Genomic DNA, 72,089 nt, shown 5'->3' with positions numbered 1-72,089 from the left:
CAGGCTTTCCAATAATTTAATATGCTGATGACACCCTAGTCTTGCTCAAGGCCTCACAGAAAAAAATCTTATGTTTCAAAGTTTTGCTAAATTCTTTTGCTCAATCAACTGGCCTCAAGGTTAATTTCAGTAAATCCAGCATATATCCCCTCAATCATTCTTCTGACAAAGCTGGGCTTCTGGCTGGATTGTTGGGCCGTCCTATTGGTCTTATGCATTTTACCTATTTAGGACTTCCAATGGGCACCACCAGGCCTAGAGTAATTGATTTTGCCCCTTTTGTTGACAGGGTGGAAAGAAGGCTTACAGCAAGTTCAATGTTTCTCCCCTAGGGTGGTAGACTGACCTTGATTAATTCTGTGATGTCCTATATTCCGACCTATTATATGTGCTCCTCGCAGTTGTCTGTCACTGTGGTCAAGGCCATTGACACTACTAGGAAGAACTGTCTTTGGAGAGGTAATAATCAAGGTTCTACAAGAAAGTCCCTAGCGTCATAGGATATGGTGTGTATGCCAAAGGATAAAGGAGGCCTTGGCATAGTTAACCTGAGGGTGCAGAACACAGCTCTCCTGATGAAACACTTGGTGAAGTTGTACAATGGTGCTAGATTGCCCTGGGTGAACCTAGTTTGGAGTTCATAGTGTACACTTAAGGTCCCACATATAATGCTTAATAAGGGTTCTTTTTGGCTAAGAGATATCTTGGTTCTATCTGACATCTTCAGGGGCATTGCAAAGTGTGCTATTCAATCTGGTAGATCAGTTCTTTTCTAGGAGGACTTATGGAATGATGAGGTGCTAAGTGTGAAATACCCAAACTTATTCCATCTAGCTTTACAGAAGGAGGAATCTATAAGCAAGATGTGTTCTAGACACTTGGAGGACTCTTTTCTTTTGCCACTGTCTACACAGGCCTATGTGGAGTTCTTGCAGCTGCAAGACCAATTAAGCTATCTGAACTTGATTGAGGGGCAGGGGGATAATTGGAGCTTCATTTGGAATTCATCTGCTTATACTACAAAACGCTTTTACAAGCTTAATTTTTTCTCATTAAACCCCCCGAGACCAATTGTTTGGTTATGGAAGACAAATTGTGTCATGAAAGTAAAGGTGTCTGCTTGGTTACTTTTGAGTGATAGGCTTAATACAAGGGACATGCTTGACAGAAGGCATTGCGCAAAGGAGGATGTTGATCTCACATGTGTCTTATGTGATGGACGACATAGGGAGACTCAGTTGCACTTATTTTTCAGTTGTCCCTTCAGTTCAATGTGCTGGCAAACTCTAGGATATTTTGGAATCTGAATTTGGAATTTTTCTAGATGATTACTTATTCAAGGTGGAGGTTTACCTCTCTGGGTGGAAAGGGCTTCTTGGAAATCTTTTTTCTAGCTGCCTGTCACATTTGGAAGAAAGGAATGGCCTCATTTTCGAAAATGTGGCGCCTTCCTTTCAATCATGGAAGGCTCTTTTCTCAAAAGAAATTCTTCTGCATCTTTGCAGAATGAAGGATCCTCTTAAGCAAGTTGTTTTTGATTGGTTACAAACTTTATAGCTTCCTGGTTTTTGTTGTAATTAAACCCTTGTAAATATTTTCCCTTTTAATGAAATCACACTGCTGGGCAAAGCCCTGGCAGTATTCAAGGTCAAAAAAAAAAATAACCAGAGAAAAACCTTGATCTTCATTGTGCATTTACTTTTCCAAATAGCAATTAGAGGCTGATCCAGTTGGATATGTGCAAAGAAGAGCGAATACAATTTTTTTGTTTGAAATTTCTGACCATCCCATTTGTAGAGCCAAGCGTCATTTGCATTGTCTAGAGTGAGATTTTGAATCTGAGTCTGAAAAATGCTCCAGTCTTGCATTGCCTGAGTGGAGAGAGGCAAATGGAAAAGGTCTTGAGTTGTCTGGGTACGCAGGAAGCTGAAAATCACTTAATGTATGACCACTTCTATTCCAAAAGTCCTTCCAAGAAAGTGCAGTGTCTCCACTGTTAAGATTAACCTTTGTGACTGCTCTGAAGATTGGCACCAATCTGAAAATGTCCTTCCACCAAAAAGAGCCTTTTTCTTTGCATGCATGTGGGGGTAAGCTTGCATTTTTATAGTATTTGCTCCCAATAAGATGAACCCAAGGGAGTTTCTGTTTATTGTAAAACTTGTCAAGATGCTTCGTCAGAAGAGAGATGTTTTGATATTCCAGATCGATTATACCCAAACCTCCTTTGTTTTTTGGCTTGCATACTAGGCTCCATGCTGCTAGAGAGTGTGGTTTAGTTGTGGTATCAGCCGATTTTCTCCAAAGACAGTGCCTTCTTGCTCTATCAATATGCTCAATTATCTTTTTTGGCAGTTTTAATGTGCACATGTAATAGGTGGGGAGGGAAGATAAGACTGAGTTAACCATGGTTAGTCTTTGGCCATAATTGAGAAATGTTGTAATTGACGAGAGTCTTCTTTCTACTCTGTCTAGCAAGGGGGAGGGGCGTAGTCCACGATTCTAGACTTTGAATGACCCATAGGTAGACCCAAATATGTGAAAGGTAGAGATTCAGTTTTGCATCCTAGTGTCCCTGCTAGAATGTGGAGATCGTCTTAAGTGACGTTGATGGGGATCATGCATGATCTATGGAAATTGATTTTTAAGTCCCGTTGATTGCGCAAACATCTGGAGAAGGGCTCTTAAACAGAAATTTTCTCTTTGATTTGCATTCATGATTTTTATGGTATCATCGGCATATTGGATAATTGGGAACTGATCAGAGCTCTGAGAGATTGGCAAAGAGATTAAATGTTTTCTGTGAGCCATGTTGATAATCGACTGGAGCAGATCAGTAGCTAGGACAAAAAGCAGGGGTGAAAGTGGAATATCACCTTGCCGGACTCCCCTTTTGCAGATAAATTTTTTTCCTGGCACTCCATTAAGAAGGACAGAGGTTGTGGCTGTAGAGAGAATATCATGTGCCAGTCTTCTCCATTTTTTATCAAACCCTTTGTGTTTAAGCATTTCCAGAATAATGTTATGCTCCACTGTGTCGAAGGCTTTCTCGAAATCTATCTTGATGATTACTATTTCTTTCTTGCTTTGGTGACATTGATGAATGTATTCGAAACACCATACCAAACAGTCTTGGATTGTTCTATTCTTGATAAAGACATATTGGTTTTCATGGACAATTTGGAGAATGACTGATTGCAGCCTGTCTGCCATTATTTTTGTCACAAATTTAAGAGATGAGCTTTGCAAGGCGATCGGGCGATAGTCATTTGCTGATTCAGGATTTTGCTTTAATGGGATTAAGGTGATGAAAGAATTGTTGAGATTCTGAATAGAAACTTCCTTGTTGAAAAAGCTTTGGGCCAATTTGTAATAATCTTCTGAGATAATGTGCCAACATTTCTGTAAAAACAGACCATTCAAGCCATCAGGGTCTGGTGCTCTGTCAGTGGGCATTTTCCTCATTATGTTATCCAACTCTTCTTTGGAGGGTTGCTGGGAAAGACATTCCAAACCATCTATTTTACTCACCAGGTAAGAGAGATCAAGGCTGATCTGACAAGTTCCTGAGGCACCCATTCTATCATTGTAGGCATTGTAGTGGACCTGTGCTTTGTCCAGATGTGAAGTAACAACAGTGCTGTCCTCCAGAGTGAGATGAGAGATCTTATTCCTATTGAATCTGTCTGTGGCAGAGGCTTGAAAAAATTTGATATTTTCATCACCAAACTTGACAAAACGAATAGTGCACCTCTTTTTCCAAAATTCATTTTTGTACACTAGGAGAGTATGGATCTGTTTCTTTAAAATGATTCTGAAGTTATTCTCTTGGGTGAAAAGAGCTCTTTTTTCTTCCAGGGTGTCCAACTGCAGAAGAATTTCATTGTTGACGTAAAACACGAGGTCTGGGAGATCTGCTTAACTCTATTGCAGGTCCAAAACTCGCCTTCGGGTGTGTTATCGTGCCAGTTGATTTGATCCTGCAATCAACAAGAAATAAAGACAAAGAAACACGGTTAATCCTATAAACGATAGCTGATCGGCTAAGTGCCGATGACATATCATTTATCTTTGAGCCGATGTCATTTATATATCGATCGGCAGTTATAAACAAATAAGAAAGAACTAAATCTACTCGATCGGCTGTAGATATTAACAATATACACTCCTTATATCGATATATACTTAAATCAAGTGATTGGGATAGATCGGTCGTCATGCCTAGACAGTATAAATCACTTAGGTCGAAATATATATTAATAGTAGGATTATATATTTTTATAACATAGCCGATCAGATAGATCTAGCATGTATCGGCTAATACTCCGATACCACTCTATATTAAGATATTAAAACAAGTAGAATATATCAAACAAAAGTCTAATATACTTAAATGCGACAAGATCTTAACACAAAGGGCAGATTTAATATATCAATGAAGCTCACAGAATAAATAAGGTTAAATTAGATAAGATCGGTTGAAACGCCGATACTACCCTAATCGGCAACCAGGAGGCAAGCTAGAGATTGATATTCTAAGCACGACTTAATAGATCAAACTCAACTGATGCAGCATTAAGTATGAAAAGAAGAACAATATCTAGACAATCAAGCCGCTGGAAGTTTCATAGAGTGGTGGATATCCTGCATAATCTAAGTCAACATCGATGCTTAACCTAATCGGCTGCCTTCAACCAACAGATGTTAGCTGATAATAGGTTAAGTAGCAATATTGCCGGAGATTATGTAAGATATATGATAACTCGACGAATTACATAAACAAGATTGGAGTATCATAAAGATGGAAGCACTAATCCTGAGAACGCAAGCCGTCATAACAAGTTTTTACCTCTTGTTGAAGATCGAAACCGATGCAGCTCAACCCGAAAGCAAGAACTCATCGAAATAAAACTAAAGCAAAAGGGTGGCGATGCGCCGAAATTGTATTGAACGTGTGTTAATTGATTACATGGGGTTCGGGGTCTATTTATACCCGAAAATTACAAACTATGTCCATATCGGACACAACTCTTATCTCTAACAAACTCTAAGATACCATAAGTCTTTGCGGCAGACTTTTGCCCATATTTATCTCTAAGGAATTTACATAAAATATCCTAATTAATAGATACAATTGCCTTCTCAGGACTCTATCCATGTATGGCAATCATCTTGAAGCACATCAACTCAAACCCGATGTCGGATACAAGTCATATTGTCGGAATCGGATGTATCACTTAACCAAGTCTGACTCGGACTTAGCCGATCCTAGTCGTAACCGATCCGAACTCCAGCCGATTCTTACTCTGTCTCCGCGATAATCCTCATCTTCGATTCTGCTTCGATCTAATCTTCATCTCTGATGTTGATGATACCAAATTTGGTCGTTAACAAGTTGGAAATAACAGTGTTTAAATTTGAGAGTCTTCTGCTCCAGTTTTTGAGTCATCTTCTAAGATTTTTTAACATCGCATTTAGGGCAACTGCAGGATTGGAGGTAGGGATAGGAATATTCCAGTATTGCTGAACCATATTCAAGAAATCAGGAATCTCAGTCCAAAAATTTTCAACTCTGAATCGGGTTGATTTTGGGACAGAACACATGGTGCATGATCTGATATATTTTTAGCTAGAGCAGTCAGTTCTGAATGAGGGAAGTGAAAAGCTCAGGCTGGCGAGATAAACACCCAGTCGAGTTGTTGCAAAAGAGGGGAGTCTTGCATGTTACTCCAGGTGTAGGCTCTACCTTTAAGCGGCAATTCTATTAAACCAACATTGCTGATCGCTTCGTTAAAGATGAGAATGTCATTGAAATCCCCTCCAGGAATGTATCTGTTGACTGTTGTCAACTAACCTTATAAAGTTGAAATCTGCCAAAAAAATCCAGTTCTGGTCCGGACTAATGTCAATCTCATTGAACCAATTGATGAATTCTTCTCTAAGTTCACCTTGACAAGGGCCGTAAATATTTGTTAGAAACAAATGGTCATCGGGCATTGCCAGAGATGTGAAATCCACAGTTATTGCATATGGCAAAGATTTCCCTGAATTATACTGCTATTCCAAATGACATGCAATAAGCCCTCCTAAGGCACCAATGGATGGGTGGAAAACAAACTTATCTAACCTCTTAGGGCAAACTTTACGGATGTAGGAGTGATCAAAAGATTCCCGTTTGGTTTCTTGCAAGCATACAACATCGCAATGACTGTTTGAAATAGAATCATATTAGCTCTCCATTTGTCTGCCGAGTTAATTCCCCTTATGTTCCAACACAGAATATTACAAGGTTTGTTTTTCCTGTTATGATTCATTTGAATTGTCTGAAAGTTCGATTGTCCATGTAAATGGAAACAAAAGTTCCATCTGAGATTATATTCCAGAAAAGAGATATCACCCAAGAATAGGTAACCATGATATCAAAATTACCAGACGAACCCAGATTATCCATTGGAAAGCAGGAATGGAAAAGGTTTGTAGAGTTCCAAATATAGTTCGACCATAACAGATGCATCACGGGATCCCCAAAAGAAGCAGAAATAGTGGTCCAACATAGGTGAGCCACAGACACCAGAACAAGCCTTTCCCCACCTCATTCACCAGGTGATTCATACCATAAATAACCAGTACAATATGCATGTCATACGGGTTGTCAGATTCCCTCTTGCTTTGTACCTTATTCAAGTCCCTTCCGAACTGCATAGAGATATTTTGGTGGCTGGTGATCAGATGTTTTTAGCGAATGGGGATTTTCATGCTCAGTTTGTTCGCCCAGGCAACATCACTAAATGGAGATGCTGCCCCTTCTCTCGCTCGGGCTGGGTTCTTATCTTAGGTATCCCGCCAGACTATAGATCAGAACCTCATATTGAGCGTGCTGTCAACACTTTTGGGAAAATGATTCGTTGGCATCACAGAGATAGGGTTCTGGGTAGGGTTCTTGTCAAGTGTCTTTACACTGAACCCAGTGTAGTTCCAAGAAGGATTGTTATGGAAAATCCGGCTAGCATGGGGTGCAATGGAGAGTCCTGGACTCTCTACACTTTTGTTCTTAATGGAGAGTTTACTATCTCCCCCCTCTTTGGCAGCAAATCAATGATCTGAATAATGAAATTCAAGACTTGCAGCATGGTAACGATGATTTATTGGAGCAGATACAGAACTTGGTTGAGCAGCAAGCCGACAGCATTGGTCCTCAGCAAGAGCAACAGCAACAGCAGGAACATATGCAATAGGACTCCATTTCGATTGTTGATTTCACTATAGAAGATTCCTCAGACTCTGTAATGATTTTGGATCAACATGTTCTTCAGGTTCCCAATCAGATGCAAATTGTCCGTTACGGCTTACCTCTCCCATCTGTGCCATTCCGAACCCTTCCCGTACAGCTTTGCTTGGAATAAATTTTCAAGCCTCTGATAGCCTGTTTTTCCCCTTCTCTGACAGTGATCAATATTCAGTCAGATGTTATCTTTGCCCCACCAAGTTTCAATATGAGGTCCTGCTCTGTTACTTTCTCTGCTGCTCTCTTGATTCCGGATGCTGGCTCTCCCAAGCGTCCCAGAGTTCCTAATAGTAACAGGAAAGTTGTAAGAGCTCTCCCTTTCAGTGTGACTGATCAATCCCAGCTTAATGTGCTGGCACCTCATTTCAAGGAGAGGGCCAAAAGGCCAAGATCCAATGTTCCTACTTCAAGATTTTTTTTTATTTTTAATTTTTTCTTATTAAAATATTTACAAAAGTAATTTTGTGTTTCAAAATTTTACAAAAGTAGTCGCCCGCCGCCCTCTGGGAAAAATCGCCCTCCCAGAGGGCGATTTTCGTGACGTGGCTGACCACCGTTAGCGCATGCCTAACGGCCGTCTATAGGGGGCTGCCATTTTGCATGCGGCCCCCTCGCCGCCCTTACGGAGGGCGGTTTACTACTGTGCGGGGGGCCGCCTGCAAAAGGGCGGACTGGTTTTTTGCAGGCGGCCCCCTTGCCGCCCTTAGGGAGGGCGATTTTTACCCCTCCGAGTATAAAACCCCTTCCCCCTCTCAGAATTTTCATTATATTCACTCAAAATCCAGAGAAAGAGAAAGAGGGAGGGGTGAGGAGGAGGAGAAGGGGAGCGGCGAAGCCCTCCTGGTTTGCTGACTCCATCACAGGTAATACATTCATTTGAAATGTGTTTTCATTTTTTTTGTTGCATTTTAGTTTTTTTACCATATACTTTAGTAGATCTGTAGCACACAGCCTATTTTAGAATTTGAGACATAGGACATACAACTTATTTGTAGTATCTTTAACTTAGGGCGTAGTATGTATTGATGAATGGGGGGTTAGATCTGGTTAGTATGATATGAACTTAGTTAACATAGATATTTTTTCATCAGGCACAATGTCAAGTAAGGTCATGTTTCAGATAGTTCAGGGTGAAGGCAACCTTAGATTTGGTCCTGATGGTGTTGATCTGTCAGATTTTGTAATGACATATAAGGGCATCGATAGGCCTGCCGAGAGATCATTTTAGTCAATTTATAATTGGTTGATGCGAGGATTTAGAATAGACTCAGAAGTCCACACAATGTCAGTATTGGTTGTAGTGAGTCGTGCAACGGAAGGTTATTTTTGAGAACTCATGCCGATGCATAGCACTGTTGCTTGGAAACGGTATCTGGAGATGGCTTTTGAAAGGTCATTGCCCCTGGTTATTTTTGTGTCGGTGCATGAAAATGATAGAAATATTGCAATGGAAACCGAAGATGTCGAGGGTCCAAGCCATGTGGGGTATTTTGTTAAACCATCGGGGGAAGATGAGGGAAATGACACAAGGGTGGTGCAGGCCATGGGTGTGGCAGATGAGGGGGAGAGAATCAGTACAATCGTTGATGAAATGGAGAGGGAAGATTCGGATAACGAGCAAGCGGAGGGTGATGCATCATCCAATGAGGAAGGTGATGTAATGCCCACTGATTGGACAAACGAGGACTTCTCGAGACTTGTTATCTCAAAGGGACATCATGTACCCTGGGAATACAAGGATAACAAGGTAATTGAGGGTGCTACGTATGCTCATAAGGAGGATATGAAGGAGGCAGTGAAGCATTGGGCGGTCTCATTGATGAGAGAGTTTAGGGTGGTCAAGTCAACCAATTATGTATATGAAGTGAGGTGCGTGAAAGAAGATTGTCCGTGGCGTGTTCATGCATATAAGGGTAAATGGAAAGATTATTGGAAAGTTAGCATTGTGACCGAGCACTAGTGCCACTTACAAGGGGTCGAGAAGTATCACCACAACATCACATCAGCTTTTGTTGCAAGTGAGATGTACAGCAGTGTTGTCGGTAACTCTGGCTTTGAACCAAGAGCAATTATTAGCCACATTGAAGACAAATTCGAGTACACCATAACCTATGCCAAGGCTTGGAGAGCAAAACAGAAGGTTTTAGAGATGAGGTATGGCACTTTTGAAGCATCATATGATAATTTGCAGCGTCCGTTGGCCACCATTGCCCAGAGGAATAACAATACATACTATGACGTGCATACATTTCCATCGACTGTTGATCCTAACAAGAGTGTGTTGCAAAGAGCCTTTTTCTCATTGGGTGCTTGCATGAAGGCTTTTGTGCACTGCCGGCCTGTGTTATGTATAGATGGAACATTTTTGACCGGTAAATACAGAGGTCAGATATTGATAGCGATTGGAGTTGATGGGAACAATCAGGTGTTACCTATGGCTTTTGCATTTGTAGAGAGTGAGAACACTGAAAGCTGGTATTGGTTCTTGGACAGAGTGCGGAGAAAAGTCGTGTGTATGAGGCCCAATGTTTACCTTATACATGATCGTCATGCGGGCATGTTGCGGGCTATTGACTACTTGCAGAATGGTTGGGAGGAGAAGGGAATTCCAGCTAAGTGGCCCGATGTTCGGAGTCGGTGGTGCATGCGTCACATGGGTGCTAATTTTTACAAGCAATTCAAGAACAAGGATCTTATGAATCTTTTTAAGAGGCTCTGTGCATAGAATCAAGAGAAAAAATTTAATGAGTTGTGGAATAAGTTGGATGAGTTGACAAGCAAGCAAACTGACGAGCAATCTCGTAGACCACAAGCTAAAGGCGACGAGCCTCCAGTACCTCTTGGTGCACTACATGATGACCCACCCACAATGAGAAGGAGGTCAGGATCATCTATCCGAAAGTTCAGTCATTGGATTGAGAATGAACCAAAGGAGAAGTTGTCTCTATTGTTCGACACCGATGGTTCTCGATATGGCATAATGACAACTAATCTAGCCGAGGTTAACAACTGGGTAATGCGAGGAGTGCGAGGACTACCGTTGGTTGGTATAGTCGAATTTATCCTTCACGGCACGCAGGCCTACTTCAAGGATCAATACAAGAAAATTGGTCCCTCAATGGTAGATAACAAGATAATATATGGCAGCGTAGTGACTAAGTACATGGAAAATAAAATTGCAAAGGCATAGAGGCATAGAGTTGTGCCTCAAGGAACAAAAGTTCATCGGTATGAAATAATGTGTGTTGATAGGAGCAGGCGTGGAATCATGCGTAAGCATGCTGTGCAGGAATGTGTATTGAAGGCTGATGGGGGATGCACCTGTATGAAGCCTAAGCTTCGACATTTGCCTTGCTCTCACGTACTTGCAGCAGCAGGTGATTGCAGCATACGTCCCGATGTGTACGTGTCACCTTATTTCAGGAAGGAAGCAATCTTTCATACTTGGAGTAAGGAGATATATGGGTTCGGGATCTCAAGATCTTACACAACTCAGAGGTCCCAAGTTTTTTTCATTCCCGATCCATCGAAGTTAAGGGTGAAAAAGGGGCGGCGTCAGACTAGACACATCAGAAATGACATGGACGAGTCGGAAAGCTGGTGGGAGGACTCTACGCTGCAGCAAGTGTGACCAACGCGGCCATACTTACAAGAAATGCCTGAAGACTGCACAGGGTCCAAGCGTCGAGGATGTTGGTCCATCTGGAGAGGCAAGTGATGGAAGAAGACCAGCTGGGGAAGGAACAACAACCAGGCGAGCACGTCCCAGGCATCCTCGTGCGGCAGGCGATGCGATGGTCTAATATTGTTACTGAACCATGAACTCGAGCACTATTGTATCCTAATTAGTACTGAGACTAAGTATTTCATTCATGTAATGTGATGAAATTAGTAGTCATGTATTGCGAACTATTCAGTATTGTATCCAAATAAGTACTGAGACTAAGTATTTATGTCATGTAATGTGATGAAATTAGTAGTCATGTATTGCGAATTATTGAGTATTGTATCCTAATGTTGTCGTACCAAGTACTCATATGTTGTAATTTCAATGAATTTCGTTGTAATCGTTAAATAGTATGTTATTGTGTTGTGAACAATGTGAAATAGCATTGTACTGTTGTTATAATCTCTGTACCATGCGACATCGAAGTTTATACTATCATTAATTACTCATATGTTTAAGTAATTGCACATTGAATTGTTGTTATTTATATTTATTATGGTTCTAATAATTATTTTTGATGCAGCTATGGCGGACGACACACCTGAGCTCTTGAGTCATGGCATTGACAAGAGCCACCGCTCGTACCTCTCTGCGGTACAGGGTGTGCAGCTCGGCACCTTCCGTCCATGTCCTTCACACCAGCTGTTGCGTGTCGACCCGCGGCACGTTCCGTGGTACGCCTATTTTCAATTTTTTAAGCACATTTGAGTCGACTTTCAATTTGATGTACTAATTTTCGACTTTCCATTATGCAGGTTGCGTGCGGCAGGCCTCCTACCGCTTTGTAGGCTTGTTGAGGCGGGGCAGACGAGAGAGACCCTGCGAGGCGGTGGGATGTAGACCGGTCACTCCTTGCCGCTCTAGCAAATCGCTGGAGGCCTGAGACGCACACGTTCTATCTTCCCTGTGGGGAGATGGCTCCGACACTGCAGGACGTGTCGTACCTACTCGGACTACCACTGGCAGGAGACGCAGTTGGTTCCGTTGACGGTGGCGCTGGCTGGCAGGAGGATATCACTGAGCGCTTTTTGCCCGTGATGCGCCGTCCAGGTCTCCTACCGCCCACTGCACTACACGCTTACACTACAGTCGGGCCTACGAAGGCTTGGTTGCTTCAGTTCACTGTAAGTCAGCTAGTCGAACTGGTTTATATTCATTTCCACCAATATTTTGATTTGAACTAATTGTTGGTTATTAATTGTAGGCGAAGATGCTCCACCCAGACGCCGATGAGTACTCGGTCCGACGCGCCCTTGAGGCGTACCTACTCTGGCTGTTCGGTTGGGTGATGTTCACCAACACCCATGGGCATGCTGTGGATAAGGGTTTGATCCACTATGCATGGGCCATCGCGGATGCTAAGCCAGAGAACGTGCCATAGTGGAGCTAGGGATCTGCAGTGCTAGCGGCCACCTACCGTGCCCTCTGTGAGGCGTGCACGAAGACTGACGCGGGGGCGATCTTCGCTAGTTGCCCACTGCTCGTTCAGCTTTGGGCAGCAGAGAGGTTCGCCATAGGACGTCCTGTGATGGACCCCACAGCCTACACGATAGGTCGCAGCGCGGAGTGGCCAGAGGACGGCCCCACGATGGGGACGTACCGGTGTTGACATGGGGTAAGTGAAAACTCTATTGATTTCGTCATTTATTATATTCATCGATCATTCCTAACATGTCTTTCCTTGTTTCCCTTGTTCAATGGTGCAGCACAGTTACGCCCACTTGCAGGTGAGACAGAGCTACCCTGACTTCGTGTTCGAGTTCGACCGTCTCCAGCCCAACGACGTTGTTTGGGAGCCGTACACGGAGGAGGCCGTCACAGCGAGAGCACCGCTTGGACTTTCGTCCTTGTGCACACGTGACATGGCCTACTGGCTCACGACCTTGCCGATGGTGTTCGACATCTACATCGAGCCTCACTGCCCCCAGCGTGTAATGAGGCAGTTCGGCTTGAGGCAGGTCTTCCCGGGAAACACAGCGCCTACTGTCCTCCCTGCAGACCACTCGTGAGTACAAAGTGTTACAACACCGAACGTTATACAACTTCATTCATCGAGTTATCTAAGTTTCTGGTTATGATAGGTTGACTCGTCGGGGACAGCTACCCGGCACACTGTGGGCACCACGCGTACAGCAGTACGTGGGTGACTGGGTGTTAGCCCCGGACGAGGTGATCGACGAGTTCGTTCCACACTCAGAGGACACCTACAGGGACTACCTACAGTGGTACTTGCCTCGCACTCGTGGCCGTGTTACCTTCACTCCAACCGCACCACAACCGCGACTTGCCACTGTCAAGGACGAGTACCCACGCACCGTGACCGAGACTACTTCATGGGGGTATGTTGAACTTCTACTCACTTCTGGCAATTGTTTCTACTCAGTTCCTTTAATTATTTTCCTATTGACATGCTGTCTTATGTCTTGAATAGGCCAACGCGGCACGAGCTGTGAACGCCGATATTACCTCGATAATAGTGAGGTTGGACGCCAGGCTACACTTGAGTGATGCTGAGCAGAGGATTGCCTTCGACCGGATGCAGGAGAAGATGTGCGCTGTCATGCGCATCTTCTCTTGTCGCAGCGCCATGGACGCAGTACCTCCACCTGGTCCAGCACCACCACGTCCACGCGCCCCTAGTACCGGAGTTGTGCGACCTACAGCTGGTTCTTCGCACGGTACTGCTCCGCCCAGAGGTTAGTTCAAGTATATATGATTTATTCTCGGTAACATGACTACGTCCTAACCAAATACGTTACGTGCAGGTCCCCGTCGGCCTTCCGGCGCCTTTGTCGGAGGCAGTAGTTCGTCACAGAGATCGCTGATCCCTCGTCTTAACACGCAGACGCGAGGGATCTTTGCTACTGGAGCCTCTTCCTCACACGCCGGTGGCACAGGTCCTACTGCCCGGTTCTACGACGACGACTTGCACGGGGTATCAGACCAGGAGATACTTGGGTCCTCACAGCTTGGCGGAGCTCCGGAGGCGCACACCTAGGAGCAGCCACTGGTCACACCAGTGCAGGAGGGTCGAGCAGGCCGTGCCGTACCACCGGACTGTCTGACGTACTCCCAGGGACACGTTAGGGCTCAGGGCAGGAGGGACTGGGGTAAGAGGCCTCGGCAGTAGTGGTCCACCTATTGAGTGGTTGTGTGCACTTTTCTTTTGGCTTACTTTTGCTGTGTAGACCAGTATTACTTTTGCTGTGTAGACCAGTATTACTTTTGCTGTTAGTACTACGGTACCATTGCCTTGACGCTCTACTATTTCGTTCCTTCCACATGTCCACTGCTATAACTATTCCATGCGTACGAAGCCTAACTTTCGGCGCGTGACGGTCCAGTCCATTATAGACAAAGCGTTTCGTCGAGTTGTCAGGATCAACTTTGCACCACAGATTCCGCACGTGAATTAGTTACTGCTCGCATGTGCTCGTGTTATCAATACACTGCATATTAAAACTACTTACGCATACGACAACAAACTTTCGGCGCGTGAAGATTGGCTCCTTTAGGTAGCGCAGCAAACTACAGTACACATATACCTTGGTAGTTCGAGTTGTCACTATCATCTTTCGGCCCTATTCTCGGAGATAAAGTGAATGATGCTCACGCGTGCGCGTGTTGTCACATCAAGTGGGCCAGATGAACAAAATTAAGTCCAGTTATAGCAATAGTTGCGGCCCTATATAATAGACAAGCCGAATACAAGCTCTTCATATCATCTTTCATCTTCCCACACATCTAGAGAGAATGGAAGCTCCATTTCTTGAGCGTCTCAACTGGCGAAGCGATCCTTTCGCCGGTTGGTTTCCACCATGGTGTGACCGGCCGTTATGCACTTGTGGGGATCGATGCATACTTAAGTCAAGCCTCATGGTAGAAACTCGGGGCAGGAGATTCTTCCAATGTGAAAACCTTGATCAGGTATCATTCATTCGTTACAAGTTCAATTAACTATATTGAACACATCAAAAGCTAATAGATTTCTACTCCATCATAACATCTTACGCAGACATACCGTACATTGTGCAACTACATTGAGTGGGTAGATACAGAGAACCCACAAAACGACGGAACACGTCCATATGCACGTAGTGAATCAAGATCAGACTACCTCAGGCGGAAGGATGAGCATGAATGTCGGATTGCTGCGGAAGCTTTAGAATAGTAGGTAAACCCCCTAGGACTCCCCACATGGCGGGAACGTCTAGAGTGTCGTTGTGGTGACCGTTGTCTGGTGATAAGGTCCGTAAGACAACGAACTCGAGGACAAAGATGCTTCGTGTGTCCTAATATTGACGACGACGATTTCATCGTAAGTATCTTTTTTTTGGGTACCACTAATCACTACTTTCATGCACTTACCTCTATTTACACAAATTTTCAAATAGGAGGAGGTTAGGAAATGTCAATTCGTACAATGGATCGATACGGTCAGAGTTACTTCCATTGGTCAAACGATAACGCAACCTAAGACGACCACGCAATTCATTCAGGCATGGATGGAGTACGAACGTCAGGTACAAATTGCAAGCTTAGACTGGAGGAACAATCCATTAGGTTTACCTAAATGGTCGGAGCATCCAAAGTGTGGTTGTAGAGATCGCTGCCAGGTGGCTACCTTGTTTGCAGAACAAACAATTGGCAGGAGATACTTTGTCTGCCCCAATGTAGACGACGATTTCGTTGTACGTATAACAAATTCCAAATTTAAGTAGAATCTTCTTATTATTACTATCCTATGTTAATAACTATGTTTGTTTCTTAGGGCAATCCAAGGAGGTGCGCATTCACTTTATGGATCGACAATGTCAATCCTACATATGATGGCCAAAAGATAACTGGGTCTGAAACACAGGTAGAGTACCAGCGAGAGAAGGACCATCAAAATGCAATACATGTTGAACGACGCGGAAGGGGCCGGTAGATAAGCTCAGGCTCGATTTGTCAGGACCGACAAATTTGTATCTTTTATCCATGCTATCTTGTCATTATAATGTTTAATTACTATATTGTGCTGTTGTATGCGTCACGAATTATAATTTAATGTGACTGTATCGTTCCGTTTTCTAAAGTTTCTTTGACGCCACGATACGTTGTATCCTTATAGTTTATATGTACCTGCTTATATTTTTATAACTTCCACCTTCAATTGTGTACATGATTCAATATACACGAGAATTATGCGTAACTTACAATTTATAGGTAACAAACCCCGTCATAGCCCTCCAATTTATATGAAAAATTAAATTATTAAAATTTTGTCAAAATGCACGTACTTTGTTTGTTTCAAAATGATACTTTACCTAATTTTAACTGCTAAAAATCAGGTTTATGTAAAATACCTATTTTGTAAAATTTTAAGTGCAAAATAGTTAGATTTATGTAGTTTGAAACTATTCCTCCTTCGACTTCGAAACAATGATTTATGTAGTTTTTACAGTAACAATTAAATATTTCGGTGTAAAAACACCCCTTGTTGGGCTCCAAACCGCCGAAACAACGTACCATTCAATAATGTTTTTTCTTGTTTCACAATTTTAAAAGTGATGATTTACTAAATTTTCTAAATGCACCGAGCTAAACACCTGGGGGCTGCTCTTAAAGCTGGCGGCACCCAGCACAGTACTAAACCGCCCTCCGTAAGGGCGGTAAGGGGGCCGCCTACAAAAAAACCAGGGTCCTCGCCGCCCTTTTGCAGGCGCCCCCCCCACACAATTGTAAACCGCCCTCCGTAAGGGCGGCAAGGGGGCCGCCTGCAAAATGGCAGGCAGCCTATAGATGGCCGTTAGGCGTGCGCTAACGGTGGTCAGCCACGTCACGAAAATCGCCCTCTGGGAGGGCGATGGCGATTTTTAAATATCGCCCTCCCAGGGGGCGGCAGGCGACTAGTTTTGTAAAATTTTGAAACACAAAATTACTTTTGTAAATATTTTAATAAAAAAATTAAAAATAAAAAAATTCCCTATTTCAACAGAAAACCTAAGGAGAAGCCCAAGACTGCAGCGGAAAGGCCTAAAAAGCTATCTGAATTTTGATACCTCAAAGAAGAAGTCATCTGTTCAGCCCATCCCTCGCAATTTCAAGATGTATGTTGATAGCCCTGCTAATCATCTTCCTCCTCCTGTTACAGTGGCCCATATCTAGAAGGTGGCTGTTGATTTTTGTGGTCTTCTTCCTAAGGAGGTGACCCAGGAAAAGCTTCTTAAGTCTTCTGAAAATGCTTAACTTTCCTTCCCATGTTCAGGCTCTGCGCAGCCTTTTTACCCTCACTTGTCAGAGGGGTGTTAATTTGTGAACCATATTTGTGGCAGTGTGGATGATGAGGCTAATGTTTGGCACTCACGTTAATGTCATATTAATTTTGGCTTGATGTCTCAGCTTTCCAGCATGTGCTTAATTCCTAAGTTTTCCATTGTCAAAGGTTCTAAGTGCCATAGTTGTGTGCAATCAAAGCAACCTCGCAAGCCTCACAAGGCTGCCGAGGAGATAAACTTGGCACCTCTAGAACTCCTACATTCAGATCTCTGTGAAATGAATGGGGTGAGCTGACAGCACTAGATACTGCTACTGTTAAGGCAGAATAGCTACGTGATCTTTTGATAGATCTGCTTGTGGTTGAAAATTGGTGTCGGCTATACTTATGAACTGTGACAATCAAACGGTAATTGTCAAAGTGAATAGTTCTAAGGATAACATGAAATCATCTAGACATGTGAAAAGACGATTGAAGTCTGTCAGAAAATTGAGAAACTCCGGGGTAATAACATTGGATTACATCCAAACAGCTAGACACTTGGCAGATCCCTTCATGAAGGGATTATCACAAAATGTGGTAGACAATGCATCAAAAGAGATGGGTTTGAGACCCATGTGAGTTATAGTATGGCAGAGATCCCATGATTTAGATCCTAGGAAGAACAAGCCATTAGTTAACTGAAGGAGAGCACCAATCTAAACCCTCTCTAAGTGAATATGCATGTACTCTCGTAAGCTGCAAGGCAGGTTGGCTATGCCTTACCGAGTTATGTTGGCTTTAATTTGCAAAGAAGTTGTCTTGTAGACTATTCTTGAAAGAACTCACATTTATGAGCTTGATTGTTGGTCGCAGTCTATGGCGATTTTGGGTGAATCTTATAGGAAGCTTACTAAGAGACCAAGGAGTATGACTTATACGCTCCACCCGAGGGGTAGTCTACTGACGGTCTAGTACCAGATAAGACTTTGTGTGAAACTTGCATGCACAAGACTTGCAATTCAAGGCGTAGTCCATTGTTCTAGTTGTGAGTAAGTGTAGCCTGGAGTTCTCGATGGATGTTCAACCTTAATCGGTCTCCATGGAACAGCTGGTATATAAATAGTACATTGGAAAAGGCAAATCTCAGTGGGATTTTGAGATTTGGTGACGGACTGTTGGAATTAATATATGTGCCTTAGCCCATTCGAGTATTAATTCTTTGGAAAATCACAAAAGTCCACCTCATGGGATGGCATGCATGGGAATTTTAGTACTACCTTGCCTATTATAGGAGACGGAGACCTCCTTATAAGGGAAGATGCTCTCCTAGCCACTTGAGGCATGTGAGGTGGAGATAAGAGGGGGAACACACGTGCTCGCTCGCCTGACCCTTCCCTGGCATGGCATGGCGGCGCGCGCGTGCACGACGTACGCATCGAATGGTCCTTGCGCAGATGCAATCTTCTTTTAAAGTTTTGCTTTGCTGCGGGAAATTCGGATTTGTTTGTTTTGGAAACACTCCAAATAATACGGTGCATGAAATGGCGTGGAGTCTGGATAAGTTATGTGCGACTTATCCAGATCGTTTACGTGGATCGGAGATCATGCAGGCGTCCTGAGCAAGCGTCCTAATATCTCTATATAAGTTGAGCCACCGCCTACACGCAACATACGCACTGTCGATTGTAGTCTACTGCATCCCGCTCATCGGCGTGCACCGGCGATCGGAAGAGCAGGTCTACGGAACCTTCGCCTTCGACGTCCTACTCCAGTAGAAGGCGGCAATAAGGTTTTGGGAAGCGCTTCACGCGACTACTCCCAGTTCGACCACAATGGCCCGTCTTCCTCTTCACTCGCGTGCTGCGTGCCGTCGTCAACACCCACAACCACGAGTACTTCCTGCTAAGCAACCGGTCTTCCGGTACCCTCGGTACGTGTTCAGGTTGTTGTGCATATTTGATCTGTTCATGCTTTACTTTCTAGTAAACATGTGTAGATCTTATGACACGTTTATGCTAGTTTATATCTGCAATACTATGATTTATTTATGGAATAAATTAAATTATTATGTGCTTATAAATTCAACAGAAGGACATTAAAGTCACACCAAAAGCTAACAACCCTCTTATTTTATTTTTCCTTTCTCACAAAATAACAAACCACTTTCTTGCCCCTAACTTAAGACCTATATTTTGAGATCCCTTGCACTTTCTTTAAAAAAAGGCTGGTGCAAAGTGCAACTCGACAAGGTTATAGAACACAATATTCGTAGTATTTAATTAATTTGTATCATTTTTTACAAAGTGATTATGCGTATGTGTAGGGTTGAAACTGGTGCGGATAGTTTCCATCCGTCCGGACCATTTTTTGGATTAGGATTGGTTCGGTCGGAACTGTCAGGAAATTCTCGGATTTGAAAACGAATGTGGATTTCTTTTTTTCTCAGAAACGAAAACGAATACAGTAAGGTACTATCCGTCGGAATGGGAAAACGGTCAGAAACTATCTGGAAATTTTGTTCGGATATCCACGGACATGGATCAAAAATTAGGAAAAACATGTATATATACAAAACTTTTTCATACGGAGTTAGATGAAGACAAACTTTAGATTAAAATTGTAGAGCTCGATGATAGCTACAATTTCTTGTTGACTATTTTATTATTTGAGATCATTTAAGATTCTAAATATTCATTAGAAAATACCATACCTGTTTTTACAAAACCTTAGATCTCCAATTCAAACGGCATCTGATGGAGATGTGTTCCATATCAATGTTGTGGAGCTCAACGAAATCTACCACTTTGTAGTTTATAATATTTGTATTTGAAAATGTTTAAAGTATAAAACAAACACTACAATTTTTGAAGATGTGAAATAAAATAAATAACATCTCCAATTTATAAAACAAGAACTTGATAAGTGATATAGTAAGTAAGCTATACATGTAGCAAAAGGTCTTGGGATTAGAAAATAAATAATCTTATTTACATGTGAGTCTCTTAAAGAAATTGTCATGAAAATCGATTTTCATATAAGATTGTAGGACCACCTGCAAAATTGATGATATAAATGTTGGAGACGTTGATAAAAAAACAAGCAATATCTTTTCCTTGATTAAGGAAACTCAATTTGAGAGGAGTTTTATACACTAGGTATCTCGATTTTATTTCCGTATCCGGTTCTCAATTCTGATTCCAATTCTGAAAATATGAAATCTAATATAATAAAGCTAGTTTCCGTCCGTTTTCAATCGTTTCCGATTTGTTTTCATCCCTACTTACGAGCTTCTTCTGGCCGTATATAATATGCCGTGCCTTGTTAATATAACCCTGTTATCCAACGTGCACATTAAAGCTATCCAAACTTGTGTTTCGGAAAACTTCAACATATACGCTTGATCAGGCAAGTCTAGTGTTGCAGCTTCCGGAGGCATTACTTTTAAAATATTTGTTTGGAACTATATATTTGTTGCAACGTCCTCTTTCGCTGACTCCGTGGTTGCTTCCTCTCTGCTCTATCTCCCTCTTCGTGAACTTGTGTCCTTGACCAAGACAGGAGAGAGAGTTTAGATAGTTGTGGACATATTTGAGCCCATAACCCATTGGTGGTTGTTGAGGCGAATGGAGAATAGAGGATATACACTTCTACTATTTACTAGTGCACTACCTTCGTGTTTGTTTTTTCCTGGTCAGAGACCAGGTTTGCGTCGCCCACAGTCATCCGTCGATCATTTGCACGGCTCCAATATTCTTACCCGACGTCACCATCCTCGACTCTGCCTTTGCGCGGCATTGTTCATCGCTGTGTTGCATTGTGTGCCATTGGCCTGATCACAGTGCCCATTGTCATTGATATGCCCTAAAGGCAATCATAGAGATGATTGTATCACATACTATGTTTACATATTTATCCGACATTGTTCCTTGAAATAGATAACTCCTTATTGGTTAATGAATATGTGATTCTTTCATGAGACTTTATGTTGTTTGTTACTATTTCTAAAGGATCCCTGATCAAATATCATATGTGGAACAAATATATTTATATCATCAGCACATGTATTAATTGATGATCATGTCTCATGGATCATGGTATAGAGATACCAAATTAGTAATGTGGACACATGTTGGTGAACATGTTATTGGATAGACCCAACATGAGACACTGCAAGAGCCATATGTGTTGTGTCATCAGTGATCTCATTGAGTATTGGTGTTGAATCCTTAGACCTGAGTTTATCATGGTTCTCAACATGTGTAGTAGCTAAACGCTAAACGCTACTCCGTAATTGGGTAGTTATAAAATTAGTTTTCGGGTATACTATGAAACATGTAGTGGGATATGAATAATCAAGATAGGATTTGCCCCTCCTATGGAGAGATATCTCTGGGCCCCTCGATGTTGTATATTATGGAAGTGCATGGCCATGCCAAAGGTAATTGAGGAGTCAATCACAAGTTATATAATCTATCAATAGGTTCGAGTGAATGATTGAGCTATTGGAGGATGACACATATCTAGCCTTGAGCTTAATCGATATCGTGAGGCAAAGCGGTTCATACAAGTATACACTAGATGGTCAGCCGATATGATCTTTATGTATGCCCGGTGGGTCAATACGTTCTGCTAGGGCCCGCTGTTGACGCGTGGACCGAAAAGGAGTTTTCGGGTTACAGCCGAGTATATATGAACCTACAGGGTCGCACGCTTAATAGGCCGGAATAAGGGGATTGGATAGAGATCCAATATGAGCTTAATTTGGATAGGATCCAGATAGGAGTCCTATGGGCCTTGGAGGCCCGAGTGATGGATCCTATATATTCGTGAGGGGTGTGACCGGTAGAGATATTGCATCACGTAAGAAACCCTAGCCGTCACTTCCCTCCCCGAGCAAAACCCTAGCCGCACGCGGGTGCTAGCACATCTGCGCGTGGCGTTCCATCCCTATACGTGTGGATACCGGTAGAGGCGCCGCTGGTTTGCGGTGCTGATCAGCGTGGGAGTACGGCGAGGAGAACGCACGAGGAGGAGAAGATCGAGCCGGTGCGATCGACTACTTCCTCTACATCGACGCGCGCTACTTTGCGAGAGTTCCTTCGACTTCTCAGCGTCTTCTTCCGCTGCGCAGTGCGTCGAGTGGTAACGATATATGATCTAATACTTGCATGGTTCCTGGTTTACGCGATAGAAAATTTTGATTTATGCTATCGTAGCCTACGCGTATCCCAACACCCATATGTGACAAGCCTTCGTGGGATGGAACATGTCTACTATGCCAAGCTTTAGATTGCCTCTGCGTTGTCCCCTTCAGACTGCAGTGTCGCTGCTCGTGCTCTCTTGGCACTACATTGACATGGAGCTGTTGTTGTAGCTCCTTTGGCGATAGGATCACCACTCTAGCTTGTCGTTTTTCACCCATCATCAACTTTTATCTAATACCCCAAACCACAAATATACCGGATGTATTAAGAACCAGTACTAAAGCTCTTTATTATTGGTCCTAAAAGCTCAAGTCCCTAGAAATATCTTTATCCTCAATTGGTGTTACCAACCGGTATTAAAAATATAACTTTAGAACCAGTAGGTAGTACCAACCGAGACTAATATGTTTATGGATCTTTAGTCCTTGTTAATGTTATCAACCAGTACTAAGGATATTTTTAAGTACTGGTTGGTAATATTAATTAGGACTAAAGATATCTTTAATACCAGTTGGTTTATCAACTAGTACTTAAAAATGCCTCTAGAGTTAGTTAAAAAGAAAATACATTTATGCAAGTTAAACAAGTGAAATAGGTAGGATGGTAACATGTGTAAGGGTTGAGATGAGATATCTTAAGTTAGAATCCCACATCCCATATATTTTTTGATTTAGTATGCATCTTTAGATCTTATGTCTCGGTTACTATAACCAAGACTAAAATGGTTTAGAACCGGTATTAAATATCATTTTTCTAATAGTGTGTGAATTGGTTATAATTTTTACGCATTCTTTAACCACTCTTATTTATTGTAGTCTATTAGGGATTATGGAATATCAAAGTTCAGGATAGATGTGTAGCTCAAGATTCCATGACAAACATAGTTGTCGGCAAGAATTCTTAATTTGCAAGGAAAATTTACAAATGTGAATTACCTCCACCAGATGAATCAAATAGGTCCCCGTTATCTACAAGTGCATTTTGCCTATATTTTTTCTCGCATTTCCTCAACTGCTCTTATTCAAGCCAGTTTATTAGCTAATTTGGTGGAATATCAATGATAGTATGGTACGTCGAACTTACTTTGTAAGATGTGAAGAACTTGTCAAAGTTCTGGGTAGGTGTGTAGCTGAAGATGCCATTGTCTCCGGGTATCAATACTAGCAAGGACAAATGACAATTAATTGATGAGCTACCGCCACATGATTTTAACACATTTTTTCAACCTCTCTTCGTCGTTGTTTATTACGGAATTCTAGGAATCTCAAAGTTCTGGATAGATGTGAATCCCTATATATATTTATTACGCATTGTTTAAAAAACAGGGTTATATATATGCAAGAATCCTTTGCACGTTACCCAGATGCGCAATCTCTATATATATTTATTACGCATTTCTTCAATTGCTCATATTCAAGGTAGTTTATTAGCCAATTTGAGATAATATCAATGATAGGGCCTCTTTAGTTCGGGAAATAAAAATTTTTGGGTGTCACATTGGACGTTTGATCGGATGTCAGAAGGGGTTTTTGGATACGAATGAAAAAACTAATTTCATAACTCACCTGGAAACCGCGAGACAAATATTTTAAGCCTAACTAATCCGCCATTAGCACATGTGGGTTATTGTAGCACTTATGGCTAATCATAGAGTAATTAGGCTCAAAAGATTCGTCTCGTGATTTCTCCCTAACTGTACAATTAGTTTTTCTTTTAATCTACATTTAATACTTTATGCACAATTAGTTTTTCTTTTACTCTACATTTAATACTTTATGCATATGTCCAAAGATTCGATGTGATGTTGTTGAAAAAAAAAATTTGGAACTAAATAGGGCCATAGTATGGCAGCTCGAACTTTGTAAAATGGGAACAACTTGTCAGAGTTTTGGGTAGATGTCTAGGTCGAACAAGATTCCATTTGTTTCACAAATACGAATCGGATTCTTTATTAGTTTTTACGAAATTGATAATACACAATTCTGAAATTACGGACTTTCCATTTTTAATTTTAAATTACTAATTTAATTTGAAATTTTGAAACCACAAATGTGAAGTTGTAACTAACGTGTGCGCTTCTTTTAGCTAGAGTCAGTATATAATAAAAAAAATATAAAACCGACATATTTAATTTATGATTAAAATTTAAAATATATCTCTATCCTCTATATAATACCCGTGCATCGTATGGGTTAGCGGCTAGTGTAACTAATGCATGGGCTTTGGACCATGTGCACGTAGAGCTATATTTTGCATGAAAGCTTGCACTTCTCTTTTTTTTATCTCTTTTCTACATAAGCTATAGTTGGCTCACACTCCCACTGGAAAGTTGACGTGCAACTTTTATAACTTTGACTACCTCCGTCTCAAAATGTAGATGGGTCTTATCCCATTCTAGGTTACTATATTTTGAGACGGAGAGAGAAGTACATTGTTTTTTCTATTAAAATATATAAAATAAATAAATACTTTTTTGCTTTCAGTACAGTACTTTGTAAGACAAATATATATATATAGGTGTCATATATATATGTATATATATATATATATATACTATTATATTGTATTTAAACAATGATATGATCTTTAAAATATATGTTTAACTATACACACCATGTCATTGTTCAAAACGTCATAATTAACCAGAGGGAGTTGCCAACTGTTAAAATTGCTCTTAGGCAACTTGGAATATCAAACGATGCAAAATGTGAACATCTTGTTAATGTTCTGGGTAGATATGTAGCTCACGATTCCATTTGTTTAACAAATATAGTTATCTGGAGGAATACTTTCCTAGGACAACTTACAACTAATCTTGTTACTCGCACTCGATTGGATCATATAAGCTTCCGGTTATCAACATGTGCGTTGTATATATTTTTTTACGCATTTCTTCAAGCACTCTTATTTAAGGGAGTTTATGAGGCAATTTGATGTAATATCAATGATAGAATGGTACCTTGTAGCTTGTAAAATAGGAGTGGAGATGGGAAAGCTCTCGTGTGTTGCCAAATGTTACCGTGTGTTTTACGAACTACACGGTAAGTTATCGTGCGCTTCACAGGAACACGGTAACATCCCGACCATACCGTGTGCAAAAGACGAACACACGGTAACGGGGGAATATACTGTGCGTGAACGTCCTGCACACGGTAACGTTGCTGCTGACCAGAAATCCATCCAACTTACGTTTTCGCGTCCTGAGCTTCCGTTGGCGCGGGCGAATTTCGTTGTTGGCGCAGGCGAATTCCGTGGTTGGCGCCCATGGTGCTCGTAAGAGCGGGTACAATAGCATACTATAAGTCTGCAAACATATTTTAAGGAGATAAATAAGGAGAGAGAAGAGCAGCGGGCTACAGATTTATAGCACGCTGTAGCACGGATTCTAAGACACAGTGACTGTATGATAGGTGGTACCAGACATTAATAGTGTAGTATGTAACTATTGTATGAATGAACTATTAGATTGGTTATAAATGAATTAGAGCTATTAGTTGGCTATACTATTAAACTTGCTCTAGCTTCCCGTTACCCAGATGTGCACTGCCTATATATATTTTTTATGCATTTCTTGAACTGCTCATATTCAATGTAGTTTATTAGCCAATTTGGGAGAATATCAATGGTAATATGGCAGCTCGAACTTTGTAAAATAGGAACAACTTGTCAGAGTTTTGGGTAGATGTCTAGGTCGATCAAGATTCCATTTGTTTCACAAACATAGCTATCTGCATCCATGTCAAAGTCAATTGACAATTAATTGAGCTACCTCTACTCAATTACTCACCCCATCTACTTTTGATAGTCATATTTCTAAATCTGAAACAATTATTTTTGATAGGTATATTTCAATCCAACAACCTATCCTCTTAATGACTTTCTTGGATTTAATGCGTGATTCTCCATTCTTCCACACAAGATTGGCTACATGAGCATCGAGAAATGTAAATATTAATGGATCGCTTATTTACAAGGAATGACTAGTAGCATTTTTAAATGAATGATAAGTACTTATCCTTAGTCTGTGTGTCAAGATGAAATATGACTATCAAAAATAGATGGAGGGAGTACATCATATAGCTTCCGGTTACCTACTCCCTGTCACGCCTCGAACTAGTCCCGAGCGGAACTAGCCCGTGACGCTCCAAATTAACCTGTTAATCGATACCAGTCCCAGGAAACAGTGCTGGTATCACAGGAAGACAGAATATCACAACAACAGAGGTCTCTTTATTATAGAGTAGGAGTACAGTCATGTTGGGCTGCGGACAGATCCCGAGCTCACAACTGCATTACAAAAGGGAAGCGGAAGCCAAGACTTGGACCAAACACCACATGCGTGACTTGGGAACTAGGCCGAAACCCTAAAACTCATCGTAGCCGGCTTGCTCCTGGAAGAACTCCTCGTCAGCGGGATCCGCTTCATATTCTTCAGCAACTGGGGGGGGATTATTTATATAGAGCAAGGGTGAGTACGGGAGTACTAAGCAAGCCATGGGAAATAAGTGTTTAATGCAGGCTTCAAGGAAAGGCTGTTGTTTTTGCAATTGATTTTATTTGAACTCTTTTCTGAAACAACTAAGTGAGTGCTTCTCAAACGACACGGATGAGACAGTGCGTCTCGTCCGGTCGGAGTATGTGCAATGTATCAGTCTTTTGAATTGATCAAGATTGGCACCCGGCCAACAGCTTTCAAACGGTCACCCGGGCCTGGCTAATCCCATCAGCCGCAGATTTTCCAAACATCAAACCTATTCCACAATAGCAAATTTCACAAGGCAGTAGTCAAACAAAACTATGCAAGTAATCACCTCACATCCGCCCATGACAGTGGGCATGGCTATTCGAACAGTTTAATGACCTCTGCAGAGGGGGTACACTTTACCCACACGACATTACTAATCCGGATCATCCAGCCCGTGCAGAACGGTCACGACTAGAGACCTTAAGGCTTTCATGACAAGGCATTTCGAAAGCCGACACAGGTTCACCATATGCCAACGAGAGGGGTCCCAGACCAACACCAGATTAGGTTCCAGACCATACTGTGCCAGGAAGCCCAGGGTTCCTCCCCGACAGCACCCCGGCGAATCCAGATGTATCTTGGCATCATGGCTCCCCCGATTAGCTAGTTACTCAGCCAGGGTTGTCACATTCCACCCATGTGGTCGTACTTGTCTTATGATCGGATGAAATTCCAAGGAAACGGTCCTTAAGTGCAAGAGCGGGAAACCGTACTCTCGGTATGTTCCCCGGTCCGCGATTTTGGAAATTCATTTAGTTCGCAAGCACCGATCCAGGTGTCAGATTTTCCAAGTCTTTTGTAAAACCCAAGTTTTACCCAAGATGTTTCTCAGATTTTAAGTTTGAAGGCGACCGTCGATACCCGTGCAGAGTGCACGATTACCGAGGCGCAACTAGGTGGGTACAAGGGAACATGGTATAACAATTACAATGGAAGGGTCAAATGCAACAAATTAGGTAGGTCCGCCAATCTGCCTCGCAGACGGGACAAGCAGATTAAGTGCGATCCTATCAATGCATAATATTTTTTTAAGCAACATAATTAAGTTCAAATATAGGCTCAAGATGTTCAAAGGTGGCTTGCCTCGCTCGAGATCTTGAGCTTGATCCTCGAAATCCTCGCACTGTAGGTCTTCGGGCTCCGAAACTACACGCGAAACGGGACAACTCAGCAAACGGCGAAAATAAAGCCCTATTATTGACCTCTAAGCGTGCCATTAGATAGATCTCGAGACTTGAGGAAATTTTGGAAATTGAACGGAGTCAAATGGACTTACGGTTGAGAAGATATTGAATTTCTAAGATTATTGGATTTTTGGTCTAAAGGAAAAGGATTTATTTAAATCGTTTTTGAAAAAGAAAAGAAAAGAAAAGAAGGAGAGAGGGAAATTAGACTTCCCTCGGGCAGCTAGGGCGCGGCCCGAGAGAAAGGGGCGGCTCGGCCGAGCTTAATGGGCCGGCCGGCCCTAGAAGGCGGCCCAAGGTGCTCGCGCGGGCGGGGAGGAGAGAGGGAGAGCCGGTGGGCCGGGTCCATCCCGCGTGGTCCCGGGTGGGACCCGCTTGACGGCGGCTCGGCTCACCGTGAGCAAGGTGCACGCGGGGCGTGCTTGGGTTTGGGGAGGGGAGGCGCGGCGCATGCGCGCGGCTCGCGGAGGACGCGGTGCGGCGGGCCCACGCACAGTCTCACGGCTCGCGGTGAACCGCGCACACGGGGAGGGTGGAACGGAGGGAGCGGTCGACCGGGGTCGGCCGATCCGGTCGCGGCCGAGGTGGCGCCTACGTGGCTGCCACGTGGGCCGGCGGGAGGTAGACGACGACGCCGGCCGGAACGGACGGCGGACGACAGCGGCGAGCGGCGGAGCGAACCATGGCGATACAGGCGAAGGCGAGCACACTGGGATGTTGCATAGGACGAGGGGAGACGAGCCAACGGCTCGGATTCGCCGAGGATGCTCGACGGCGGCGGATTGTGGCGGCGGCAACCGGCGACGGGAGATGGGGGAAACGGCGATGAGGTCACGAGGGGCCAATTCCCGGCGGTGAGAGCATCTACGCGGCTACGGGAATCCGTTGCTAGCGTCGGATTGGGCGGAGCTACGCCGAGCGAGGCCGGCGACGAGCGGGCGCTACGGAGCACGGGCGGCGACGGCGGCGAGCACACAGCGAGCGGCGGCAACGGTCGGGGCGACGCCAGCTACCTACGGGGAAGCTACTCGTGCTACTACCCGAGTCTAAGGTGGGGAGATGGAACGAGGAGGGGGAACGGAGGGAGGCACTACCGCGACGAGGTGGGGCGCTGTGACGAGAGGCCGACGGCAGGGGAGTGATCTCTCCGGCCTCGGGCCGGGGAAGAGGAAGAATACGGGCGCCCGGAGTCCCCTTCTGTGTCCTAGCGCGCACCGGCTCCTCCGGCGCACGTGACGGCGGCGGTCGGCTAGAGAGAGAGAGGGACGGCAATAGCGCGGGCGAAAAACGGGGAAGGTTGGGAGGGGAAAAGGAAGGGAGGGCGCCTAGGTTTATAGGGCGGCGATGTCGGTTTGGAAACCGACCTTGGGCGGTCAAGGGAGCGAGCTAGCGCTCGGCGCTCGCGGCCAAAACGACGACAGGAGGTGACGCCGGCGATGAGAGGAAAAAGAAGAAAAGAAGAGAGAAAGGGGGCTTGCCTCCTTGCCATTTCGGGAAAAGGAGGAGGGAGAGAGAGCGACGCGGCAGAGGGGGGGCGGAGTGCTCTACCTCCGTCCCTTGGAGGCACGCGCGGGGAGAGGCGGGGCCGAGTCGATGACGACGGTGATGACGGTGGACCGGTTTGGAGTGAAGCGGTGACACGGGCGGCAGACGCGGGGTAGGCGCGGCAGACGCGGGGCAGGCGCGGCAGGCGCTGACGGCGGCGGCGACTGGCCGGTCGGCCACCACGGCGCGCGCGTGCGCGGGCGGCGCGGCGATTTGGGCGGCATCGGCGGGAAAGGCAGCAAGAGCGGGAGGGAGGGCTCGGCGCGGCTCACGGCAGAGCGGGGAGAGAGAGAGAGAGAGAGAGCCGGGGAGGGAGGGGGAGATGGGCCGAGAGGGATTCGGCCCATCGAACCCGAGGGAGGCAAAATAGACTTTTACGGAGGGATTTGATTTGGGAAGGATTTGGATTCGGGATTGAACTCGACGATAGATTGGGGATTTGAGATCTGAGATGGCACGGACACTAGACAACAAGCAAAGAAAGAGATTTCGCAACTAGGGTTTTCAAGAGATAGTTTTCCCGCTAGGCGCCACGACGGAACGGGCGCTACACTCCCTCCATCCCATTTTAAGTGCAACCATCAGTTTTCGTGTCCAACTTTGATTCTTCATCTTCTTTAATTTTTTTTATAATTAGTATTTTTGTTGTTATGAAATGATAAAACATGAATAGTACTTTATGCATGAGTTGTTTTTTTAAATTTTTTTAAAAAACTCAAATAAGACAAACTATTAAAGTTGGGCACGAAAAATAATGGCTGCACTTAAAATGAGAGAGAGGAAGTACATATGCATTGGCTATAATTTTTTGGCATTTCTTCAACCACTCTCATTTATTGTACTTCACAGTATTTGAGCAAGTTTAATACTAGTAGATATAAGTGTTGAATATATAAGCACGTAATGATTTAATTTGTTCCATAAATAAATTATGACATTGCCGATGTAAACTAGCATAATCGCATCATAGGATCTATACATGTAAACAAGACAATAAAGGATGAACAAATCGAATAAGCGAAACATGTTGATACCAAGGGTTTTGGAAATCCGGTTGCTCAGCAGGAAGAATTCACGGTACCGTGCCTTAACGATGGTGCACAGCATGCGAGCAAAGAGGAAGACGAGCCGTTATGGACGAACGGGGAGCATTCGCATAGAGCGCTTCCCATAAACCCAAAAACCTTATTGCTACCTTCTCCCAGTGCAGAACGTAGAAGGCGAAGGTTTCGGAGAGCTGCTCTCCCGATCGATGGTGAGCGTCGGCGAGCGGGATGGAGTAGACTACAAACAACAGCGCAGTACAGAGGAGGAGGCCAACCCTAGATTGATTCCACATATGTTGCGAGGAGGTGGCAGCTCAACTTATATAGAGATATCACGATGCTTGATCAGGGCGCCTACACGATCTCCACTCCGCATAACCGAACCAAATAAGTCATGCATAACTTATCCGGACTCCACACCGTTTCACACATCGGAATATTCGGAATGTTTCCAAAAAAACAAATCGGAATTTCCCGCAACAAAACAAAACTGGATTATTCGGAATGTTTCCAAAAAAACAAATCTGAATTTCCCACAGCAAAACAAAATTGCAGGCATGGCATAGGCGAGCGAGCATGTGTGTTCCCCCTGTTCTCTCCACCTCACATGCCTCAAGTGACTAGGAGAGCATCCTCCCTTAAAAGGAGGTCTTCCTCTCATTAAATAGTGAAGGTGGTACTAAACTCCCCATGCATGCTTTCCTATGAGGTGGGATTTTGTGATTTTCCAAAGAATTAAACTTTGAACGGGCTAAGACCCATGTATTAATTGAAACAATAAGTCCATATTAAACCTAATATGTATATATATAAGTTGTAATGTTGCCCTATTCTTTTTCTTCTTTTTCCCTCGCCTATGTAACTAATGCATTTGCTTTGGAGCATTTGTAGAGCTAGATTTTGCATAAGAGCTAGCACTTCTCATTTTTTTATCTCTTCTTGGCATAAGCTATAGTTGGCTTACACTCTCTTCGGAAAGTTGAGGTGCAACTTTTCTAACTTTTACTAACTCCGTTCCAAAATGTGGATGGGGGTGTGTGTGTATATATACTATTATATTGTATTTAAACAATGACATGGTCTTTAAAATATATGTTTGACTATGTATAGTCAACGATATATTTTGAAAACCATGTCATTGTTCAAAACATCATAATTAACTAGAGGGAGTTGCCAACTATTAAACTTGCTTTTAGGCAATTTTGAATATCAAACGATGCAAAATGTGAATATCTTGTTAACGTTCTGGGTAGATGTGTAGCTCAAGATTCCATTTGTTTAACAAACATAGTTATCTCCAGGAATACTTTCCTAGGACAACTTACAACTAATCTTGTTACCTCCACCCGATTGGATCATATAGCTTCCGGTTATCAACATGTGCGTTGGCTATGATTTTTATGCATTTCTTCAACCACTCTTATTTAAGGGAGTTTATGAGGCAATTTGATGTAATATCAATGATAGAATGGTACCTCGTAGTATAGGTCATCCGTGTTGGGCAGGATCCCTCATATGTGTCGGCAAGGAGCCTGATCACAGATTATTGATCAGTAATGTGAAAACTCATATGTGTCGAGAATGAGTTTCATCAGTGATGGGCCTAGACTAGAGGCTTACAGTGAGTGTCTCTAATGGTTGTGTCGGGGTTTATTCTGGCCCGTCAAATGAGAGGCTTATACGATGGGATGCAAGCTCCTGTCACGGATGATCTATAGTAGTGGAAGTTTGCTAGAAAACTGGCTATAAAAATAATAAAGTTTATAGGCAATTCATAAAGAGGACCGCATGTTATAATAACTTTTTTTTTCACAATCCATTATATTTATTTGTGTGATAGGACGACTGAGTCGAGTTCTGCTCCCTCTAATTCCTCTACGCCCTCTCCCATCACCGATGCGCCTCTCAGCCGGCAGGCTTTGCAAGGCCATCGTCAATCATAGCCAACGACATGATCACCGATGCTGATAAGGCTCGGCAGGCGCTGCCGATTGCTAGGGCCTCCCGCGTACTCAGGAGCGGTAGATTCACCGCCTGTTGGTGGGCTCTAGGCACCCGCTGACAACTTCAACCTCCGGTGGACTTGGGAGTGGCGGATCCGCTGCCGACAGGGTTTGTTAAACGATGACGACAATTGTGGTCTCCTAAAGGCTCATAAGCAACCGGTCCACCGCAGGTTCCCTCTCCCTGCCTTATCCCCTTCCTTCCTTCGCATCCACCACACCACTACCACCTCTAGCTAGATCCAGATCAAGGTACATGGCGGGAGCGCTGAGATGGAGGCTGATGGTCAAGGCAGTGGGAGAAAGGGGTCGATGCTGAGGTCGATAACGGCAATCTTTGCTGCAGCCTTGACCTATGTTCAGTCCGCTTTTCACTATGAGATGAATGTGAATTGTTATGGAATTGCGTAATATATGTGTTGAGCATTGTTATGGTGATGTGGAAGTTTACTCTATTTTCGATCGACTTTGGATTTGCGGTGTGTCTGATATTGATTTGCAGTGGTGTTTGATCCGTAGAAATGGGACGAGCAGGAAATGGCACTGCATCTGGATATTTTTCAGCTATATTATTTGTTTTCACCGAAAATCACCTCCCAAGTTGGTCGGCTTAACCTAACCATCTGCAAAAATCGATTTTTACATATGGTTATAGCAATTTGGTAGAGGCGCAGGTGGCTCATCCGCATGTACACATATTTTGCCGCCTATAAGTCTATCGATATTTTGACTAATTATTAATCTTTTTGAAATAAAACATGTAAAAATCTTCAGCAAAAAGAGCTCAGGGGCCGTATGGCATTGAGGTCCAATAATAACTCAGCATTGTCCCTGATCGATGCCGCTAACTCCGTCAGGTCTTGTTCGGTTTAGAGGGGGATTGGAGGAGATTAAGGAGAAATAATTCCACACTATAATAGATGTGGAATAAATTCTCTGTAATCTCTCTCACAAGGATTAACCGAACAAGGCCTCACGATGGTGCGCGAGAAGATGTAATGGAATGACCACCATAACGCTTGGCGCTGACCTTACTCCAAAAAGAAGAGTGGGTACGTCATGTACATCCACAAGTTGTCAAGTTGTGTGGTGGTTACGTAGTTTTGCTATAAAAGAATTTGTCCCTTGATTGAGTATGCTATTTTCTCTCCTTTACCGCGCATTATTGTATATGCTTCTAGAAGAGCACGTATGCAGAGAGGAAATTACAGTTTAATAAAAAAGCCTAAAAAGTTTCAACTTTACGACAATATCAATCAACTAAAAGTCCTATGTATCAATCCTTACAGCGGATTTGTGGGGTCCGAGAGTGGTTGAATAAGTATTGCATATGGAAGGAAGTAGACGAAAAAGATTTTGGATTCGAAATAGGCGCATTCGACTAAGTCGTATTTTGAATCCAATTTCAAGTTCGATTAGAAGGATAGAAAGGCCGCGAGGATCGGAAAAGAAAAATCAAATATTTTTAATTGCTTCTCTTTTTTGCTATTTTCTTATTATTTATATAATCCATTCGATTCTTTTTTATATCTTATGCGCACATATCACCTAAGTTTGAATCTCACGTACGATGGTTAGGTGGTTAGGTTCTTAATATGAATGGTTAATTATTACTGGCGCGCACGGACAAGCACACACAAATATAATTTTTTAAATTGTGACTGTATATTTAGTCATAAGAATTTGATTCGTACCTAAGCAATAAATCAACTCAAATTAAACTTTATTTTACAATCCATTATTACGTACCTAAGTAATTATATATATATTAAGATCCTATATACCTACAATCAAAATTTAACAAAAAGATATTCCAATTCAGTTCAAACTTTGAACTAGGTAGTAAAAAAGTTAATGTTAATAACTAAACATGTTTTAAAAAAATTCAGACTCATTAGAATTAGGTACATACTAAATTTTTAATGGTGGCAGGGCCCAATGAAGCCCAAGTTAATTTTAATATATATATATATATATATATATATATATATATATATATATATATATATATATATTAAATTTGTTTGGTGCTCCGTGGTACCTGGGCTCCATAGTCATCCACCGTCCAGCTGCTTTAGGATTCGTGCAAACTTAAAAACTGAGTATTAATCAAATTAACGGGTTTAACCCAATAAGACTGATTTGCAACTGGTTATCATGTATTATTCCATTTTTGATTTGCATGCATGCATTTTCCAAATGAAGTACGAATTTCAAACGTGATTATAATTACGTTCAGAAAATTAAGCCAGCCAATTACGTTGAATTAATTTCTTTCCATGTACATGAATTTAGATGTTTCATTTTTTTCTGTGTGTATATATGTACCCGTAGGATTCCAAATTTTAGAATTTAGATTAGATGCCTAGGTACACGCACGTCCTGCCGTCGTTGCTGTGCTGCTATACAAGCTTCGTCACAATGCCGTTACGCCGCCGGCCATCAGCGAGGTTAGTGATTCCGCTGTTGCCGGTCATACGCGCGTCTGCGAGGTTCTTCGTCGTCGCCGATCGATCATCCGCAAGCTTCGTCACCACGACGTCGTCATTGGTCGTCCATGAGGTTCGTCGGTGTCGCTGTCTGTCATCCGTGAGGTTCGTTGCCGCCATAGCTAGGCGGTCGCCACCGTGGTACATGGGTAATTTGTTAATTGCAATCTATTTTTATATCCTGACACGTACCAGTTCTACCGTTTTAATTTTCAGGTTGACTGTAAACAATTCCCTTCGTAGTCAAGAAGATGGGAGTGGATCGATCCTCCCAATAAGTTGCCCGTTCATCCTCCAAGCGATCAATTAATTCAAGACCGTACCACACAAGCACGGCAAAATTGCTCATCAAAATACTGAGAACATGTCTACTGCACGTGCCAGCCATATGAAGGGTATGCAAGAAATGAAGTCATCGGAGAACTAACCATCACTTGTGGAGTTGATATTTATGTGTTACAAATATACAGTGTAAAAATTAGTGGCATCTACCTTCAAACAGTGTTTACTATGCTTTAGTTACCACCCCATTTTTGTTATTTCTTTGTCCAATCCAAAATATATATATGCATGGCTGCATTACCGACAGGATACCCAGAAATTAGTTAAAAGTGTTGATTATTCAATGTGTCATTCGATCGTTTACTCTAAATCTCTACCATAATCCGGATTGAATTCTTGTCTAATCGGTTTTGCTAATTTGCACGTGTGGACGTATCGGGATTCAGAGTTAGGGCGCCACTCACTTAGAAATATATTTAGAAAAATTCAGCCAAAATTAGAAACTCTCATCTCATTTTAAAACCTTTAACTAGCATTTTGAAAACAACTCAACAATTCATCTAATTATTTGTAGAAAATTGTTGAGTAAACTCAGAAAGAAAGGCTAAGCGGCACCAAGTGCATATTGCAGGCCCTTTTCCAACTCCCATATGGCGGGTCCGTGCAACTTCAACTCTCACATTGCGCACGGTGCTAAATCATACGCGAACTGGCTATAAATGCAAGTATTTTTATTTTGTGGTATTTTAGTCTAGTATGAAGTCTATGAAAAATTTAAATAAGCATAAAAGATTAAACGCCTAAGGCTGCCGCCACATCGATCTGTTTCCTCGTACATTTTCTCCTCTAATCTCTACTATTATAAAAATTGAAGATGTTTTTACTGGTATTTTGGTATGTCATCCGTGTTTAAGTAGGTTTTTAAGTTCGTTCGCTTTTAGAAATACAGATCCATGTTTGAGTTGTATTTTAAGCTCATTTGCTTTTGGAAATAAAAAAAGAGTCGTATAAGAAATATCATTAAAAAAAGAGTCGTATAAGAAATATCATTAAAAAAACCCGCATGCTAACTTGAGATGAAATACGGAGTCTTGCAGCTTATGATTTTCGAAAAAAATATCCAAGCGAATTCCCACAGTGAATTTTACCCAGCTAAACCGTATAACAACAATAAAATTAAAATAACATATACCTGACGGGCATTTTTTCTAGTACTCTAAAAATAGTATGCTAAATATATTCAATTAAAAAAGAAACACTTATCATAGAAACTATAATTTCATAGGATCAACTCCGACACAATAATTTTCTCATCAATTTAAGATTCCATGGTTCAACATAATTATGCTTTAGATTTTATATATGTTCTGTGAGGATAATTAGAAGAAAATCGCGAAGTGAGTGTAGCTCAACTTGTTAGGTTTTTTTGGTGGAACCAACCCACCCGATTTTAAGTCCTAGACTTTGATACGGGTGTTTGTGATTACGGCTAACTATTGTTGTAGTGGTAGCCAACGTACCCGTCTACATCGAGGCACTTGTGGTCAATTTGTGAATCCCAACATATGTCGTCTCAGTCTTTCAAAGGTGCTCGTAGAGGTGGGGTAGTGTGCGTGTGTGCTCGTAGGGGTCATTGTGCGCATATTGTGAGCGCGTACATTTGTACTGTTTTTCTTAAAAAAAATCATAACTCGTTAATAAGATTGCAGGTTCATAATATATAGAATGAAATAATATGTTTTTTTTTTCCAAAAAAGGTCATCCACGCACAAAAATGCGTATGTTAGGCTAGCAAAATTTTAAGAAACTTTTAATAAGATGTCCACGTTTGTGTGCGCATGCTTCCTTCCTGTTTAGTTAGATTACAAATATATTTAGTTCAAGAATTACACCAATATATTCGTATATTAAAGTACTGGTTTTAGCAGCTGATGATAAGAATATATATTATGAGATCGAATTGAAACTTTTGTTCAAACTTTAATGAATCTTAATTCAACACGTTTTCAGAATAAAATAGTCTCAGCTCGTCACACAAATTCAACGGAGATATATTATTGTTAGGAGAATTGGAAAAGGGTACAACGTTCTGGCAGACAAACGTGCAGCTCACCCGTATAAATAACTTAGCTGCGACCATTTGTTCGAATCAGCCGGGCTGAGAGGCAGCAGCTAGCTAGCGCACATGCATTTTCGTTGTGGCGAACAAGCTTAGCTGCTAGTACCCTCAGTTATACCAAGATATACACTACATTCCTAGCTAGGTACGATTAGCCGCCGGTGAGTGGGGAGATGGTGACATCAACAGTGAAGTTGGAGGAGGTTAGGAGGATGCAAAGAGCGGAGGGGATGGCGGCGGTGCTAGCGATCGGGACGGCAACGCCGGCTAACTGCGTGTACCAGACCGACTACCCGGACTACTACTTCAGGGTCACCAACAGCGAGCACCTAACCAACCTGAAGGAGAGGTTCCAGAGGATGTGTAAGCACTAATGAGTAATCAGTTAATTTGCATCTATATTATACTAGTACACATACTGTATCTAGTCTAAATAAGTGAAAGGTGAATCCCTTTATAGAAATTAAAGTACTGCGCCATCACTCCTATTATAAAAACTGAACATGTTTTTGTCGGTATTTTGGTATGTCATTCTTGTTTGAGTCGGTTTGTAATTTCGTTTGCTTTTAGAAATATAGATTCGTGTTTGAGTCAGTTTTATTGTTTGTTCGTTTTTAGAAATACGAAAGGAGTCGTATAAGAAATATTTCTTAAAAAAACTCGCACATTAACTTGATACGATAGTCGGACTCCTAATTGCAGCTCGTGATTTTCTTAAAAAAATTTAAGAGAATTTCCAGAGTAAATTTCACCCTATCTAAACCGTTTAACAATAATAATAATTAAGATTAAAATAGCACGGGTGCAAATTAATATCGCTCATCCATGATATATATGCAGGTGAAAGCTCGCAGATACGGAAGAGGTACACGCATCTTACTGAGGAGATCCTACAGGAGAACCCTAGCATGTGCGTGTTCACGGCGCCGTCGCTGGACGCGAGGCAGGACATGGTGGTGGCGGAGGTGCCCAAGCTGGGGAAGGCGGCAGCCGAGGAGGCGATCAAAGAGTGGGGGGGCAGCCGATGTCGCGGATCACCCACCTCGTGTTCTGCACGACCAACGGAGTGGACATGCCCGGAGCCGACTACCAGGTGGCCAAGATACTGGGCCTACCCACGTCGGTGAAGCGGCTGATGATGTACCAGCAGGGGTGCTTCGCCGGTGGCACGGTGCTGCGCGTGGCCAAGGACCTGGCCGAGAACAACCGCGGCGCGCGGGTGCTGGTGGTGTGCTCGGAGATCATGGCGATGGCCTTCCGGGGGCCGTCCGAGTCGCACCTCGACTCCCTCGTCGGGCACGCGCTCTTCGGCGACGGCGCAGCGGCGGTGATCGTCGGCTCTGACCCCGACGAGGCAGCCGATGAGCGGCCGCTGTTCCAGATTGTGTCGGCGAGCCAGACCATCCTGCCGGGCACGGAGGACGCCATCGTGGGGCACCTCCGCGAGGTGGGTCTCACCTTCCACCTGCTCAAGGACGTCCCGGAGTTCATATCCGACAGTGTCGAGGGCGCGCTCACCGACGCCTTCATGCCGCTCGGCGTCCACGACTGGAACTCCATCTTCTGGGTGGTGCACCCGGGCGGTCCGGCCATCCTCGACCAGGTTGAGGAGAAGGTCGCCCTCCACAAGGCCCGCATGCGCGCCTCCCGCAACGTCCTCTCCGAGTACGGCAACATGGCCAGCGCCACCGTCCTCTTCGTCCTCGACGAGATGCGCAAGCTCTCTGCCGACGACGGCCACGCCACCACCGGCGAGGGCATGGACTGGGGCGTCCTCTTCGGCTTCGGTCCTGGCCTCACCGTCGAGACTATCGTTCTCCACAGCGTCCCCATCACCGCCGCCGCCCCTCTTATTATGCAGTAATACTACTTAATGGTACAACTTCTGGCGTAAACTTTACTACACTACTTTGTTTAATTATTTTAATTGTTTCGTGTCGTCGTTCCTGTTCACGTCGATCAGGCTTCAATTTCTACGTCAGTGTGTGTTTCAGTGTTTGTAACTGTTGTGACCTAGCGGCCGTACGCGTGATCGATCGTGGGATGGCACGATTTCTTGTGAACTCTCGGGCGGCTTTAAAGTACACGTTATGTCATATATATGCATGTAATTGGCCCCTTGTTTGCCCATTAATAAGTGGAGAATGATAAACACCAGAAAACGGCGCAGCAAGCAAGATCGCAGCCAAAAAAATGTCTCGGCCTTATTTGTCTTGTGTTCGTTCTTCCATGCCGTGGAGTTCATTCCAAACCATTAATGGTGTACGTATTTTCTTCTTCACAAATACTAATTAACGGTCGTCTATTTTTGGTCTTGGTTTCAAAAGAAACTACAATAAATTATTACACAGCGATTATAGGTCGAATATGGTTACAAAATTATAAAATCACAACTCGATTAGAAACAACAAAACTACCACTTACACTACCAGTACTCAACCAGCCTAAAGACAACAATAAGAACCCTGATCCATAGGGCTGGTTTAGTTCCCAAAACAAAAATTTTTACAGTGTCAAATTGAATGTTTGGACATATGCATGGCCTATTAAATATAGGCAAAAAAGCCCAATTACACAGATTGCGTGTAAATTGCGAGACGAATCTTTTAAGCATAATTGCGCCATGATTTGACAATGTGGTGCTACAGCAAACATTTACTAATGACGGATTAATTAGGCTTAATAAATTTATCTCGTAGTTTTCTGACGGAATCTGTAATTTATTTTGTTATTAGATTACGTTTAATACTTCAAATGTGCACCGGTGGAGATAGCATTTGTAGTCCCGGTTCGTAACCCCCCTTTAGACCCGGTTTTTAAACCAGGACTATCAATCCGGGACTAAAGATCGTTATCTTTAGTCCCGGGTGAAATAACCGGGACTAAAGATACCAACCGGGACTAAAGATCGAGCTGACTTTTTTTTTTGCATGGCCCTGTTGCTGCATGGTTTATACATATATATATATAAACCATGCATATATATGTTTTAATACATATATATGCATATAATATATATATATATATATATTATATTTATATATGTTTCAATACATATACATGCATAATATATATGTATTTATACATATATAAGTTATGCAAATGCATATGTATATATATATATGAAAGCACTTAACATTTTATGACCAAAATATATATTTACATTAAAGAAAATGTGTACATGCATATAGAAAAATAGACATGTGTTAATTACAATCCATTATGATGTACTAGCTAGCCACGATTTCGACGTAGTAGTAGTCGTTATCTCAGAAGCTAAGGATCTATGAATTGTATTTTCGTCGTAGTAGAATTCACCCTTGGGATCAAGGATTTGTTCGTTGATGAATCACATGAGTTGTTCTTGAACCACCACGATAAATTCCTTGTGTGTGATCAGGTTATCCCTCATGCGAATAAACTATATGAATGTATGAAATTAATTAGTAACTAAACAACAAATCGATACGTACGCAATAAAATTTTGAATTTATTTGTACGTACATCGAGCTCTCTTGTGGTGATGATTTGGTCTGCAAGGCAGTGGCAATACTCGCACACGTAGTAGCCGCACAAGTTAGTTCCTTGCTTTTGCTTTGCGCACTATAAATAAATGACAAACGGTGAGAGATCTAATTAATATACACTTGTATGTATTTGAATTGGAGATTCAATATAAATGTAGAGCATGTGTACTCACAGGAAAATTGAACTTCCGCCTAAGTCTTTCTCTCCATTTGCCGCGGACCAAATGACGGAACCGATACCAAGCCCTACATGGAGTTTAAAGCTATGATTTGTAGTAGCAATTAATTATAACAAGATTCTTAATTAACATAGGAACTTATGACAGTACCTGTCTATAAGTTTGAAAACCTTGTCAAACGTAGACTCTTTTTTATCCATTGAGTCATATACGTTGATGGTGCAGGCCTCCAGGTTGAAGAGTAAAAGGACCCAGTGGAATCTGCAATGTGCGTGGGATGCATTACATATGAAACACTTAGCATGTTCGTACGGGAATGAAATTTGATATAGGAAGACAGTAAAATTAAACTAACTCTGTGTTGTACGGCAATAGTATGAACGTCTTGTAATGTTGCGCCTTCAGGAGATGGACGAGATTGTCCTCTGTGGCTTGCGGATACTGGTCGAGCATTGCGACGTTTACTTTTCGAGGGTCGATGAATCCAGTATCGAAAACCCCCCGCCGTCGGGCCCATTGAATCTCCATTCTACAACGATAAAAGGAAGTATATATTATATATAGTCTACATATATACAAGGACCTAATTAATTAAATGAAACGTAATAAGAAATCTAACTGAACGATACTTACAAAATCCAGCAACTCATAATAGAGATGTCGAGGGCGTCCAGCTGGTATAGTTCGTAGATACCCTTGAAATTGATCCAGAGAATGTCATCTCCTTGCAAGAAGTCTATGTCCCTGATCCTCGCTCCGATCATCTCTGTACCGGTGGCACTCATCTCCATGTATAGTTGATGGAACTTGTACATTTGTGTGGGTAGGGACTGCAGCTGCTCAGGCTTGACAAGCGGTTTACCGAGTTTGTACATGTATTTCACTTCCGCCTTTTCGATTGGTGCGCCTCGTAGCAATTGATCCGTAGCTAGCCCGATGTCATTAATAAATTCTTGTATTCCAAAATCTTCACCGGTCACCAACGGCTCGATCTCCTGGTTTGGTTGCTCTCCAAGCTGAGGGACTGGTTTGGACTTTCCAGAAGATGCTTTCTTAAGTGTTCGCTCATAGTCCGATAGCTTTATGGCCTCCTTGGCAGGTGCAGACATACCCCTGAAGAAGTTCCTGACACTCGGGTCTATAGGAATCTTGTTTTCTGGACTTCGAGGCTTCAATTGTCTCCTGACTTCTGATGCCACATAAGCGTCAAGCTCCTCTTGTGTGCAATCGTACCCCGGGTCCTTGTTCTTGGCGGCGTCAACTTTCGCCTTCTTCGTTGCCCTTGTGGGGGCAGGCGGTGGAGCTTGGTGGGCCCTTGACTTGGAAGGTGCCGGACGAGGAGCTTGTGGAGGAGTCGGTGCAGGAGCCTGAGGAAGAGTCGGTGCAGGAGCCTGAGGTTCACGTTCACGTACGTTCGTTCGTTCATGTTCTCGTTCACGTATGTTTCGTTCGTTCACGTTCGTTCGTTCATTCACGTTCATGTTCTCGTTCACGTTCGTTTGTTCGTTCACGTTCGTTCGTTCGTTCTCGTTCACGATCGTTCGTTCATTCACGTGGCGGCAACGGAGCGGTGGTGTGGCGGCAGTGGAGCGGCGGCGTGGCGCGGCGGCATCGGCGTGGCGGGCGGCGCGGCGGCGGCGTTGCACGGCGGCGGTGTGGTGGGGCGGCGGTGGCGTGCCGTGGCGGCGTCGTGGCGTCCTGGCGTCGTGCCGCCGCGGCGACGTGGCGCGGCTCGGCGTCGTGGCGCGCGCAGCTTCGTCGGCACTACCGGCGCGACGTCGTCGCTAATGGCGGCCGCATCGAGGTCGGGGTCGGCATCGTCGGCACGGCGGAGTCGTGTTCGGCCGCGACGACGTCGGCGGCGGCGTCGGCAACGAGACGGCCGGCGGCAGTTTGGGGAGAGAGAGATCGAGGTCGGAGAGAGAGAGAGGGAGGCGGCGACGACGACGCGCGGGAGACGACGGCGAGATACGATGGCGGCGTCGGCACGGGGATGCCCTAGGCAGTGGTGGCGAAGGAGAAGCCGAGAGAGAGATTGATCAGGCAAAAAACTTCCAAGTGGTGGTGGAGAAGACGAGGGTGCGCATCGAGAATATATATACCCCTAGATCTTTAGTCCCGGTTGATGAGAATAACGGGAGTAAAGACTCATCAACCGGGACTAAAGATATTTTCCCGCTATTTCTAATTTCTTTTTAAACCCGGTTAGGGTTAAGAACCGGGACTACTGATAAGCGCACTGAATATTAATTTCCATTACATATGTGTTTCTAAAATAGAAAATAATGCATTAAAATTATTTAAAGTTGAAAAATTAATGACAATTACTTCGAAAAATTATTGTTGTCTGTAGTAAATTAAGTGGATAAAACGTAATAAGCAAATACTCCTATATGATTTAAAATTAATAAAAATTCTAATAATATATATACTTAGCATATGAATGATATTAAATTATTAAAAATTGTAATTAACATATGTATATACATACGACATGCATGATTTAAAATTAATAAAAATTCTAATAATCATATATAATTAGCATATGAATGATATTAAATTAATTGTTAAAAACTCTAATTAACATATGTATATACGTACGACATGCATGATTTAAAATTAATAAAAATTCTAATAATCATATATAATTAGCATATGAATGATATTAAATTAATTGTTAAAAACTCTAATTAACATATGTAAATACATACGACATGCATGATTTAAAATTAATAAAAATTCAAATAATCATATATAATTAGCATGTGAATGATATTAAATTAATTGTTAAAAACTCTACTTAACATATGTAAATGCCACATGCATGATTTAAAACTTTTAAAAATCCTAATTATCGCATATAACTAGCATATGCATGATTTAAAATTGTTAAAAGCTCTAAGTAACATATGTAAATGCCACATGCATGACTTAAAACTTTTAAAAATTCTAATTATCGCATATAACTAGCATATGCATGATTTAAAATTGTTAAAAACTCTAAGTATCATATGTAAATGTCACATGCATGATTTAAAACTTTTAAAAATTCTAATTATCGCATATAATTAGCATATGCATGATTTAAAATTGTTAAAAACTCTAGGTAACATATGTAAATGCCACATTCATGATTTAAAACTTTTAAAAATTCTAATTATCGCATATAACTAGCAATTACATGATTTAAAATTGTTAAAACCTCTAATAATCGTTCGTAATTAACATATGCCATACAACAATTGATTTATATGGATAATCAATACATCCAAAATAGTTTACATCGTGTACACAATAATTACGGCAATACATCGGCGGTGACGGTTGACCGCACATACTTTCTCCTCACTATTGTTCCCTCCTTGTGATTGCTACATGAGTAAGGGGTGTCTTAATTTGATAGGGGGTTGCCCATCCAACTGATCATAATCCTCGTCAGTTTTGTCCTCAACTCCGACGATTTTTCTTTTGCCTGTGAGAACCACGTGACGCTTCGGCTCGTCAGGCCCTCTGCCCTTCTTTCCTTTGCTAGACATGTCCTTCACGTAAATGACTTGTGTTACATCATTGGCAAGGACAAAAGGTTCATCCGAGTATCCAACCTTGTTAAGGTCAACCGTTGTCATCCCACTGTCATCAATCATTACGCCTCCACCAGTCAACCTAATCCATTGGCACCGGAACAGAGGAACCTTGAGAGGACCATAGTCAAGTTCTCATATGTCCTCGATGGCACCGTAATACGTGCCAGTTGTTCCATCGTGTCCCATGGCATCGATACGAACAACGCTGTTTTGGTTCGTGCTCTTCATGTCTTGGACTCTCGTGTAGAATGTGTACCCATTGATCTCATATCCCTGGAATGTCGCGATCGACCCAGATGGTCCCCTCGCAAGGAAGGCCAGTTGTTGGTTGATTGTCTCGTTACCCATGAGATGTTGTCATAGCCACGCGGGGAAAGTATCAATGTGATGCCGTGTAATCCATGCATCGGACTTACCGATGTTTCTGGCGCGAACTAGAGCCAAGTGCTCCTTGATGTAAGGAGCTACCAATGAAGATTGTTGCAGAACCGTGAAATGGGCTTTATGGAATAAATTGTTGTCTACCGTCATTATTGTTGTCTCCCTTCATGGCGTGATTCAGGTATCCCGATTGGGCGAAGATCTTCAATAAATTCTACGCAAAATTCGATGACCTCCTCTGTTCCATACCCCTTGGCGATGCTTGCCTCTGGACGAGCACAGTTACGAACATACTTCTTCAGAACGCCCATGTACCTCTCGAAAGGAAATATGTTGTGTAGGTACACAGGCCCGAGAATACTGATCTCTTTGACAAGGTGACAAAGCAGATGCGTCTTTATATTGAAAAATGAAGGTGGAAATATCAACTCAAAACTGACAAAGCATTGCACCACATCATTCTGAAGGGCTTCTAATCTATCCGGATCGATGACCTTCTGCGAAATTGTGTTCATGAATGCACATAGTCTGGAAGGATACCCCTTATTACAACTGGTAGCAGTTGTGTCATCAACAGGTGACAGTCATGAGACTTTAGGTTTGTGAACTTCTTCTCCTTCGTGCTTATTATTCGCTTGATATTCGTGGAGTATCCAGACGGTACCTTTATGCGCTCCAAGCATTCAAACATACTTTCCTTCTCTGCCTTGCTAAGAGTGTAGCTGGCTGGACTCAAGTAATGGTTTCCTTTCTCCTTTGGTTCCGGGTGAAGGTCGTCGCGTTGTTCCATATGCTTCAGATCATTACGTGCTTCCAGTGTATCTTTTGACTTTCCATATACACCTAGGAAGCCAAGAAGGATTACGCAAAGGTTCTTAGTGAGGTGCATCACGTCGATTGCGTGGCGGACGTCCAAGAATTCCCAATAGGGTAATCCCAAAATATAGAGTTCTTTTTCCATATCGCCGCGTGACCATCTTCGCTCTCTATAGGCTGGCTTCCAGGCCCCTTTCCAAACACTACTTTAAGATCTTTAACCATAGCAAACACTGTTTTCCCGCTGCGATGTTTAGGCTTCGTACGGTGGTCCGCCTTATGTTCAAAGTGCTTGCCTTTCTTCCGTACCGGGTGGTTTGCAGCAAGGAATCGACGATTACCCATGTACACAACCTTCCTATAGTGCTTAAGATACGTACTTTCTATTTCATCCATACAGTGAGTGCAAGCCTTGTACCCCTTGTTGGACTGACCGGAAAGGTTGCTAAGTGCAGGCCAATTATTGATGGTTACGAACTGCTTCCTTTTTCCACAACAGTTTAAGATCTTCGACCAGTGGTCTTAGGTACACATCGATGTCGTTACCAGGTTGCTTGGGGCCTTGAATAATAATCAGCATCATTATGTACTTCCTCTTCATGCATAGCCAGGGGGGAGGTTGTAGATACACATCGTAACGGGCCAAGTGCTATGGCCGCTGCTCATCTCTCCAAAAGGATTCATGCCATCCGTACTTAAACCAAACCGTATGTTTCGTGCGTCCTTTCCAAAGTCTTTAAATTTTATGTCGATGTTTCACCACTGCGAACCACCGGCGGGGTGTCTCAGCATCCCGTCCTGTTGACGCTCTTCAGTGTGCCATCGCATCATTCTAGTATTCCCCTTGTTCCTGAACAAACGCCTTAGCCGTGGTATTATAGGGAAATACCACATCACCTTAGCAGGAATTCTCTTCTTTGTTAGCTACCCGTCAACTTCTCCTGGATAGTCTCGTCTAATCTTGTATCGTAGTGCTTTGCAAACAGGGCATGCTTCTAAGTTCTCGTACTCCTCACTGCGATATAGGATACAATCATTCGGACATGCGTGAATCTTCTGAACTTCCAGTCCTAGAGGGCAGACTATCTTCTTAGCCTCGTACGTTGTCTCGGGCAATTTGTTTCCCTCCGGAAGAATGTTCTTGACGAGTTTCAATAAATCGCCAAATGCCTTGTCACTAACACCATTTTTTGCTTTCCATTGCAAGAACTCCAGAGTGGTATCCAACTTTTTGTGCCCCTGCTCGCAACCTGGGTACAACGATGTTCTGTGGTCCTCTAACATCTTGTCCAATTTATGGGCCCCCTTTTCACTTTTGTAGTCCTCCTTGGCGTCCTGCAACATCTGACCAAGATTATCCGCAACGTCGTTACCATCAGCATCCCTTTTCTCCTCGCCCGTTTGATTTCCTTCAAATCTAGCGTACTGACCAAAGTCCGGAATATTGTTGTCTTCCACTTCATCTTCTTCCATTTCAACCCCTTGCTCTCCGTGGGATGTCCAACAGTTATAGCTTAGCATGAACTCCGACTCAAACAAGTGGAAATGAATAGTCCTGGATGCAAAATACTCCTTCTGATTCTTACACTTATTGCATGGACAACAAATAAAACCCTTATGCCTGTTAGCTTCGGCCACTCTCAAAAAATAATGCACGCCGTCAATAAACTCTTTGGACCGCCGGTCAGCGTACATCCATTGCCGATCCATCTACATGAAATGAAAAAAAATCGTACACAAATAATTATTCTTACAATAATGACAGTCATACAATAATTATAAAATAATTACAAACTCTTTCAACAGTCATACAATAATGACATATCATTATTCGTACAAAAATTATAAAATATTACATCAAATAATTCTTATTTACTATTTCTAAAGTTTTAAACTAATATGTAATGTGTTGTACTTCTTTTAATTTTCATTTTAGTTTGTTTTCTATTATTTAAGATTAACTTTCACTATATTTTCCTTCTCAACTATTTTATAAAACCTTCTTTAGCAAATAAACTAAATTTCTATATATTCTTTCTTCCCCACACAAATTTTCTCTCTCATTAACTTACAACTAAATTTTGGAGACAAAAAAGTGTGCAAAACATAGCTCCAAATGTAATATGACAAAAAAAACATTGGAGGATGAAGTTGCTAACATTTTAGGCACCTCCGATTTGTATATAATCACCAAAATAAATTCACTAGAAATTTTGGCATGACCTCCCCTCTTTTCTGAAGAAATTTTGAAGCTTGCTCGGGCAGCTGGAGGAGGAAGAAGACATATATATAGGGGTGGGACTTTAGTCCCGGTTGGTGTTATGAACCGGGACTAAAGATCCCAGGGGGGCCTAACAGGCCCTGACAGCATATGAACCGGGACTAAAGATCAAATATGCCCGTTACCCTTTTTAACCGGGACTAAAGATCATCTTTAGCCCCTGTTAACAGTGAAATTTGGTAAGCCCGGAGTAGTCATCGGCTTAGAGTCAGCATTGGGTTCGAAGTCCTGCGATTAGCCGATGAGAGTTGTCAAGTCATCAGTTGTCGGATTCTTGCTATATTCGGTTAAGGAAATTGATCTACTAAAAGAAGCTTATCCAGAAGAGACCGAGTTCAAAGAGAATACAGCAGGGCAAGTTATCTATTAATTAGAAATAGTTTGTTAGTTTCCTTTTATCTTTAGGAAAGTGTGTTTAGTGTCCTATAAGGACTTTATCTTTTCCTTTTATCTTTAGAAAAGTTTTTTTCTTGTCCGACAAGGACTTGTATCAATCCATGGGTATAAATATGTACTCCCGGGGTCTATGTAATATATCTCCACGATCAATACAATTCGGCGCATCGCCACCTTTTACCTTTTCTACTTTATTTTATCGTCCGGCGGGACTTGGCAACTGACGTGGGGCTGCATCGGTGTTCGATCTCCGGCTAAGGGGTAAGTCCAATGTTCCGCCAGCCCAGACAATTGTATCGTCTACGTCGGCGTCGTTCAAGGCTGCATCAGTACATTCGACCTCTTGGATTGCTCTGGTTTGGATGATATACTTGCCTACCTATTTATCATATGTATCTGTTAATCTAGTCTTAGCATATCAATTTAGCTCTATCGGCTGCTTCTCGTTTTAGGGTTTCTGCCGGTATCGGCTAAATCGCGTTGCTAGATTAGATTAGCTTAGACATCTACCACCTTGAAAACTCAGTCAACGGCTTGATTGTCTAGATATCATGTTTCTTTTCATACTCAGTGCTGCATAGTTAAGTTTGATCTACTAAGTCGTGCTTAGAACTATAATCTCTAGCCTACTTCTTGATTGCCAATAAGGGTTTCATCGGGGTTTCAGCCGATGAGTTATCTGGACGTTGCATCGGCTCATAAGGATTGCATATACATATAAGTTGGATTTAGCTGATGACAACAAAAGCTTCACTGTTTAATCTAATCTTGTGGATTTCATGACATCGGACCTCCAGCCGATGTATGCTCTAACCTTCATATCAGTGCTTATTCTATCATATCAATGCTATCCGATTGGTTTATACTGGACTATATTATTGTTATATTTTATTATCAGTAACCGATTGCCTTTATATCATTATCTACATTGGACATATAGCCGATTGCTTAAATCCTATCGCTATCGGTTGTATCGGCATCGGCTATTATCGGCATCGGCTGGAACTACTCCATCGGCTTGTCAGCCGTTCGGCTGTTTTGATCTACTATTTGCATATCTTGTCAGTTGCAGGATCAATCTGACTGGAACGCCCGCATCTCATCAATCTTTGGACCTACACAGGAGCTAAGCAGATCTCCCAGGCCGGTGTGTTCGATTTTTTCGTCAACAGCCCCGGTTTTTATTGCAACCGGGACTATTGTGGAATTCGGCCGACCGACGAAAGATGGTTTCTCCACCAGTGGTGTGTCTGTATATTCGATATGACAACCAATCGCAAAAATTTTCCCCAACTAAACAAGGCCATAGTTGGCAAGAATATGCATAACCCTCATCCATAGATGGCAGTAAGAACCTCTTTCACAAGTCTTATATTATCTTAGAATATATTGCTCCCGTAGATATTATCTTACACTAAATTGCATCCACTTGCCAAGTTGGTATACCGTGAATGCAATTTACTCCTAACATAATTAGTGTTTCCTTTTGTTAGGAAGCATGTGTGGTGAATAAATGATGAACTACTCCCATGTTCTTCTGTATATGTCTTGATGATTCGTTAGCTATCTGCCGTCGTTCTTTACTTCTTTAAACTTTGATATGACGAGAAATATGGAATGTCATGCTAAGGAGGGTGTCCATGTCTAGGCCGCATGGTGGCACTAGCTGCAGGGCTGCGATGGCCAGAGGATCGCCAGCACGGTGTATATGTTGACGGAGTATGGCTATCGTTACTACGAAAACCCTTTTTGCATACGGGTGAGAAGGAGCGGTTGCAAACCGCATGGGCAAGATCTGCCAAAATCATGCTTTTCGCATACGGCCGGCGCAACCGCATGCGAAAATGGGATTTTCGCATGTGGTCGCTTATACCAGCCGCATGTAAAAATAAAATCAGGGAAAAAAAAACCAACAAACCCGAACCCTAGCCCGCCGCCGGAGCGTCGTATCCCCGCCGCACGCCGTCACCGGATCGACTACCCCACCGCCCGCCGTCGACACTGACCGCCAGCCCCACTGTTCGTGCGGGGGAGAAGAGCCCTTGGCAACGGATCCGCGCGGGACGGCGCCGCCCGAGGCGGCCGAGCTGCCCCCACAGCAGCGGCGGTGAGGAGGGGGAAGGGTCGCCTCATCGTCAGCGGTGAGGATGGGATGTCGGTGGCGTCGCCGCCCGCGTCGCCGCCCACTCGCCGGATCGATCCGCCGCCCCAGCTGTGCGCCCGCCGTCGCCGTAGCCGTAGCTGCTCCCTAGGGCAGCGCCACTAGATCCGCCGCCCACCGATGCCATCACCGCCCCTGCTCACGGTCACCGGCGCCCGCTCTCAGAGAGGGAGGGGGAGAGAGGGAGAGGACAGATCTGTGGAGATAAAGAGAGAGAGGGGGAGAGTAAAATTAAATAATGGCAAATTTTGCTACAGGACACTTGTTATATGTGGTTTTAGTTCTAGGACACTGCCCAAACTCACTTTTGGGGGAAAACACTCCATAAACGTGGTAATTTGCCAGTGGACACCGCGCCGATTAAAATAATACTTTCCAGTTGGAGAGGAGAGAGAAATCGCGAGAAATGTCAAAAATCGATTAAAATAATGCAACCACCACCGCCGGAGAGATCAGCCGATGTGGGAGCTTGCGTCGCCATCGCCGTCGCCATGGGGTGTGCGCCACTCTCGCCAGCCGCCCGCCGCCGCGGCTCCTATCGCGCACTTGCTCGCTGCCCCTGCCACTCCGCTTGGCCGACACTGCCGCTCCGCCGGCCGCGCGCTTGTCCACTGTCACAGCCTGAATTTCCGTTTTAGGATTTATAAATTATTTAATAAATTATTAATAGAATTTATATTAAATGTTCATTAATTTACAAGTGAAGTTAAATGTGGGAAATAAAATTTCCTAAATATAAAGCATGGCTGGATTTAATTTTTATTAAATTCTCCATGATTAATTATACTCTCTGGAATTTTCTCGAATTTTTCAGAGCCCAATTATTAATTTTAATAATACAAAGAACATTTCAGTAATTATTTAATTAATAAATTAATCATTAAATGAGATGGTTTCAATTTTGTTAAATACTTAGAGTGTCTAAGTATGTTCAAGATTTTTCTTGGAATTATTTGAGCATTGGAAGTATTTTTAACAATTGAAAGATCATCTCATTGGTTAATTTATTTGGAAAAGTAATAAGAAATTTCCCCTCAGCTTGGGCCAAATTCAGCCTATTCTCTCCCTTCCTCTCAGCCCGGCCGAAAGTCTGTTTTGCCTCCCCTGCGTTACAGTACTCCATCTTCCTCCTTCAGCCGACTGTCTCCCGTGCCGTGCACAGTGCCGCCAATCCCCTTCCAAAATCCGGCCACCTCGTTGCTCCTTTTTCCAAATTAGTTGCGGGAATGGAATCCTCTCAATCTCCTCTTCCTTTCCCGAGTTTTTCCCGTCGATGTGGGCTCGATCCCAGGCTCCCATGGCTATATAAAGGACCCCCTAGTCGTTCTCTACTCATCCCCTCAAGTCCCATCTTCCGCCGTCGTCGGAATCGCTCTCCCCGCGCTCTCCCTCTCTCTCCAAGCGCCGGCGCCACTCCAGCCGCCCCTAGCCGCTGCCTCATCTGCCTCCTTCCTGCGCCGCCACCTCCATCGGCTCCGTAAGGTCAGGCTCTATCCCGGCTGCTGGTTGTTTTGAGCCGAATCCCACCAGAGATTGGCCGTCATCATGAACCGGAGCGCTTCCGTCGCCGCCGTGTCTCCAGCAGCCCCGCGCTGTCGCTGTGGTCGTCGCCTTCGGTCGCCGCCGCCACCGTTGGATTCGCAAGGAGGAGGAGAAGCCCGGCAGCCGGTTCCCTTGCGCCAAAATCTCGCCGGCAGCCGTCCTCGCCGTGAACCAGTGGGTTGCCGCCGTCTTTTGATCTACAGCCGCCGTTCGCCGTCGTCCCGGCTGTCCCTGGTCTGAGCTGCTCCCTCCTTCGGCATCGCAGCACCAAGACGAAGCCCGGCCACCCCTCCGTTGTCGCCGGAAAGTCGTCGCCGCCGTGGACAGTACCTCGCCGCCGTCCCGATCTCGTCGCCGGCCATCTCCTTCGCCGTTCATCGCTGCGTAAGTATTGGTAAGCATCGCTGTTGCCTCCTCTTTCTCCCGGTATCCTCCCTTTTATCGTCGCTCCGTAGTTCGCCGGTGATCGTCGTTCCCGTGTCCATTATCCGGTAATCTCGCTTGGCTGTCTTATCATTGCCATGTCTACTTAAACCCTAGATCAAATTCAATCTAACCCGTTGTCTATCTAGCGCCGTCATCGTCGACCCTCCCTCTCCGATCGCTTTGGTTCGGTGAGACTTCTATCCGTGTTCCCTCGGTTTAGTTTTTAATCTCTCGTTTGTGTCGTCGAGTAGCCACCGCCGTTGCTCGGTAGCCAAGTTGTCTAGCCGTAGGTGCAACCCTAAATTCCTACCGGCCTATCGTTTTGCTGTACCGGGGCTTTACCGTGAATCGTGTCTGGCTCACCGGTTTAGTTGTAGCCGTTGTTGAGTTGTTCACTCGTTCGTTCGAATGAGGTGTTCCCCATGCTTCGTTCGTTCGTCTGTGTTGAGTCGTCCTTTAGTTCAGAGCCGCCAGTTCCGTTCGCCGGTTTCGGTTGATCATTTGGGTGATCCCGTGTCACGTAGAATTGACTCGTTGAGTTGGTATCTTGTGAGGCCCGCTTGCCACATCAATCCAAGCTATCCAATCTTGGTCAACTCTATGTCAAGATTAATCTTAGCTATCCAAAATCAATATAAATCATTTCCTCTCTTTTCAGTGGCATATTATTTCTTTTTAATATATGTCATCTACCAAATATAATCTAATCTTTTCCGGAGGTTGTTTTAATCTTTTCTCTCAGTTGTAAATCATTTGTAAATTGTTTAATTAATTTGGAATAGTCTTTTCTTTAATAGGTTTAATTGGAATTAAATCTTGTAAAATTCATAACTAATTCATATGAAATCAGAATGAGGCCGTACAAGTCTCTAAATTCATCTAAAATCATGATCTACATGTTTGTTTACTTTTATGTACTATTTATTTGGTTTTTATTAGTTTTTTTCCTCGTTTTGCGTGTTATCTTGTTGTTTCCGTCGTTTCGAAGGTTCGCGAGTGCGTCGGAAGTATTCAAGAAGATTAATTGAAGACCCTTTATTGCAAGGCAAGTCACACAGATCCCAAACACAATTCCTTTGAACATGTTGATCCTATATTTAAATTCTCTATTTATTTCAACTGTGCATTTATTTTTGAATGTTACCGGGTGGTGTGAACTTATTCCTTTGTTATGGCCAATTTGCATTGATTACCCTATTTCTTGATTACCTCAGGTTATAATTTGACTAGTTGAGCTTTATATATTGGTTCAGCTAGATGTTAGACATAATTGCTTAGCCATGCTTAGAAACATTAGCACACAATTGGGATAACTAATGTTTCACTATTACTTAATGATGGATATTTAATGATAACTCACGATGGTTAATCGTGATTGGTTAATTAATTAATTTGCCAACTAAAACTTGATAATGGTGGGTTGTGAGCACATGGTTTTGATGGTCGTGCTCATGACAATTAAGGACCGGTTCACGAGTTTCGGTTGTGAAACATTAACCGCCGCCCGCTGCCATCGCCGTCACCATGGGGTGTGCGCCACTCTCGCCAGCTGCCCGCCGCCGCGGCTCCTATCGCGCACTTGCTTGCTGCCCCTACCACTCCACTTGGCCGACACTGCCGCTCCGCCGGCCGCGCGCTCGTCCACCGCCGCTGCCACCCCGCTCCACTCCACCGGCCGTCGTCCTCGCCATCTCTGCCGTGACCGACGCCACCTCGTGCGAGCGCGTCTGAGAAAGAAAAGAGAGAGATGAGGAGAGAGATAGGAGATAGAGCTGACATGTGGGCTCAAGGGCATTTTTGACATTTCACGCGATTTCTTTCTCCTCCCCAACCGGAAAGCATTATTTTAATCGGCGTGGTGTCCACTGGTAAATTACCATGTTTATGGAGTGTTTTCCCCCAAAAGTGAGTTTGGGCAGTGTCCTGGGGCTAAAACCACACATAACAAGTGTCCTGTAGCAAAATTTGCCTTAAATAATAGAGGGGGAGAGAGAGAGGAGATGTGTTCAAAAAAAAAATTGAAGTGGTGGAAGGGAAAAGAGAGTGGAGGGAGATGAAAAAATTGGGGTGGCATTTTTGCATGCGGACCACTTAAAAGTCCGCATGAAAAAATCTAAGTAGATTTTTGCATTGCATGCGAACCTCTTAAGGGGCTTCATGTAAAAATATGAGAAATTCGAATCGAATTTTATGGTTCTAAATCAACTCATGTGAAAAAGTTGTCAAAAACAAAGTTGTAGAAATCATTGAGATCTACCATTTTTCTTTTGGTCATTTCTCCATCCGAGTTTGATTGAACTATCTAAATTTTGAACTTTAAAATATAATAAATTTAAATATTTTTTCGGGTAGTAAATGATTTCAAATGAAAAATACATCACTAAGAAGGTTGTATAACTTATTAAAATATACAACTTTTGTTTTGGTCATTTTTCTATATGACTTTGTTTCAACAATTGGAATTTGAAATTCAAATTATGACAGCTTCAAACAACATTTTGTAAAACTAAATGATTTCAGTTGAAAAAATCATCAACAATAAAGTTGTATAACTCATCAAGATCTATAACTTTTGTTTTGGTCATTTCTTCGTCCGACAAATTAACAGTAACATTGTTCATAAAATTTACATATCTCTCATATGGTTTTATAAACTATAAGAGAGATATGTAAATTTTGTGAAAATATTACTATCTCTTCGTCGAATGAAGAAATGACCAAAATAAAAGTTATAGATCTTGATGGTTATACAACTTTGTTGTTGATGACTTTTCGACTAAAGTTATTTACTGCTTCAAAATATTATTTGAAGTTTTGAAATTCAAATTTTTAATTTATAAAACGAAGTCACATGGAAAAATGGCCAAAATAATAGCAAAAGAACACAATAATATGATAGAGTATGATTTTAGAAATATTTAGGAAAAAGAATCATCCAATTTAATTAGAGTTTATACGAGTGAGATAAACTAGTTTCAAATTTTTAATTTTCAAATTTTATTTTCACATACGGCTCCTTAAGACGCCCGTATGGAAAAATAGATTTTCCCATATGGGCACTTAAGTGATTCACATGCAAAAATAAGCTCATTTTTGCATGCGGACCTCTTAAGTGGCCCATATGGAAAAATTGGTTTTTCCATACGGGCGTCTTAAGAAGCCGTATGTAAAAATGAAGGTCGATTTTTGCAGACGCCATCACTTATGGTCTGTTTGCAAAATTCATGAAGTCTCGTATAGAAAAATCGTTTATGTATTAGTGTATTGCAAAACCTGAAGGTCCCCTCTATAATCTTATTTTGTAATGAAGGGAGTAGCTTGCCAGCCGACTAATTAATTTTCACATCCACGATTGCTGCGTCTCCATATATCTGATGACAATAATAAGTAATAAAAAGTGGAATGGACGATGTTCCTCTCTTCTATTATTTTGTTCTTGAAATTCCTTTTTTTTTTGTAATGTTCTTAGTAATTTCTATTACGTGGCTTGTTAAATGTGGTAACTAGGGACTAGTTTCATGACCTGTCAAAAAGCATCCCCTTTGCCATCCTTGTAGCAGCACAGTCCATTTCAGATCTTATCAAGTTCGCCTTGGCCTTTCTCTGGTCCAACTGCTTCTTGGACATTCTGTTCTTTTTCATGACGTCTGTAAAAGTCATACACAATAACTTTGTCATATACTGCATGCCAGCAAAAAAATAAATTACAACGAAATATACATATAGAGAAAATGGCTGCGATGACTACACAAATATGTCAATTGTGAAAGCGTGAACAAAATATAAGTAAAGCTATTGATATATATGTTACTTCCCGTTCATGGAAAAATGCTGTTTTGGATAGGAGGCAACAAAATCTTGATTTCTTTTTAACTCACTAATATACACAAAAATACAATATGATTTAATATCCAAAGATGACATTCATAGATTTATTATAAAAGAATATTTATTATTGTTATATTTAACTGTCTTTTATTAATATAATTATCAATACGAATGACAAAAACCTATGAACTGGTGAGAATTAATGTGTCGTGATGGCACGTATGACGAGTAAAAAAGGAATACAATGAGTGTTGTTTATTTTGCAATAATTAAGATCGTCGATCAGATAAAACAAATACACTTTGAAGGACATTAAACTCACACCCAAGCTAACAACCCTCTTGATTTATTTTGTTTCCTTTCTCACAAAATAACAAACTCTTTCTTGCCCCTCACTTAAGACCTATATTTTGATATCCCTTACACTTTCTTTAAAAAAAGGGCCGGCACAAACTGCAATTCGACAAGATTATAGCACAAATTATTTGTAGCCTTTAATTTGTATCATTTTTTCACAAAGTGATTTTGCGTACGTGCTTCTTCTAGCCATATATAATGCCGTGCCTTGTTAATATAACCTGTTATCCAATGTGCGCATTAAAGCTATCTATATATGAAATTTGTGTTTCAGATAACTCCAATATATATATATGCTTGATCAGGCACGTCTACTGTTGCAGCTTCCAGAGGCATTACTTTTAAAATATTTGTTTGGAACTATTGTTTTTCTTGTTCAACAATTTGGATCACCATATAAGCCATGGAACTAAAGATCAACAGATTTTGTTACCATGCATAACTATGCGTCGCGTCTGTTGACAATGTGTGCATTAATTCAATTTCTTGCACGGAAGAATCAAAATAAGTTGAAATAATTAAAGAGTGTGGTGCATATCAATCCCCTTTAACCAACTTTTATCCGTGTGATGCCAGATTAGGCGTACGAATAACAACAAAATTTTCATTCAAAACCACAAGCTAATCCCTCATGAACAGCCAAAAAAAATTGTCTCCATTTCCTGAACCACTTTAGTCTTTATAGCTATATATAAAACCACCCATAGATGGGAGAGCTTCTATCCCTCTCATACAAATTAACAATCAAGAATTTCTGCAAACAAAAAAAAATGGCTTCCAACAAGGTAGTGATCTCGGCGTTGCTCGTCGTCGTCGTCTCCGTGCTCGCAGCAACGACGACAATGGCGGACCACCACCAAGAACAGGTGGTCTACACTCCCGGCCAGCTATGTCAGCCAGGAATCGGCTACCCGACGTACCCGCTGCCGCGATGCCGGGCGTTCGTGAAGCGCCAGTGCGTCGCCCCCGGCACGGTGGACGAGCAGGTCCGGCGAGGCTGCTGCCGGCAGCTCGCCGCCATCGACAGCAGCTGGTGCAGGTGCGATGCGCTCAACCACATGCTGAGGATCATCTACAGGGAGAGCGGCGCCGCCGACGCTGGGCACCCCATGGCCGAGGTGTTCCGCGGCTGCCGGAGAGGGGACATCGAGCGCGCGGCGGCGAGCCTCCCGGCGTTCTGCAATGTGGACATCCCCAATGGCGTAGGCGGTGTCTGCTACTGGCTACCGGGAACTGGCTACTAGCCTTCTGTATGTAGCTAGTTATTGGCTGTTCATGTGTGTGATTTGGTTACTAAATAATTTGTGTTTCCTTTTATCTGGAAGCATGTATGATGAATAAATGATGAACTCAGAAGTTCTTCTGTTTATATCTCTATGAAGATTTCCTTGCTACGCTTCATTGTTCTATAATTTTCAAGGTGAGAAAAAATGAGTGTCACCATGACACTATAAAAAAATGTTTGTGTAGACCGCCGATAGCTAGTTCGTTTACATGGGCGTTTTCGAGGCTGACTATATGGCCTGTAACGTTGAAATTCGCGAGATTTGTAAATATATACCGACAGCCGTGGAGATCAATTTCAACATTGCGTTCTCTTAAGTACTCGCCCGTGCAAATGAATTTCCAGATTTTAATTTTTATAGGTGCAAACTAAACTTGAAAAAAAAAATTTAGTAGACATGGATGTATGATAATGCGTGCATGTCATACACAACAAAAGGGTTCTCATATACTCCTTTGTTGAGATAGAGTACAGATAGAGTATATCGCTGACTGCACAAATAAGATCACTTGTTAAGCCATTAAAGTGTTGCTTCCGTTCACAAATAGATGCTGTTTTGGATGTATAGGAGGCAATGAAATCTTGATTATTTTTTTAATCACTTATAGATGCAAAAATATAATATGATTTAATATTCAAAGATGGCACTCATTGATTTGTCATAAAAAAAAAGACTATAACTGTAGTTATATTGAACTGTTTATTATGAATATATGATTATCAATAGGAATGATAAAAATTAATGAATTGGCGGGAGAGACTATGCCGTGATTGTATAAATAAAAAGGAACACAAGGAGTATAGTATATTTTGCAAAATCTAAGGTCATTCATATGGTCAAACCAACAATTCCAAATAAATATAGATTTTGAAGGACATTAAACTCACACCCCATGCTAACAACCCTCTAGCTTGTTTCTTTTTCCTTTGTCACGAAATAAAAAACCTCTTCCTTCCACCTCACATAATACCTATATTTTAACCTCACGTATTTTTTACTTTATTACAAGTCGACAAAGTTATAGCACAAAATATTCCTAACATTTAATTTGTATCATTAATTTTTAAACAAAGTGATTATGTGTGCGTACTTCTCCTGGCCATATATAATGCCGTGCCTTGTTAATATAACCCTGTTATCCAACGTGCGCGTAAAGCTATCTATATATATGATATTTGTGTTTCAGAAAACTCCAATACTTATATGCTTCATCAGGCACGTTAATTTCTTAATTTTCTGAAATCTAGTGATGCAGCTTTCGTTACTGCAGCTTCCAGAGCATTCTTTTTAAAGTATTTGTTCAGAACTATTCTTTTTATTGTTCCACAATTTGGATCACTATACAAGCCATGGAAATAAAGATGAACTGATTTTGTTACCTTGCATGCAAAACTATATATGTCTGTTGACATTATGTGCATTTCTTTAATTTTCTTCCACGGAAGGATCAAACAACTTCAAATTATTAAAGAGTGTGGTGCATATCAATCCACTTTTACCAACTTTAGTCCATATGATGCCCACATTAGGCGTGGATCACAATTAATATTTTATATGTATACAAAACCACAAGTTAATCTATTAGCTCATGAACAGCTAAAACTTTTATGTCCCTTCTTAAATCACTTTAGTCTTTATAGCTATATATAAAACCACCAATAGATGAAGACCTTAAACCTATCCCTCTCATACAAATTCAGACTAAAGATTTTCTGCAAACAAAAAGCCATGGCTTCCAACAAGGTAGTGTTCTCGGCGTTGCTCCTAGCCATTGTCTCCGTGCTCGCCGCGACGGCGACCATGGCGGACCACCACAAAGACCAGGTGGTGTACAGCCCCGGCGAGCATTGTCAGCCAGGAATGGGCTACCCGATGTACTCGCTGCCGCGCTGCCGGGCGGTGGTGAAGCGCCAGTGCGTAGGCCACGGCGCACCGGCCGGCGGCGCCGTGGACGAGCAACTCCGGCAGGACTGCTGCCGGCAGCTCGCCGCCGTCGACGACAGCTGGTGCAGGTGCTCGGCGCTCAACCACATGGTTGGAGGCATCTACAGGGAGCTCGGCGCCACCGATGTTGGGCACCCCATGGCCGAGGTGTTCCCCGGCTGCCGGAGAGGGGACTTGGAGCGCGCGGCGGCGAGCCTCCCGGCGTTCTGCAACGTGGACATCCCCAATGGGACAGGTGGTGTCTGCTACTGGCTAGGTTATCCTAGGACCCCGAGAACTGGTCACTAGGCTACTAAAGCTAGCTGTGTGTATGACTCTGTGGGGTTGCTAAATAACTAGTGCTTTCATTTGTCAGGAAGCATATATACATATGGTGAATAAATGATGAACTTCAATGTTCTTCTGAATATATCTTGCTGGTTTGCTAGCTAGCCTTCGTTGTTCTTTAATTTCATGATGGAAAAAGGGAATTTCTTGTTGAGGAGAGCGCCCATGTCGGCCGAATCGCAGCTTAAAGGTGCCCTCTATAATAAGCTGCCGTATTTTTTTGTGATCTGACAATTAATAGTAACATCTATAATATTTGAATGTTGCATTTCTTATTCACTCCCTCCATTCTTTGGTACCACACTATAAGTATTCATGCACTGATTACTTTGATTCCCATCATTTCAGTGATTGCATAGGTAATCAGATTCTTGTAAATGATATCTGAATAATTCAAAATTCAAAAATTGACAACTGAAGTGACTAAAAATGAATCTTTTGATATAAGTATTCGACAAACACCTGATAAACAACATAGACACATCCTTATATTCAAAACGAAGGTTGTACATAAAAGTACCTAGATATGGTGGTAGTGAATCTGCCACCCCCACTGTTTTCCAAATAGGCTCCTGTTTTTTTATATTATGGAATAGTCCAAATATATGGTTCAAACAAGTAAATACACAGTATATTCAAACAAGTAGTAAGCAAGTGGCATTAATATATTCGATAATTTTTAATATCTATTACATATTATAATATATTTTCTTTTATCCATAGCAAAGCATGGGCATTTTACTAGTAAGAAATAAGAATACTCCTTTTGTTTCTGATTACAAGTCGTTTTAGTTTTGGTCAAAGTCAAACTACTTTAAGTTTGACTAAGTTTGTATACAAATATAGTAATATTTACAACAGTAATTTAGTTTCAATTAATATATATATATATATATATTAAATATATTTCCATAATATATTTGCCTTGTGATGAAAGTGTAACTACTTTTTTTCTATAAACTTGTCAAACTTGAAGCAATTTGACTTTGACCCAAGTCAAAACGACTTATAATCTGAATCGAGGGGAGTAGAAACGATGTTCCTCTCTTCTTTTAGTTTTGTTATTATTCCTACGGTTGTTTTCATCAAATGTGTCACCCGATAAGGAACTGACAAACAGTAGGATTGGTTTCATGACGTGTCAAAAAACATATGGTAGTTACAGGTCTATATGAAAAAATATTTACGATATAATATAATCTATGCGAATAATTGCATTCATAGATTTACAATAAATATACTTGTGTTGTTTTATTTAAATATTTTTTATGAATATATTATTATAAACATGAATGGCAACAAACCTATATGGATTGGAGACTTTGTCTGACAAGTATAAAAAATTCACAAATAGTTTATAGTTTATTTTGCAATAGTTAAGATCGTAGATGGATATATATGGTAAAACCAACATTTCAAAGTAAATGCATTTCTGAAAGACATTAAATTAATTCGCTCTTCAAGCTAACAAATCCGGCCTCGTTTTTCCTTCAGGAATGAACAAACCAACCCCGCTTAAGACATTTTTTTAATCTCCTTTACTCTTTACTTATAAAATAAGGGAAGGGCTGGTGCAAATTGCAACTGGACAAGTTATAGCAGACAATATTTCTAGCCTTTAATTTGCAACATTTTTCAACAAAGTGATTATGCGTACGTGCTTCTTATGTCCATATAAATATAATTCCGTGCCTTGTTAATATATCTCTGTTATCCAACTGCCTAGGCCTCTCAAGATTGCAGTACAACAAAAAAAAGAAGAAGAAAAGTGGGTGAAAGACTGAACGTGCACATCAAAGCTATCTTATATATGAATTTTGTTTTTCAGAAAACTCCAATATATGCTTGATCAGGCACGTATATACAGAGAACTCACACGTTATTTAATTTTCTGAATCTAGTGTTGCCGCTTTCTTTACTGCATACTTTGTAGCTTGCAGAGCATTCTTTTTAACAATATTTGTTCTGAAGTATCCTTTTTTTTTTGTTTATCAAATTGGATCACTATACAAAAAGCCATGGAAATAAAGATCAAAATATTTTGTTGGCTTCCAAAACTATGTGTCTGTTAGCAGTTTATGCATTTATTTTCTTGCACGGAAGAATGAAAATGGGTTTAAACAATTAAAGAGTGTGGTCCATTTGAATCCACTTTAGCCAACTTTTTTTTCCCAGATGCTGCCTAGATTAGCTGTGAATCACAATAAATATTTCATTCAAAACCACAAGCTAATCACTCATGCTAAAAGTTTTGTGTCCATTCTTGAATCACTTCAGTCTTAGTAGCTACATATATAAAACCACTCATTGAGGATTGAGAATAATTAAAATTTTCTGCAAGAACAATAGAAAGAAAATGGCTTCCATCAAGATAGTGTTCTCAGTGTTGCTCCCGGTAGTTGTCTCCATGCTCGTGGCAACGACGACAATGGCGGATCACCATGGCCAGGTGGTTTATACCCCCGGGCAGCTATGCACTGCCGGACGGGGCTACCCGATGTACCCGCTGCCCCGCTGCCGGGCGCTGGCGAAGCGCCAGTGCGCCGGCGGTGCCGTGGACGAGCAAGTCCGGCAAGACTGCTGCCGGCAGCTCGCCGCCATCGACGACAGCTTCTGTAGGTGCCCCGCGCTGAGCCACATGTTGGTTGGAATGTACAAGGAGCTCGGTGCGCCCGCTGATGGGAAGCCCATGGACGAGGTGTTCCCTGGCTGCCGGAGAGGCGACATGAAACGTGCGGCTGCGAGCCTCCCGGCGTTCTGCAACGTGGATATCCCTATTGGCATCGGTGGTGTCTGCTACTGGCTGAGTTATCCTATGAACCCGATGACTGGCCACTAAGCTATAGCTACCTTGTGTTTGTGGTGCTGTGGTAACTATAATTAGTGTTTCCTTTCACCTGGAAACACATATATATGGTGAATAAATTATGAACTCTGATGTTCTTATGTTGATTCGATAGCCGGGCTCGGATTGTTCTTTAATTCCTTGGTGCAAGGGGAACACTGAAATATATAATTACTATTTACTAGGATAACATGGAATCAGAAAAAGCTCAAAAAAGTACAAGAAAATACAACCAAACATATATACAGTTAACATTTAGATATTACCAGGCATAGTAAACTTTTAGATAATAAATTACATTTGAAATAAATTACATTTTTGCGTATGTTGATATTTTTCAGTCATCGCGATTTATCACCAAAAGCCTTACAGTTTGAATGGAATCAATAACCAACTTGATCTTGAAAAACTCCTGGCCAAGATGATAATTGAGATCAAAACCAACTAGCATAGTCAATTTAGACTAATTGGGGTAAATACCCATCTCATGAGCAGTACGAAATGCTTTCAAGATGTATAAACCTACAAAGGAATTTGCACTCTTGTTGCAATTTGCACTATTGCAACAAGGATGGATAGTTTACAGCTCAAACAAATAAAAATGGATGAACCGTGGTAAAAGGTAGACGCAATATAAAAAAAAGATTCAAAAGCTATTATTTTATTTTTGTGCCCTTGATTTGTCCCCAATGGAAATGGCTATAGCTATATATAGCCCTTATAAAGGGATTGGTCTTGAAATACTATAGATACTCCGCATCAGATCAATTAGAACTCAAAAAACCCTTGCCCAAACAAAGAAACGTGAGATCTACCATAATTAGAATCGAACTCGGGGCTCACGGTCAGACCGCCTAACACCTAAGGTGACACCGCACTAGGGTCCGGTCAGATCAATCTCTCGCAAAAGCTCCTGTCTTTTATACTCTGGGTTCCCTACCCTTTCTTTTTTCTTATAACGACCTCTTGTGTGTTCAAGAGAAAAAAACAAACGTCATCCATATTTTGCAAATATTTGTTGAATCATTTTTTAAGGAAAACTATTAAGCCTCTTGCACTAAGGTCCTAGACCCATATACCACTAATATAGTAATATATCAATGCACGCGCGCACACATAAATATGTCCAAGAACACAAGTTCAAACAGAGGGAAGTCCAATGGCAAATCTTTAACCTCAACTCCACCACCATAGGACAGCTGGCACTTCCAGTATTATTCTTTTAACTTTTTTTTATTCTTCTACTATACACTTGTGTGCTGACTACTACTCCATCTGTTTTATATCATAAGTGTAAAATCAAAGGTGTTTTTGATTATTATTCTGTGATGAACAATTGGGCATTGGAGATTATTGGTTTTGTTATTTGGAATTTATTCACGAAGTGGTTTTGGAGATGATTGGATTTCACAGGTGAATATACTGGAACTGCTGTGATTATATGTGGACCGGTCAGACCAGGCTTGTGCTGCCGGTCAGACCGACGCAGCCCGCGGTCTGACCGGCCGACACTGTGTCGGTTTCGGTTTCGGGCTGTTTATTTGGATATCCGAGTTTATTCCATGATTATGACTTCTAGATGGATACTATACGTATGTAATACTATTGTTTGCTGCTAATGAGTCAAGTTGGAGATAGCTTGGTCTCGGAATATGGTTTCTTTGTTTGTTCCATGTGTAGGTAACTCGATGTCTCGGGAGAGTATTTGCGGTGATGGACCGGGAGTCGGCTTGGGGATAAGACGACGTCCGTGGTGGTCAGAGATTCCATATGGCATACGATGGAGTTATTGTGTGCGTATGGAATGCGGAGTCGAATTTGGAAGGAGTCCAAATTTGGTACGTTTGGTTATGTAAAGTTTCTTTCTTGTACTAGTGGGTTTCCTAAGGTGTTTAGGACTCCTAGTATGAGTTTAGTTCGTGGCTTTAGGCTGCCTACCTCATGCATAAATAGAGGGGGAGCGTGAGGCTTCCCGGTATCACTTTAGAGTGCAAGTGAGTTGAGTTTTGAGTTAGGGTTTCGAGTTTAGTCGAAATTTTTGTAAGGAGTGCTGTTGGTGCACTTTGTAAACACAGAGAGAAGTAATAAAGTCGTCATCTACTTTAAGAGTTCTTCGATTTGTGTTTTACCGGGTTTCGGCGGTCCAACCGGCGACATACCGGCGGTTAGACCGGCGGGCACACGCAGTCAGACCGGCGGCGACAGGAGTCGGCGGCAGGCTTCTCGGCGGTTCGACCGATCGATCTACATTGGTTAGACCGACGATCATCAGGCGGTCAGACCGGCGCAGTACCTTCGGTCAGACCGTGATCCATCGATTTCGAGGGTAACTTTTATTTCCGCTAAAAGTTTTCGGTTCTTGGGTATACCAACCATTCACCCCCCCTCTGGTTGGCTTAGTTCTTGTGATTCGATCCTACAAGTGGTATCAGAGCCTCGTTTTCTTCTTGGATTTTTATCGATCTAAAGTTTTTTCCATGGCTACTCCCGCTAGGTTTTCAACTAAGCCTCATGTTTTCGATGGAACTGATTTTCCTCATTGGTGTAGTAAGATGCAATCTTACCTTATGGCTGAAAATTATGATATTTGGAGGAAAGTTTCTCATCCTTATGTGATTCCTGAAGCCATTAATACTGATGCTTTAAAAACTGAGTTTGAAAATAATTGCAAAGCTTGTAATATTCTTTTGAGTGGGATTTCTCGTTCTGATTATGATCATGTTGCACATCTTGAAACTGCTCATGAGATTTGGAATGCTTTGAAAAACTTTCATCAAGGAACAAATAATATTAAAGAGCTTCGTCGAGATCTTTTTAAAAAGGAGTACATTAAATTTGAGATGAAATCTGGAGAGGCTTTGGATGAAAATTTTGAGTGATCTTAGATCTGTTGATTCTTCTTATGATGATAATTATCCACAGTCTGAGATTTCTCGTCACTTTTTGAATGGTCTCGACATGTCTATTTGGGAGATGAAAGTTACATCTATTCAGGAGTCTGTTAACATGTCTACTTTGACTTTGGATTCACTTTATACTAAATTGAAAACACATGAGATGAATATTCTTTCTCGCAAAGTTGATTCTAAATCGAGTGCTTTGGTTTCTTCTTCTTCTTCTTTGGTTGTTGATGCTTCTTCATCTATGCCTTCTTTTCTTGCTACTTTTAATGCCACATCAGATGATCAACTCGAACAAATTGAGGAGGAGGATTTGGCTTTGGTCGCTAACAGAATTGCTCGAGCTATGAATAATGCCAGGAACAGGAAAAGAGGTGGTCCAAATCGTTGCTTTGAATGTGGTTCAATTTATCATCTTCGTTCGCATTGTCCTACGATTGGGAGAGGCAAAAGAGAAGACAAAGATGGTGAGAAGACCAACAACAACAAGCCCAACAACTACAACAAGTCAAAGGGTTCTAACCAAGGGAGGAAGATGGAGAATCTTAGGAAGGCTTTTCAACAAGTTTGCGCCGCTTTCGAGCCACTAAGTGATGTAGATGGTGAAAGTGGAGATGATGATAAGGGAAAGAATGTCTCCGATGTTTGCTTCATGGCGCGTGGTGAATCTGACACAGAGTATGAAGATAATGAGGTGAGTGCTTTTGAAGAAGCTATTAATATTTTGAGTGCTAAAAATAAAAAGTGTGAGAAGATGTATAAAAAACAGGAATTTATCATTGAATCTCTTAAATCTGAAATTGATAGGTTAAAATCTCTTATTCCTAATGATGATGATTGTGAAAATTGTGAGGTTTTAATGAATGAGATTTCAAAAATTAGATATGTTAATGCTGCATATGATTTGAAAAATAGATCTTCTCCTGCTTGTTGTTTTGCTTTGCACACACGCACTTTGGATGAGTTGTTTTTAACTAAAAAATTGTTGCAAAAATATCAAATTGCTTTTCATGCTAGTTTGATGTTTAACATGATTTCTGCTAAAAAGTTAAAACAACCTCATGATGTTTTGGATTGCTCAACATGTAATTTGAATAAGTTGAAACTAAAAGATGCTTTAGGTCGTGTTGAGTACATGGAAGATGTTGTGAAAAACAATGAAGTGCTTTCTTGCCCCAAATGTCGTAAAAGCAAAGGTGTCATGGTAGATTGTGAAAATTGTGCTAATTTGGAAAAAGAGGTTTCTTATTTGAAAAATTCTTTACTAAGATTTTCTGATGGTAAAAAGAACCTCAACATGATTTTGGATCAATCAAAGGTTAGCACAAATAACCGTGGTTTAGGTTTTGATCCTTATGCTCATAACTCTAGACATCCTCCTGTTGTGTTAGGTGTTGGTGCTAGAGGTGGTGAGATTTTGATTAAACATGATACTAATAAAACTGTGTTTAAATCTGCTGGTATCATGCCTACCATGAATGCATTTTCTTCAAAATCCAATGTTGTGCATGCAAAACCTCCTGTTTCTGCTTGTGTTGCTAAATCTTCTTGCTCTAACAATGTGTCTAAACAACGTGAAAAATATACTTGTTCTTTTTGTGGAAAAAATGGACATATTGTTGATTTTTGTTTCAGATTAGCTCATAAACAGAAAAAGGAGAGAGAGATTGCTTTTGCAAAATCAAAGTGGCAAAAATCTGGTTTTCCCTCGAGGAAACCGGTCAGACCGCAGTGGGTCCCGCGGTCAGACCGGCGACCGGTCAGACCGGCTGCAGAGCCTCGGTCAGACCGGACACCGGTCAAACCGGCGGTACAGAGGCGATCAGACCGGCCTCCGGTCAGACCGGCCACTGTACTTCGGTCAGACCGGCCTCGGAGGAATTTTTCTGAAAGTTCTAAAATTGATTTTGCACGTGGGTATATGCCTATTGGATCTTCTGGTCGTGTGTCTCAGTACTGGATTCCTAAATTTTTATTATCTAACCCCAGTACTGAGGCTTTGACTTCTGCTGTTGTGTAGGCTTTTGTGGCAAGGAAGGAGAACGTGTGGATCGTGGATTCCGGTTGTTCACGCACATGACCGGTGATAAAAATTGGTTCTCCTCCCTCAAAAAGGCATCCAAGACTGAATCAATTGTCTTTGCTGATGCTTCTACTAGTGCCGTTGTCGCTACAGGTTTGGTTAAGGTAAATGAAAAATTTGAATTGAAGAATGTAGCTTTGGTTAAGGATTTAAAGTACAATTTGCATTCAGTTTCACAAATTGTTGATGAAAATTTTGAGGTTCACTTTAAGAAAACTGGAAGTAAAGTTTTTGATTCTTGTGGTGATTCTATGCTGAATATTTCTCGCTATGGAAGAGTGTTTAAAGCTGATTTTGAAAATTCTGTTTCACCTGTGATAACATGTTTGGTTGCCAAGTTTGATAAAGATGTGATGTTTTGGCATCGTAGACTTGGACATGTTGGTTTTGATCATCTCACTAGGTTAAGTGGTTTGGATCTTGTTCGTGGTTTGCCTAAACTTAAGAAAGATCTTGATTTGGTTTGTACATCGTGTCGTCATGCTAAGATGGTTTCTACTTCACATGCTCCTATTGTTTCTGTGATGACGGATGCACCGGGACAGCTATTACAAATGGACACTGTTGGTCCAGCTAGAGTGCAATCTGTTGGAGGAAAGTGGTATGTGTTGGTTATTGTTGACGATTTTTCTCGATATTCTTGGGTTTTCTTTATGGCAACTAAGGACGAAGCTTTTCAACACTTTCGTGGTTTGTTTCTTCGATTAGAGCTTGAATTTCCTAGTTCTTTGAAAAGAATTCGAAGTGATAATGGTGGAGAGTTTAAAAATGCTTCATTTGAACAATTTTGCAACGAAAGAGGTCTTGAACATGAATTTTCTTCTCCTCGTGTTCCTCAACAAAATGGTGTTGTTGAAAGAAAAAATCGTGTTTTGGTTGAGATGGCTAGAACGATGTTGGATGAATACAAAACTCCTAGAAAATTTTGGGCTGAGGCGATTAACACTACTTGCTATATTTCAAATCGAGCTCTCTTGCGTTCTAAACTTGGAAAAACTTCTTATGAACTTCGATTTGGTCGTCAACCCAAAGTTTCACATTTGCGCGTTTTTGGTTGCAAGTGCTTTGTCTTGAAATCTGGAAATTTGGATAAGTTTGAGGCACGCTCTACCGATGGATTGTTTCTCGGTTACCCCGCACACACTCGTGGCTATCGTGTACTTATTTTAGGGACTAACAAAATTGTTGAGACTTGCGAAGTTTCTTTTGATGAGGCTAGTCCTGGTACTAGACCCGATATTGCAGGTACACTGTCACAGGTTCAGGGGGAGGATGGTCGTATTTTTGAAGATGAGAGCGACTACGACGATGATGACGAGGTCGGCTCGGCCAGTTAGACCGGGCACCAGGCCGGTCAGACCGCCGGCACACCTCCGGTCAGACCGGCTCATGAGCAGCGGTCAAACCGGCCAGGTTCGTCGGGTTCGGGTACTGTTGATACTAATCGAGATGGTCCTCCAGAGAATTCAACTTTGATCAATACTGAAACAGAATGTGGATCAACTTCAGAAGTTGCTGCTCCTTTGCACATTCAACGACGACATCCGCCGGAACAAATTATTGGTAATATAGGTGAGCGGACTACAAGGTCTAAGGTAACGACTGATGATGTTTGTGCAAATTCTGCATTTGTTGCTTCTTTTGAACCCAAAGATGTGTCACATGCATTAACTAATGAATCGTGGATTAACGCCATGCATGAAGAACTTGAAAATTTTGAGAGAAACAAAGTTTGGACTTTAGTTGAACCACCTTCTGGACATAATATTATTGGAACCAAGTGGGTTTTCAAAAATAAACAAAATGAGGATGGTTTGATTATGAGAAATAAAGCTAGACTTGTTGCTCAAGGTTTTACTCAAGTTGAGGGTTTGGATTTTGATGAAACTTTTGCTCCTGTTGCTAGAATTAAGGCAATTAGACTTTTGTTGGCTTTTGCTGCTTCAAAAGGTTTTAAATTGTATCAAATGGATGTGAAAAGTGCTTTTCTAAATGGTTTTATACAGGAGGAAGTTTATGTCAAACAACCACCAGATTTTGAAAATCCTGATTTTCCCAACCATGTTTTTAAATTGTCTAAAGTTTTGTATGGTTTGAAACAAGCTCCTAGGGCATGGTATGATAGGCTTAAGAACTTTTTGCTTGCGAAAGGTTTTACAATGGGAAAGGTTGACAAAACGCTTTTTGTTCTTAAGCATGGTGATAATCAACTTTTTGTTCAGATTTATGTGGATGATATCATCTTTGGTTGTTCGACTCACACTGTGGTTGTAGATTTTGCTGAGACTATGCGCAGGGAATTTGAGATGAGCATGATGGGTGAGTTATCGTACTTTTTGGGATTGCAAATTAAGCAAACACCTCAAGGTACTTTTGTGCATCAAACGAAGTATACGAAGGATCTTTTGCGACGGTTCAAGATGGAGAATTGCAAGCCAATTTCAACACCAATTGGTTCTATAGCTGTGTTGGATCCTGATGAAGATGGTGAAGCTGTTGATCAAAAGGAGTATAGAAGTATGATTGGATCTTTGTTGTATCTAACTGCTTCTAGGCCAGACATACAATTTGCTGTGTGTTTGTGTGCACGCTTTCAAGCTTCTCCTCGTGCTTCACATCGTCAAGCGGTCAAGCGAATAATGAGGTATTTGAATCATACACTTGAGTTTGGAATTTGGTATTCTACTTCATCTTCTATATGCTTAAGTGGATATTCGGATGCTGATTTTGGAGGTTGTAGAATTGATAGGAAAAGTACTAGTGGAACATGTCATTTTCTTGGTACATCATTGATTGCATTGCATGGTCTTCTAGGAAACAATCTAGTGTTGCTCAATCAACTGCTGAATCTGAATATGTTGCTGCTGCTAGTTGTTGTTCACAGATTCTTTGTCTTTTATCTACTTTGAAAGATTATGGTCTTACTTTTGAGAAAGTACCTCTCTTTTGTGATAATACTAGTGCTATCAATATTGCTAAGAATCCTGTTCAACACTCACGCACAAAGCACATTGATATTCGTTTTCATTTTTTGAGGGATCATGTTGAGAAAGGAGATGTTGAGTTGCAGTTTTTGGACACCAAGTTGCAAATTGCTGATATTTTCACTAAACCTTTGGATTCTAATCGCTTTGCTTTTCTTCGTGGTGAATTGGGTGTCATTCATCCTTTTGGCATGGTTTGAGGGGGAGTTTGTACCTCATGGTTTTATCAAGCAATAATATGATAATAAAAAAAATTGAGAAAAGAGAGCTTTGTTTATGCATATGGTATTTTCTTGTGCATGCTAGCAATACTTTGAAGGTTTATTTGTCTCTAGCATAGCTTGTATGTATTCTAGTCTTTTCATGAGATTTAGATTTTGCTTTTAAGGGAGATGATGCATGACACTTAAATTCTATACTTGAATTAAGAAAATATGCAATGTTGATGCTAGCATATGGTTTGATTTATAAATGCTCTATATATATGCTTTATTGATTTGTTATTCCTCAAATACCTTTAATTGCTCATTGTGAAAAAGAGAATAAAAAATATAAGAAAATGAATACCGAATCCTTGGAAACAGTCTTGACG

At 42.0% G+C, this 72,089-nt stretch overlaps 4 protein-coding genes across 4 annotated transcripts; all 4 read left to right on the top strand.

Moving 5' to 3' along the window:
• The first annotated feature begins 37,823 nt into the window (after window positions 1-37,823).
• LOC127780079 (chalcone synthase 2-like) lies at window positions 37,824-39,514 on the top strand. The gene is given in 3 exon segments (XM_052307032.1): window positions 37,824-38,013; window positions 38,491-38,663; window positions 38,666-39,514. Coding segments are annotated over 3 exon segments (1,212 nt in total).
• Window positions 39,515-57,835: 18,321 nt separating this feature from the next.
• On the top strand, window positions 57,836-58,372 carry LOC127780702 (alpha-amylase/trypsin inhibitor RA16). The gene has a single exon (XM_052307656.1). It carries the CDS (start codon window positions 57,836-57,838, stop codon window positions 58,370-58,372), a length of 537 nt encoding a protein of 178 aa, XP_052163616.1.
• A 1,704-nt stretch (window positions 58,373-60,076) lies between these two features.
• LOC127780687 (seed allergenic protein RAG2) lies at window positions 60,077-60,837 on the top strand. Its single transcript, XM_052307633.1, has one exon. It carries the CDS (start codon window positions 60,077-60,079, stop codon window positions 60,644-60,646), a length of 570 nt encoding a protein of 189 aa, XP_052163593.1. The 3' UTR covers window positions 60,647-60,837.
• Window positions 60,838-63,014: 2,177 nt separating this feature from the next.
• LOC127780551 (seed allergenic protein RAG2-like) lies at window positions 63,015-63,524 on the top strand. Its single transcript, XM_052307470.1, has one exon. It carries the CDS (start codon window positions 63,042-63,044, stop codon window positions 63,522-63,524), a length of 483 nt encoding a protein of 160 aa, XP_052163430.1. The 5' UTR covers window positions 63,015-63,041.
• The last annotated feature ends 8,565 nt before the right edge of the window (window positions 63,525-72,089 follow it).

This window comes from Oryza glaberrima, chromosome 7, assembly GCF_000147395.1.
Source record: "Oryza glaberrima chromosome 7, OglaRS2, whole genome shotgun sequence".
NCBI classification, from domain to species: Eukaryota; Viridiplantae; Streptophyta; class Magnoliopsida; order Poales; family Poaceae; genus Oryza; species Oryza glaberrima.
Note: the sequence above shows the minus strand (reverse complement) of the source record. Positions and strands in the feature narration are given on the sequence as shown.

Excerpts from the sequence above, each read along its gene's own strand:
- LOC127780702 (XM_052307656.1), top strand. The coding sequence starts at position 57,836 with ATGGGAGAGCTTCTATCCCTCTCATACAAATTAACAATCAAGAATTTC.
- LOC127780687 (XM_052307633.1), top strand. The coding sequence starts at position 60,077 with ATGAAGACCTTAAACCTATCCCTCTCATACAAATTCAGACTAAAGATT.
- LOC127780551 (XM_052307470.1), top strand. The coding sequence starts at position 63,042 with ATGGCTTCCATCAAGATAGTGTTCTCAGTGTTGCTCCCGGTAGTTGTC.